Source organism: Gorilla gorilla, chromosome 7 (assembly GCF_029281585.2).
Source record: "Gorilla gorilla gorilla isolate KB3781 chromosome 7, NHGRI_mGorGor1-v2.1_pri, whole genome shotgun sequence".
NCBI lineage: Eukaryota > Metazoa > Chordata > Mammalia > Primates > Hominidae > Gorilla > Gorilla gorilla.
Window position 1 is genome coordinate 77,512,209 of NC_073231.2, and position 72,089 is coordinate 77,584,297.

A 72,089-nucleotide genomic window follows, 5' to 3' on the forward strand; every position below is an offset into this window, starting at 1 on the left:
TCCACTTGCAAATTCCACAAAAAGAGGGTTTCAAATCTGCTCTGTCTAAAGGAAGGTTCATCTCTGTGAATTGAACACACGCAACACAAAGAAGTAACTGAGAATTCCTCTGTCCAGCATTAGATGAAGAAATCCCGTTTCCAACGAAATCCACAAAGAACTCCACGTATCCACTTGCAGACTTTAGAAACAGAGTGTTTCCAAACTGCTCTATGAAAAGAAAGGTTAAACTGTGAGTGGAACGCGCACGTCATGAAGTGGTTTCTGAGAATGCTTCTCTCTAGTCTTTATACGAAGATATTTCCTTTTCTACCGTTGGCCCCAAAGCGCATGAAAAGTGCACTTGCAAATTCCACAAAAAGAGGGTTTCAAATCTGCTCTGTCTAAAGGAATGTTCACCTCTGTGACTTGAACATACTCAACCCAAAGAACTTACTGTGAATTCTTCTGTCTATCATTAGATGAAGAAATCCCGTTTCCAACGAAATCCTCAAAGAGGTCCAAATATCCACTTGCAGACATTAGAAACAGAGTGTTTCCAAACTGTTCTATGAAAAGAAAGGTTAAACTCTTTGAGTGGAACGCACACATCACAAAGTGGTTGCTGAGCATGTTTCGCTCTAGTTTTTATACGAAGATGTTTCCTTTTCTACCGTTGGCCCCAAAGCACTTGAAATGTCCACTTGCAAATTCCACAAAAAGAGGGTTTCAAATCTGCTCTCTCTAAAGCAAAGTTCATCTCCGTGAGTTGAACACACGCAACCCAAAGAATTTTCTGAGAATTCTTCTGTCTAGCATTAGATGAAGAAATCCCGTTTCCAAAGAAATACTCAAAGAGGTCCAAATATCCACCTGCAGACATTAGAAACAGAGTGTTTACAAACTGTTCTATGAAAAGAAAGGTTAAACTCTGTGGGTGGAATGCACACATCACACAGTGCTTTCTGAGAATGATTCTCTCTAGTTTTTATACGAAGATATTGACTTTTCTGCCGTTGGCCCCAATGTCCTTGAAATGCCCACTTGCTAATTCCACAAAAAGAGGGTTTCAAATGACCTCTGTCTAAAGGAAGGTTCATCTCTGTGAGTTGAACACACGCAACCCAAAGAAGTTACTGAGAATTCTCCTGTCTAGCATTAGATGAAGAATACGTGCTTCCAACAAAATCCTCAAAGAGGTCCTAATATCCACTTGCAGACTTTACAAACAGAGTGTTTCCAAACTGCTCTATGAAAAGAAAGGTTAAACTCTGTGAGTGGAACGCAGATATCACAAAGTGGTTTCTCAGAATGATTCTCTCTATTCTTTATACGAAGATATTTCCTTTTCTGCCGTTGTCCACAAAGCGCTTGAAATGTCCACTTGCAAATTCCACAAAAAGAGGGTTTCAAATCTGCTCTGTCTAAAGGAAGGTTTATCTCCGTGAGTTGAACACATGCAACCCAAAGAAGTTACTGAGAATTCCTCTGTCTAGCATTAGATGAAGAAATCCCGTTTCCAACGAAATCCTCAAAGAGGTCCAAATATCCACTTGCAGACTTTACAAACAGAGTGTTTCCAAACGGCTCTACGAAAAGAAAGGTTAAACTCTGTGAGTGGAACGCACACATCACAAAGTGGTTTCTGAGAATAATTCTCTCTTGTCTTTATACGAAGATATTTCCTTTTCTACCATTGGCCCCAAAGCGTTTGAGATGTCCACTTGCAATATCCATAAAATGGGGTTTCAAATCTGGTCTGTCTAAAGGAAGGTTCAACTCTCTGAGTTGAACACACGCAACCCAAGGAAGTTACTGAGAATTCTTCTGTCCAGCATCAGATTAAGAAATCCCGTTTCCAATGAAATCCTCAAAGAGTTCCAAATATCCACTTGCTGACTTTACAAACAGAGTGTTTCCACACTGTTCGATGAAGAGAAAGGTAAAACTCTCTAAGTGGAACGCACACATCACAAAGTGGTTTCTGAGAATGATTCTGTCTAGTTTTTATACGAAGGTATTTCCTTTTCTGCCGTTGGCCCCAATGCGCTTGAAATGTCCCCTTGCAAATTCCACAAAAAGAGGGTTGCAAAACTGCTCTGTCTGAAGGAAAGTTCAACTCTGTGAGTTGAACACACGCAACCCAAAGAATTTGCTGAGAATTCTTCGGTCTCGCATTAGATGAAGGAATCCCGTTTCCAACGAAATCCTGAAAGAGATCCAAATATCCACTTGCAGACTTTACAAACAGAGTGTTTCCAAACTGCTCTATGAAAAGAAAGGTTAAACTCTGTGAGTGGAACGCACACATCGCCAAGTGGTTTCTGAGAATGATTCTCTCTGGTTTTTACACAAAGATATTTCCTTTTCTGTCGTTGGACCCAAAGCGCTTGAAATCTCCACTTGCAAATTCCACAAAAAGAGGGTTTCAAATCTGCTCTGTCTAAAGGAAGGTTCATCTCTGTGAGTTGAACACACGCAACCCAAAGAAATTACTGAGAATTCTTCTGTCTAGCATTAGATGAAGAAATCCCGTTTCCAACGAAATCCTCAAAGAGGTCCAAATATCCACTTGCAGACTTTACAAACAGAGTGTATCCAAAGTGCTCTATGAAAAGAAAGGTTAAACTCTGTGTGTGGAACGCACACATCACAAACTAGTTTCTGAGAATAATTCTCTCTAGTTTTTATACGAAAGTATTTCCTTTTCCGCCAATGGCCCCAAAGCTCTTGAAATGTCCACTTGCAAATTCCACAAAATGGGGTTTCAAATCTGCTCTGTCTAAAGGAACGTTCAACTCTCTGTGTTGAACACATGCAACCCAAAGAAGTTACTGAGAATTCTTCTGTCTAGCATTAGATGAAGAAATCCCGTTTCCAACGAAATTCTCAAAGAGGTCCAAATATCCACTTGCAGACTTTACTAACAGAGTGTTTCCAAACTGCTCTATGAAAAGAAAGGTTAAACTCTGTGAGTGGAACGCACACATCACAAAGTGGTTTCTGAGAATGATTCTCTCTAGTTTTTACACGAAGATATTCCCTTTTCTTCCGCTGGCCCCAAAGCGCTTGAAATGTCCACTTGCAAATTCCACAAAAAGAGGGTTTCAAATCTGCTCTCTCTAAAGGAAGGTTCATCTCCGTGAGATGAACACACGCAACCCAAAGAAGTTTCTGAGAATTCTTCTGTCTAGCATTAGATGAAGAAATCCCGTTTCCAAAGAAATACTCAAAGAGGTCCAAATATCCACTTGCAGACTTTAGAAACAGAGTGTTTACAAACTACTCTATGAAAAGAAAGGTTAAACTCTGTGAGTGGAATGCACACATCACAAAGTGGTTGCTGAGCAGGATTCTCTTTAGTTTTTATACGAAGATATTTCCTTTTCAACCGTTGGCCCCAGAGCGCTTGAAATCTCCACTTGCAAATTCCACAAAAAGAGGGTTTCAAATCTGCTCTGTCTAAAGCAAGGTTCAACTCTGTGAGTTGAACACACGCAACCCAAAGAAGTTACTGAGAATTCTCCTGTCTAGCATTATATGAAGAATACGCGCTTCCAACAAAATCCACAAAGAGGTCCTAATATCCACTTGCAGACTTTACAAACAGAGTGTTTCCAAACTGCTCTATGAAAAGAAAGGTTAAACTCTGTGAGTGGAAAACACACATCACAAAGTGGTTTCTTAGAATGATTCTCTCCGGTTTTTATACGAAGATAGTTCCTTTTCTGCCGTTGGCCCGAAAGCGCTTGAAATGTCCACTTGCAAATTCCACAAAAATAGGGTTTCAAAACTGCTCTGTCTAAAGGAAGGTTCAACTGTGTGAGTTGAACACACGCAAACCAAAAATTTACTGAGAATTCTTCAGTCTAAGATTAGATGAAGAAATGCCGTTTCCAACGAAATCCTCAAGGAGGTCCAAATATCCACTTGCAGGCTTTAGAAACAGAGTGTTTCCAAACTGCTCTATGAAAAGAAAGGTTAAACTCTGTGAGTGGAATGCACACATCAGAAAGTGGTTTCTGAGAATGGTTCTCTCTAATTTTTAAGAAGATATTTCCTTTTCTGCCGTTGTCCCCAAAGCGCTTGAAATGTACACTTGCAAATTCCACAAAAAGAGGGTTTCAAATGTGTCTGTCTAAAGGAAGGTTCATCTCTGTGAGTTGAACACACGTAACCCAAAGAAGTTTCTGAGAATTCTTCTGTCTAGCATTAGATGAAGATATCCCGTTTCCAACGAAATCCTCAAAGAGGTCCAAATATCCACTTGCAGACTTTACAAACAGGGTTTTTCCAAACTGCTCTATGAAAAGAAAGGTTAAACTCTGTGAGTGGAATGCACACATCACAAAGTGGTTTCTGAGAATGGTTCTCTCTAGTTTTTATGCGAAGATATTTCCTTCTCTGCCATTGGCCCCAAAGCGCTTGAAATGTCCACTTGCAAATTCCACAAAAAGCGGGTTTCAAATCTGTCCTGTCTAAAGCAAGGTTCATCTCCGTGAGTTGAACACAAGCAACCCAAAGAATTTACTGAGAATTCTTCTGTCTGGCATAAGATGAAGAAATCCCGTTTCCAACGAAATCCTCAAAGAGGTCCAAATATCCACTTGCAGACTTTACAAACAGAGTGTTTCCAATCTGCTCAATGAAAAGAAAGGTTAAACTCTGTGAGTGGAATGCACACATCACAAAGTGGTTTCTGGGAATGATTCTCTCTAGTTTTTATTCCAAGATATATCCTTTTCTGCCGTTGGCCCTAAAGCGCTTGGAATGTCAACTTGCAAATTCCACAAAAAGAGGGTTTGAAATCCGCTCTCTCTAAAGGAAGGTTCATCTCTGTGAGTTGAACACACGCAACCCAAAGAAGTTACTGAGAATTCTTCTGTCTAGCATTACATGAAGAAATCCCGTTTACAATGAAATTCTCAAAGAGGCCCAAATATCCACTTGCAGACTTTGCAAACAGTGTTTCCAAACTGCTCTGTGAAAAGAAAGGTTAAACTCTGTGACTGGAACGCACACATCACAAAGTGGTTTCTGAGAATGATTCTCATTTGTTTTTATAAGAAGATATTTCCTTTTCTGCCTTTGGCCACAAAGCGCTTGAAATGTCCACTTGCAAATTCCACAAAAAGAGGGTTTCAAATCTGCTCTGTCCAAAGGAAGGTTCATCTCTGTGAGTTGAACACACGCAACCCAGAGAAGTTACTGAGAATTCTTCTGTCTAGCATTAGATGAAGAAATCCCTTTTCCAAAGAAATCCTCAAAGAGTTCCAAATATCCACTTGCAGACTTTACAAACAGAGTGTTTCCAAACTGTTCTAAGAAAAGAAAGGTTAAACTCTGTGAGTGGAATGCACACATCACAATGTGGTTTCCGAGAATGATTCTCTCTAGTTTTATTCGAAGATATTTCCTTTTCTGCCGGTGGCCCTAAAGCGCTTGAAATGTCAACTTGCAAATTCCACAAAAAGAGGGTTTCAAATCCGCTCTCTCTAAAGGAAGGTTCATCTCTGTGAGTTGAACACACGCAACCCAAAGAAGTTACTGAGAATTCTTCTGTCTAGCATTACATGAAGAAATCCCGTTTCCAATGAAATCCTCAAAGACGTCCAAACATCCACTCGCAGACTTGCAAACAGTGTTTCGAAACTGCTCTATGAAAAGAAAGGTTAAATTCTGTGATTGGAACGCACACTTCACAAAGTGGTTTCTGAGAATGATTCTCTCTTATTTTTATACTAAGATATTTCCTTGTCTGCCGTTGGCCACAAAGCGCTGGAAATGTCCCCTTGCAAATTACACAAAAAGAGGGTTTCAAATCTGCTCTGTCTAAAGGAAGGTTCATCTCTGTGAGTTGAACACACGCAACCCACAGAAGTTACTGAGAATTCTTCTTGCTAGCATTAGATGAAGAAATCCCGTTTACAAAGAAATCCTCAAAGAGGTCCAAATATCCCCTTGCAAACATTACAAACAGAGTGTTTCCAAACTGCTGTATGAAAAGAAAGGTTAAACTCTGTGAGTGGAACGCACACATCACAAAGTGGTTTCTGAGAATGATTCTCTGTAGTTTTATTCGAAGATATTTCCTTTTCTACCGTTTTCCCCGAAGCACTTGAAACGTCCACTTGCAAATTCCACAAAAAGAGGGTTTCAAATCTCCTCTGTCTAAAGGAAGGTTCAACTCTGCGAGTTGAACACATGCAACCCAAGGAAGTTACTGAGAATTCTTCTGTCTGGCATAAGATGAAGAAATCCCGTTTCCAACGAAATCCTCAAAGAGGTCCAAATATCCACTTGCAGACTTTACAAACAGAGTGTTTCCAATCTGCTCAATGAAAAGAAAGGTTAAACTCTGTGAGTGGAATGCACACATCACACAGTGGTTTCTGGGAATGATTCTCTCTAGTTTTTATTCCAAGATATATCCTTTTCTCCCGTTGGCCCTAAAGCCCTTGGAATGTCAACTTGCAAATTCCACAAAAAGAGGGTTTGAAATCCGCTCTCTCTAAAGGAAGGTTCATCTCTGTGAGTTGAACACACGCAACCCAAAGAAGTTACTGAGAATTCTTCTGTCTAGCATTACATGAAGAAATCCCGTTTACAATGAAATTCTCAAAGAGGCCCAAATATCCACTTGCAGACTTTGCAAACAGTGTTTCAAAACTGCTCTATGAAAAGAAAGGTTAAACTCTGTGATTGGAACGCACACATCACAAAGTGGTTTCTGAGAATGATTCTCATTTGTTTTTATAAGAAGATATTTCCTTTTCTGCCGTTGGCCACAAAGCGCTTGAAATGTCCACTTGCAAATTCCACAAAAAGAGTGTTTCAAATCTGCTCTGTCCAAAGGAAGGTTCATCTCTGTGAGTTGAACACACGCAACCCTGAGAAGTTACTGAGAATTCTTCTGTCTAGCATTAGATGAAGAAATCCCTTTTCCAAAGAAATCCTCAAAGAGTTCCAAATATCCACTTGCAGACTTTACAAACAGAGTGTTTCCAAACTGTTCTAAGAAAAGAAAGGTTAAACTCTGTGAGTGGAATGCACACATCACAATGTGGTTTCTGAGAATGATTCTCTCTAGTTTTATTCGAAGATATTTCCTTTTCTGCCGGTGGCCCTAAAGCGCTTGAAATGTCAACTTGCAAATTCCAGAAAAAGAGGGTTTCAAATCCGCTCTCTCTAAACGAAGGTTCATCTCTGTGAGTTGAACACACGCAACCCAAAGAAGTTACTGAGAATTCTTCTGTCTAGCATTACATGAAGAAATCCCGTTTCCAATGAAATCCTCAAAGAGGTCCAAACATCCACTCGCAGACTTTGCAAACAGTGTTTCAAAACTGCTCTATGAAAAGAAAGGTTAAATTCTGTGATTGGAACGCACACTTCACAAAGTGGTTTCTGAGAATGATTCTCTCTTATTTTTATACTAAGATATTTCCTTGTCTGCCGTTGGCCACAAAGCGCTTGAAATGTCCACTTGCAAATTACACAAAAAGATGGTTTCAAATCTGCTCTGTCTAAAGGAAGGTTCATCTCTGTGAGTTGAACACACGCAACCCACAGAAGTTACTGAGAATTCTTCTTGCTAGCATTAGACGAAGAAATCCCGTTTACAAAGAAATCCTCAAAGAGGTCCAAATATCCCCTTGCAAACATTACAAACAGAGTTTTTCCAAACTGCTGTATGAAAAGAAAGGTTAAACTCTGTGAGTGGAACGCACACATCACAAAGTGGTTTCTGAGAATGATTCTCTCTAGTTTTATTCGAAGATATTTCCTTTTCTACCGTTTTCCCCAAAGCACTTGAAACGTCCACTTGCAAATTCCACAAAAAGAGGGTTTCAAATCTGCTCTGTCTAAAGGAAGGTTCATCTCTGTGAGTTGAACACACGCAACCCAAAGAAATTACTGAGAATTCTTCTGTCTAGCATTAGATGAAGAAATCCCGTTTCCAACGAAATCCTCAAAGAGGTCCAAATATCCACTTGCAGACTTTACAAACAGAGTGTATCCGAAGTGCTCTATGAAAAGAAAGGTTAAACTCTGTGTGTGGAACGCACACATCACAAAGTAGTTTCTGAGAATAATTCTCTCTAGTTTTTATACGAAGGTATTTCCTTTTCTGCCAATGGCCCCAAAGCACTTGAAATGTCCACTTGCAAATTCCACAAAATGGGGTTTCAAATCTGGTCTGTCTAAAGGAACGTTCAACTCTCTGTGTTGAACACATGCAACCCAAAGAAGTTACTGAGAATTCTTCTGTCTAGCATTAGATGAAGAAATCCCGTTTCCAACTAAATTCTCAAAGAGGTCCAAATATCCACTTGCAGACTTTACAAACAGAGTGTTTCCAAACTGCTCTATGAAAAGAAAGGTTAAACTCTGTGAGTGGAACGCACACATCACAAAGTGGTTTCTGAGAATGATTCTCTCTAGTTTTTACACGAAGATATTCCCTTTTCTTCCGCTGGCCCCAAGGCACTTGAAATGTCCACTTGCAAATTCCACAAAAAGAGGGTTTCAAATCTGCTCTCTCTAAAGGAAGGTTCATCTCCGTGAGATGAACACACGCAACCCAAAGAAGTTTCTGAGAATTCTTCTGTCTAGCATTAGATGAAGAAATCCCGTTTCCAAAGAAATACTCAAAGAGGTCCAAATATCCACTTGCAGACTTTAGAAACAGAGTGTTTACAAACTACTCTATGAAAAGAAAGGTTAAACTCTGTGAGTGGAATGCATACATCACAAAGTGGTTGCTGAGCAGGATTCTCTTTAGTTTTTATACGAAGATATTTCCTTTTCTACCGTTGGCCCCAGAGAGCTTGAAATATCCACTTGCAAATTCCACAAAAAGAGGGTTTCAAATCTGCTCTGTCTAAAGCAAGGTTCAACTCTGTGAGTTGAACACACGCAACCCAAAGAAGTTACTGAGAATTCTCCTGTCTAGCATTATATGAAGAATACGCGCTTCCAACAAAATCCACAAAGAGGTCCTAATATCCACTTGCAGACTTTACAAACAGAGTGTTTCCAAACTGCTCTATGAAAAGAAAGGTTAAACTCTGTGAGTGGAAAACACACATCACAAAGTGGTTTCTTAGAATGATTCTCTCCGGTTTTTATACGAAGATAGTTCCTTTTCTGCCGTTGGCCCGAAAGCGCTTGAAATGTCCACTTGCAAATTCCACAAAAAGAGGGTTTCAAAACTGCTCTGTCTAAAGGAAGGTTCAACTGTGTGAGTTGAACACACGGAAACCAAAAAGTTACTGAGAATTCTTCAGTCTAAGATTAGATGAAGAAATCCCGTTTCCAACGAAATCCTCAAGGAGGTCCAAATATCCACTTGCAGGCTTTAGAAACAGAGTGTTTCCAAACTGCTCTATGAAAAGAAAGGTTAAACTCTGTGAGTGGAATGCACACATCAGAAAGTGGTTTCTGAGAATGGTTCTCTCTAATTTTTAAGAAGATATTTCCTTTTCTGCCGTTGTCCCCAAAGCGCTTGAAATGTACACATGCAAATTCCACAAAAAGAGGGTTTCAAATGTGTCTGTCTAAAGGAAGGTTCATCTCTGTGAGTTGAACACACGTAACCCAAAGAAGTTTCTGAGAATTCTTCTGTCTAGCATAAGATGAAGATAACCCGTTTCCAACGAAATCCTCAAAGAGGTCCAAATATCCACTTGCAGACTTTACAAACAGAGTTTTTCCAAACTGCTCTATGAAAAGAAAGGTTAAACTCTGTGAGTGGAATGCACACATCACAAAGTGGTTTCTGAGAATGGTTCTCTCTAGTTTTTATGCGAAGATATTTCCTTCTCTGCCATTGGCCCCAAAGCGCTTGAAATGTCCACTTGCAAATTCCACAAAAAGCGGGTTTCAAATCTGTCCTGTCTAAAGCAAGGTTCATCTCCGTGAGTTGAACACAAGCAACCCAAAGAATTTACTGAGAATTCTTCTGTCTGGCATAAGATGAAGAAATCCCGTTTCCAACGAAATCCTCAAAGAGGTCCAAATATCCACTTGCAGACTTTACAAACAGAGTGTTTCCAATCTGCTCTATGGAAAGAAAGGTTAAACTGTGAGTGGAACGCGCACGTCATGAGGTGGTTTCTGAGAATGCTTCTCTCTAGTCTTTATACGAAGATATTTCCTTTTCTACCGTTGGCCCCAAAGCGCATGAAAAGTGCACTTGCAAATTCCACAAAAAGAGGGTTTCAAATCTGCTCTGTCAAAAGGAATGTTCACCTCTGTGACTTGAACATACGCAACCCAAAGAACTTACTGTGAATTCTTCTGTCTATCATTAGATGAAGAAATCCCGTTTCCAACGAAATCCTCAAAGAGGTCCAAATATCCACTTGCAGACATTAGAAACAGAGTGTTTCCAAACTGTTCTATGAAAAGAAAGGTTAAACTCTTTGAGTGGAACGCACACATCACAAAGTGGTTGCTGAGCATGTTTCGCTCTAGTTTTTATAAGAAGATGTTTCCTTTTCTACCGTTGGCCCCAAAGCACTTGAAATGTCCACTTGCAAATTCCACAAAAAGAGGGTTTCAAATCTGCTCTCTCTAAAGCAAAGTTCATCTCCTTGAGTTGAACACACGCAACGCAAAGAATTTTCTGAGAATTCTTCTGTCTAGCATTAGATGAAGAAATCCCGTTTCCAAAGAAATACTCAAAGAGGTCCAAATATCCACCTGCAGACATTAGAAACAGAGTGTTTACAAACTGCTCTATGAAAAGAAAGGTTAAACTCTGTGAGTGGAATGCACACATCACAAAGTGGTTGCTGAGCAGGATTCTCTTTAGTTTTTATACGAAGATATTACCTTTTCTACCGTTGGCCACAAAGCGCTTGAAAAGTCCACTTGCAAATTCCACAAAAAGAGGGTTTCAAATCTGCTCTGTCTAAAGGAAGGTTCACCTCTGTGACTTGAAAACACGCAACCCAAGAACTTACTGAGAATTCTTCTGTCTATCATTAGATGAAGAAATCCCGTTTCCAACGAAATCCTCAAAGAGGTCCAAATATCCACTTGCAGACATTAGAAACAGAGTGTTTCCAAACTGCTCTATGAATAGAAAGGCTAAACTCTGTGAGTGGAACGCACACATCACAAAGTGGTTTCTGCGAATGATTCTCTCTAGTTTTTATACGAAGATATTTCCTTTTCTGCCGTTGGCCACAAAGCGCTTGAATTGTCCACTTGCAAATTCCACAAGAAGAAGTTTTCAAATCTGCTCTGTCTAAAGGAAGGTTCATCTCTGTGAGTTGAACACACGCAACCCAAAGAAGTTACTGAGAATTCTCCTGTCTAGCATTACATGAAGAAAATGCGCTTCCAACAAAATCCTCAAAGAGGTCCTAATATCCACTTGCAGACTTTACAAACAGAGTATTTCCAAACTGCTCTATGAAAAGAAAGATTAAACTCTGTGAGTGGAACGCACACATCAAAAAGCGGTTTCTGAGAATGATTCTCTCTAGTTTTTCTACGAAGATATTTCCTTTTCTACCATTGGCCCCAAAGCACTTGAAATGTCCACTTGCAAATTCCACAAAAAAGGGTTTAAAATCTGCTCTGTCTAAAGCAAGGTTCAAATCTGTGAGTTGAACACATGCAAACCAAAGAAGATACTGAGAATTCTTCTGTCTAGCATTAGATGAAGAAATCCCGTTTCCAACGAAATACTCAAAGAGGTCCAAGTATCCATTGTAGACTTTACAATCAGACTGTTTCCAAACTGTTCTATGAAAAGTAAGGTTGAACTCTGTGAGTGGAAAGCACACATCACAAAGTGGTTTCTGCAAATGATTCTCTCCAGTTTTTATACGAAGATATTTCCTTTTCGGCCGTTGGCCCCAAAGCGCTTGAAATGTCCACTGGCAAATTCCACAAAAACAGGGTTTCAAATCTGCTCTGTCAAAAGGAAGGTTCAACTCTGTGAGTTGAACACACGCAACCCAAAGAAATTACTGAGAATTCTTCTGTCTAGCAATAGATGAAGAAATCCCGTTTCCAACGAAATCCTCAAAGAGCTCCAAATATCCACTTGCAGACTTTAGAAACAGAGTGTTTCTAAACTGCTCTATGAAAAGAAAGGTTAAGCTGTGAGAGGAATGCACACATCACAAAGTCTTTTCTGAAAATGATTCTCTCTAGGCTTTATACGAAGATGTTTCCTTTTCTGCCGTTGGCCCCAAAGCACTTGAAATGTCCACTTGCAAACTCCACAAAAAGAGGGTTTCAAATCTGCTCTGTCTAAAACAAGGTTCAACTCTGTGAGTTGAACACACGCAAACCAAAGAAGATACTGAGAATTCTTCTGTCTAGCATTAGATGAAGAAATCCCGTTTCCAACAAAATCCTCAAAAAGCTCCAAATATCCACTTGCAGACTTTACAAACAGGGTGTTTCCAAACTGCTCTATGAAAAGAAAGGTTAACCTGTGAGTGGAACGCACACATCACAAAGTGGTTTCTGAGAATGATTCTCTCTAGTCTTTATTAGAAGTTATTTCCTTTACTACCGATGGCCCCAAAGCGCTTGAATTGTCCACTTGCAAATTCCACAAAAAGAGGGTTTCAAATCTGCTCTGTCTAAAAGAAGGTTCATCTCTGTGAATTGAACACACGCAACACAAAGAAGTTACTGAGAATTCCTCTGTCTAGCATTAGATGAAGAAATCCCGTTTCCAACGAAATCCACAAAGAACTCCACGTATCCACTTGCAGACTTTAGAAACAGAGTGTTTCCAATCTGCTCTATGAAAAGAAAGGTTAAACTGTGAGTGGAACGCGCACGTCATGAAGTGGTTTCTGAGAATGCTTCTCTCTAGTCTTTATACGAAGATATTTCCTTTTCTACCGTTGGCCTCAAAGCGCATGAAAAGTGCACTTGCAAATTCCACAAAAAGAGGGTTTCAAATCTGCTCTGTCTAAAGGAATGTTCACCTCTGTGACTTGAACATACGCAACCCAAAGAACTTACTGTGAATTCTTCTGTCTATCATTAGATGAAGAAATCCCGTTTCCAACGAAATCCTCAAAGAGGTCCAAATATCCACTTGCAGACATTAGAAACAGAGTGTTTCCAAACTGTTCTATGAAAAGAAAGGTTAAACTCTTTGAGTGGAACGCACACATCACAAAGTGGTTGCTGAGCATGTTTCGCTCTAGTTTTTATACGAAGATGTTTCCTTTTCTACCGTTGGCCCCAAAGCACTTGAAATGTCCACTTGCAAATTCCACAAAAAGAGGGTTTCAAATCTGCTCTCTCTAAAGCAAAGTTCATCTCCGTGAGTTGAACACACGCAACCCAAAGAATTTTCTGAGAATTCTTCTGTCTAGCATTAGATGAAGAAATCCCGTTTCCAAAGAAATACTCAAAGAGGTCCAAATATCCACCTGCAGACATTAGAAACAGAGTGTTTACAAACTGCTCTATGAAAAGAAAGGTTAAACTCTGTGAGTGGAATGCACACATCACAAAGTGGTTGCTGAGCAGGATTCTCTTTAGTTTTTATACGAAGATATTACCTTTTCTACCGTTGGCCCCAAAGCACTTGAAATGTCCACTTGCAAATTCCACAAAAAGAGGGTATCAAAACTGCTCTGTCTAAAGCAAGGTTCAACTCTGTGAGTTGAACACACGCAACCCAAAGAAGTTACTGAGAATTCTTCTGTCTAGAATTAGATGAAGAAATCCCGTTTCCAACGAAATCCTCAAAGAGGTCCAAATATCCACTTGCAGACTTTACAAAGAGAGAGTTTCCAAACTGTTCTATGAAAAGAAAGGTTAAACTCTGTGAGTGGAACGCACACATCACAAAGTGGTTTCTGAGAATGATTCTCTCTAGTTTTATTCGAAGATATTTCCTTTTCTACCGTTTTCCCCAAAGCACTTGAAACGTCCACTTGCAAATTCCAGAAAAAGAGGGTTTCAAATCTGCTCTGTCTAAAGGAAGGTTCAACTCTGCGAGTTGAACACATGCAACCCAAAGAAGTTACTGAGAATTCTTCTGTCTAGCATTAGATGAAGAAATCCCGTTTCCAACGTAATCCTCAAAGAAGTCCAAATATCCACTTGCAGACTTTGTAAACAGAGTTTCGAAGCTGCTCTATGAAAAGAAAGGTTAAACTCTGTGAGTGGAACGCACACATCACAAAGTGGTTTCTGAGAATGATTCTCTCTTGTTTTTATACGAAGATATTTCCTTTTCTCCCGTTGGCCACAAAGCGCTTGAAATGTCCACTTGCAAATTCCACAAAGAGAGGGTTTCAAATCTGCTCTGTCTAAAGGAAGGTTCATCACTGCGAGTTGAACACATGCAACTAAGAGAAGTTACTGAGAATTCTTCTGTCTATCATTAGATGAAGAAATCCCGTTTCCAACGAAATACTCAAAGACGTCCAAATATCCACTTGCAGATTTTACAAACAGTGTGTTTCCAAACTGATCTATGAAAAGAAAGATTAAACTCTGTGAGTGGAACGCACACATCAAAAAGTGGTTTCTGCGAAATATTCTCTCTAGTTTGTATACGAAGATATTTCCTTTTCTACCGTTGGCCCTAAAGTGCTTGAAATGTCCACTTGTAAATTCCACAAAAAGAGTTTTTGAAATCTGCTCTTTCTAAAGGAAGGTTCAACTCTTTGAATTGAACACCCGAAACCCAAAGAAGTTACTGAGAATTCTTCTGTCTAGCATTAGATGAAGAAATCCCATTTCTAAAGAAATCCTCAAAGAGGTCCAAATATCCACTTGCAGACTTTACAAACAGAGAGTTTCCAAACTGCTCTATGAAAAGAAAGGTTAAACTCTGTGAGTGGAGCGCACACATCACAAAGTGGTTTCTGAGAATAATTCTCTCTAGTCTTTATACGAAGATATTTCCTTTTCTGCCGTTTTCCCCAAAGTGCTTGAAATGTCCACTTGCAAATTCCACAAAAACTGGGTTTCAAATCTGCTCTGTCCAAAGGAAGGTTCATCTCTGTGAGTTGAACACATTCACCCCAAAGAAGCTAGTGAGAATTCTTCTGTCTAGCATTAGATGAAGAAATCCCGTTTCCAAAGAAATCCTCCAAGGGGTCCAGTTATCCACTTGCAGACTTTACAAACAGAGTGTTTCCAAACTGCTCTATGAAAGGAAAGGTTAAACTGTCAGTGGAAAGCACACATAACAAAGTGGTTTCTGAGAATGGTTCTCTCTTGTCTTTATACGAAGATATTTCCTTTTCTACCATTGGCCTCAAAGCGCTTGAAATGTCCACTTACAAATGCCACAAAAAGTGGGTTTCAAATCTGCTCTGTCTAAAGGAAGGTTCAACTCTGTGAGTTGAACACACGCAACCCAAGGAAGTTACTGAGAATTCTTCTGTCTAACATTAGATGAAGAAATCCCGTTTCCAACGAAATCCTCAAAGAGGTCCAAATATCGACTTGCAGACTTTACAAACAGAGTGTTTTCAAACTGCTCTATGAAAAGAAAGGTTAAACTGTGTGAGTGGAAGGCACACATCACAAAGTGGTTTCTTAGAATGATTCTCTCTAGTTTTTATACGAAGATAGTTCCTTTTCTGCTGTTGGCCCAAAAGCGCTTGAAATGTCCACTTGTAAATTACACAAAAAGAGGGTTTCAAATGTGCTCTGTCTAAAGGAAGGTTCATCTCTGTGAGTTGAACACATGCAACCTAAAGAAGTTACTGAGAATTCTTCCGTCTAGCATTAGATGAAGAAATCCCGTTTCCAACGAAATACTGAAAGAGGTCCAAATATCCACTTGCAGACTTTACAAACAAAGTGTTTCCAAACTGCTCTATGAAAAGAAAGATTAAACTCTGTGAGTGGAACGCACACATCACAAAATGGTTTCTGAGAATGATTCTCTCTAGTTTTTATACGAAGATATTTCCATTTCTACCGTTGGCCCAAATGCGCTTGAAATGTCCACTTGCAAATTCCACAAAAAGAGGGTTTCAAATCTCCTCTTTCTAAAGGAAGGTTCAGCTCTTTGAATTGAAAACACGAAACCCAAAGAAGTTACTGAGAATTCTTCTGTCTAGCATTAGAAGAAGAAATCCCATTTCCAACGAAATCCTCAAAGAGGTCCAAATATCCACTTGCAGACTTTGAGAACAGAGTGTTTTCAAACTGCTCTATGAAAAGAAAGGTTAAACTCTGTGAGTGGAATGCACACATCACAAAGAGGTTTCTGAGAATGATTCACTCTAGTCTTTATACGAAGATATTTCCTTTTCTGCCGTTGTCCCCAAAGCGCTTGAAATGTCCACTTGCAAATTCCACAAAAAGAGGGTTTCAAATCTGCTCTGTCTAAAGAAAGGTTCATCTCCGTGAGTTGAACACATTCACCCCAAAGAAGCTAGTGAGAATTCTTCTGTCTAGCATTAGATGAAGAAATCCCGTTTCCACCAAAATCCTCAAAGAGGTCCAAATATCCACTTGCAGACTTTAGAAACAGAGTGTTTCCAAACTGCTCAATGAAAAGAAAGGTTAAACTCTGTGAGTGGAAAGCACACATCACAAAGTGGTTTCTTAGAATGATTCTCTCCAGTTTTTATACGAAGATAATTCCTTTTCTGCCGTTGGCCCGGAAGCGCTTGAAATGTCCACTTGCAAATTCCACAAAAAGAGGCTTTTAAATATGCTCTGTCTAAGGGAAGGTTCAACTCTTTGAATTGAACACACGAACCCCAAAGAAGTCACTGAGAATTCTTCTGTCTAGGATTTGATAAAGAAATCCCGTTTCCAACGAAATCCTCAAAGAGGTTCAAATATCCACATACAGACTTTACAAACACGGTGTTTCCAAACTGCTCTATGAAAAGAAAGGTTAAAATGTGAGTGGAACGCACACATCACAAAATGGTTTCTGAGAATGATTCTCTCTAGTCATTATACGAAGATATTTCCTTTTCTATCGTTGTCCCCAAAGCGTTTGAAATGTCCACTTGCAAATGCCACAAAAAGAGGGTTTCAAATCTGCTCTGTCTAAAGGAAGGCTCAACTCTGTGGGTTGAACACACACAACCCAAAGAAGTTACTGAGAATTCTTCTGTCTATAATTAGATGAAGAAATCCCGTTTCCAACGAAATCCTCAAAGAGGTCCAAATATCCACTTGCAGATTTTAGTAACAGAGTGCTTCCAAACTGCTCTATGAAAAGAAAAGTTAAACTCCATGAGCGGAACGCACACATCGCGAAGTGGTTGCTGAGCATGATTCTCTCTCGTTTTTATACGAAGATATTTCCTTTTCTACCGTTAGCCCTAAAGCGCTTGAAAAGTCCACTTGCATATTCCACAAAAAGAGGGTTTCAAATCTGCTCTTTCTAAAGGAGGGTTCAACTCTTTGAATTGAACACCTGAAACCCAAAGAAGTTACTGAGAATTCTTCTGTCTAGCATTAGATGAAGAAATCCCATTTCCAAAAGAAATCCTCAAAGAGGTCCAAATATCCATTTGCAGACATTACAAACAGAGTGTTTCCAAACTGCTCTACGAAAAGAAAGGTTAAACTCTGCGAGTGGAACGCACACATCACAAAGTGGTTTCTGAGAATGATTCTCTCTAGTCTTTATACGAAGATATTTCCTTTTATGCTGTTGTCCCCAAAGTGCTTGAAATGTCCACATGCAAATTCCACAAAAAGAGGGTTTCAAATCTGCTCTGTCTAAAGGAAGGTTCAACTCTGTGAGTTGAACACACGCACCCCAAAGAAGTTACTGAGAATTCTTCTGTCTAGCATTAGATGAAGAAATCCCGTTTCCAAAGAAATCCTCAAAGGGGTCCTATTATCCACTTGCAGACTTTACAAACAGAGTGTTTCCAAACTGCTCTATGAAAAGAAAGGTTAAACTGTGAGTGGAACTCACACATCACAATGTGGTTTCTGAGAATGATTCTCTCTATTCTTTATACGAAGATATTTCCTTTTCTACCGTTGGCCTCAAAGCGCTTGAAATGTCCACTTACAAATGCCACAAAAAGAGGGTTTCAAATCTGCTCTGTCTAAAGGTAGGTTCAACTCTGTGAGTTGAACACACGCAACCCAAAGAAGTTACAGAGAATTCTTCTGTCTAACATTAGATGAAGAAATCCCGTTTCCAACGAAAGCCTCAAAGAGGTCCAAATATCCACTTGCAGACTTTAGAAACAGAGTGTTTCCAAACTGCTCTATGAAAAGAAAGGTTAAACTCTGTGAGTGGAAAGCACACATCACAAAGTGGTTTCTTAGAATGATTCTCTCCACTTTTTATACGAAGATAGCTCCTTTTCTGCCGTTGGCCCGAAAGCGCTTGAAATGTCCACTTGCAAATTCCACAAAAAGAGGCTTTCAAATCTGCTCTGTCAAAAGGAAGGTTCAACTCTTTGAATTGAACACACGAACCGCAAAGAAGTTACTGAGAATTCTTCTGTCTAGGATTAGATGAAGAAATCCCGTTTCCAATGAAATCCTCAAAGAGGTCCAAATATCCACTTACAGACATTACAAACAGAGTGTTTCCAAACTGCTCTATGAAAAGAAAGGTTAAAATGTGAGTGGAACGCACACATCAAAAAGTGGTTTCTGAGAATGATTCTCTCTAGTCTTTATACGAAGATATTTCCTTTTCTACCGTTGGCCCCAAAGCGTTTGAAATGTCCACTTGCAAATGCCACAAAAAGAGGGTTTCAAATCTGCTCTGTCTAAAAGAAGGTTCAACTCTGTGAGTTGAACACGTGCATCCCAAAGAAGTTACAGAGAATTCTTCTGTCTAGCATTAGATGAAGAAATCCCATTTCCAAAAGAAATCCTCAAAGAGGTCCAAATATCCACTTGCAGACATTACAAACAGAGTGTTTCCAAACTGCTCTACGAAAAGAAAGGTTAAACTCTGCGAGTGGAACGCACACATCACAAAGTGGTTTCTGAGAATGATTCTCTCTAGTCTTTATACGAAGATATTTCCTTTTATGCTGTTGTCCCCAAAGTGCTTGAAATGTCCACATGCAAATTCCACAAAAAGAGGGTTTCAAATCTGCTCTGTCTAAAGGAAGGTTCAACTCTGTGAGTTGAACACACGCACCCCAAAGAAGTTACTGAGAATTCTTCTGTCTAGCTTTAGATGAAGAAATCCCGTTTCCAAAGAAATCCTCAAAGGGGTCCTATTGTCCACTTGCAGACTTTACAAACAGAGTGTTTCCAAACTGCTCTATGAAAAGAAAGGTTAAACTGTGAGTGGAACTCACACATCACAAAGTGGTTTCTGAGAATGATTCTCTCTATTCTTTATACGAAGATATTTCCTTTTCTACCGTTGGCCTCAAAGCGCTTGAAATGTCCACTTACAAATGCCACAAAAAGAGGGTTTCAAATCTGCTCTGTCTAAAGGTAGGTTCAACTCTGTGAGTTGAACACGTGCATCCCAAAGAAGTTACAGAGAATTCTTCTGTCTAACATTAGATGCAGAAATCCCGTTTCCAACTAAATCCTCAAAGAGGTCCAAGTATCCACTTGCAGACTTTAGTAACAGAGTGTTTCCAAACTGCTCTATGAAAAGAAAAGTTAAATTCCCTGAGCAGAACGCACACATCACAAAGTGGTTGCTGAGCATGATTCTCTCTCGTTTTTATACGAAGATATTTCCTTTTCTACCGTTAGCCCCAAAGCGCTTGAAATGTCCACTTGCAAATTCCACAAAAAGAGGGTTTCAAATATGCTCTTTCTAAAGGAGGGTTCAACTCTTTGAATTGAACACCCGAAACCCAAAGAAGTTACTGAGAATTCTTCTGTCTAGCATTAGATGAAGAAATCCCGTTTCCAACGAAATCCTCAAAGAGGTCCAAATATCCACTTGCTGACTTTACAAACAGAGTGTTTCCAATCTGCTCTATGAAAATCAAGGTTAAACTGTGAGAGGAATGCACACGTCACAAATTGGTTTCTGAGAATGATTCTCTCTAGTCTTTGTACGAAGATATTTCCTTTTCTACCGTTGGCCCCAAAGCACTTGAAACGTCCACTTGCAAATTCCACAAAAAGAGGTTTTCAAATCTGCTCTGTCTAAAGGAAGGTTCAACTCTGTGAGTTGACCACACGCAATCCAAAAAAGTTACTGAGAATTCTTCTGTCTAGAATTAGACGAAGAAATCCCGTTTCCAATGAAATACTCAAAGAGGACCAAATATCCACATATGGACTTTAAAAAAGAGTGTTTCCAAACTCCTCTATGAAAAGAAAGGTTAAACTCTGTGAGTGGAACGCACACATCACAAAGTGGTTTGTGAGAATGGTTCTCTCTAGTTTTTATGCGAAGATATTTCCTTTTCTGCCATTGGCTCCAAAGCGCTTGAAATGTCCACTTGCAAATTCCACAAAAAGCGGGTTTCAAATCTGCTCTGTCTAAAGCAAGGTTCATCTTTGTGAGTTGAACACACGCAACCCAAAGAAGTTACTGAGAATTCTTATGTCGAGTATTAGATGAAGAAATATCGTTTCCAACGAAATCCTCAAAGAGGTCCAAATATCCACTTGCAGACTTTACAAACAGAGTGTTTCCAAACAGTTCATTGAAAAGAAAGGTTAAACTCTGTGAGCAGAATGCACATATCACAAAGTGGTTTCTGAGAATGATTCTCTCTTGTTTTTATACGAAGATATTTCCTTTTCTGCCATTGGTCACAAAGCGCTAGAAATGTCCGCTTGCAAATTCCACAAAAAGAGGGTTTCAAATCTGCTCTGTCTAAAGGAACGTTCATCTCTGTTGGTTGAACACACGCAACCCAAAGAAGTTACTGAGAATTCTTCTGTCTAGCATTAGATGAAGAAATCCCATTTCCAACGAAATCCTCAAAGAGGTCCAAATATCCACTTGCAGACTTTACAAACAGAGTGTTTCCAAACTGCTCTATGAAAAGAAAGGTTAAACTGTGAGAGGAATGCACACATCACAAAGTGATTTCTGGGAATGATTCTTTCTAGTCTTTATGCGAAGATATTTTCTTTTCTAACTTTGGCCCCAAAGCACTTGAAATGTCCATTTACAAATTCCAAAAAAAGAGGGTTTCAAATCTGCTCTGTCTAAAGGAAGGTTCAACTCTGTGAGTTGAACACATGCAAACAAAAGAAGTTAATGAGAATTCTTCTGTCTAGCATTAGATGAAGAAATCTCGTTTCCAACGATCTTCTCAAAGAGGTCCAAATATCCACTTGAAGACTTTACAAACAGAGTGTTTCCAAACTGTTCTATGAAAAGTACGGTTAAACTCTGTGAGTGGAACGCACACATCAAAAAGTGGTTTCTGAGAATGGTTCTCTCTAGTTTTTATACCAAGATATTTCCTTTTCTACCACTGGCCCCAAAGCGCTTGAAATGTCCACTTGCAAATTCCACAAAAAGAGGGTTTCAAATCTGCTCTGTCTAAAGGAAGGTTCAACTCTGTGAGTTGAACACACGCAACCCAAAGAAGCTACTGAGAATTCTTCTGTCTAACATTAGATGAAGAAATCCCGTTTCCAACGAAATCCACAAAGAGGTCCAGATATCCACTTGCATACTTTAGAAACACAGTGTTTCCAAACTGCTCTATGAAAAGAAAGGTTAAGCTCTTTGAGTGGAACGCACACATCACAAAGTGGTTTCTGAGAATGGTTCTCTCTTGTTTTTATATGAAGATATATCCTTTTCTACCGTAGGCCCCAAAGCGCTTGAAATATCACTTACAAATTCCACAAAAAGAGGGTTTCAAATCTCTTCTGTCTAAAGGAGGGTTCAACTCTGTGAGTTGAACACACGCAACACAAAGAAGTTACTGAGAATTCTTCTGTCTAGCATTAGGTGAAGAAATCCCGTTTCCAACGAAATCCTCAAAGAGGTCCAAATATCCACTTGCAGACTTTACAAACAGAGTGTTTCCAATCTGCTCTATGAAAATAAAGGTTAAACTGTGAGAGGAATGCACACATCACAAAGTGGTTTCTGAGAATGATTCTCTCTAGTCTTTATACGAAGATATTTCCTTTTCTACCGTTGGCCCCAAAGCGCTTGAAATGTCCACTTGCAAATTCCACAAAGAGGGTTTCAAATCTGCAGTGTCTAAAGGACGGTTCAACTCTGTGAGTTGAACACAGGCAACCCAAAAAGTTATTGAGAATTCTTCTTTCTAAGATTAGATGAAGAAATCCCGTTTCCAAGGAAATCCTCAAATAGGTCCAAATATCCACTTGCAGACTTTAGTAGCAGAGTGTTTCCAAACTGCTCTATGAAAAGAAAAGTTAAATTCCCTGAGCAGAACACACACATCACAAAGTGGTTCCTGAGAATGATTCTCTCTCGTTTTTATACGAATATATTTCCTTTTCTACCGTTAGCCCCAAAGCGCTTGAAATGTCCACTTGCAAATTCCACAAAAAGAGGGTTTCAAATATGCTCTTTCTAAAGGAAGGTTCAACTCTTTGAATTGAACACCCGAAACCCAAAGAAGTTACTGAGAATTCTTCTGTCTAGCATTAGATGAAGAAATCCCATTTCCAACGAAATCCTCAAAGAGGTCCAAATATCCACTTGCAGACATTACAAACAGAGTGTTTCCAAACTTCTCTATGAAAAGAAAGGTTAACCTCTGTGAGTGGAACGCACACATCACAAATTGGTTGCTGAGCATGATTCTCTCTAGTTTTTATACGAAGATGTTTCGTTTTCTGTCGTTGGCCTCAAAGCGCTTAAAATGTCCACTTGCAAATTCCACAAAAAGAGGGTTCCAAATCTGCTCTGTCTAAAGGAAGGTTCATCTCTGTGAGTTGAACACAGGCAACCCAAAGAAGTTACTGAGAATTCTCCTGTCTAGCATTAGATGAAGAAATCCCGTTTCCAACGAAATCCTCAAAGAGGTCCAAATATCCACTTGCAGACATTACAAACAGAGTGTTTCCAAACTGCTCTATGAAAAGAAAGGTTAAACTGTGTGAGTGGAAAGCACACATCACAAAGTGGTTTCTGATAATGATTTTCTCTAGTTTTTATACGAAGATAGTTCCTTTTCTGCCGTTGGCCCCAAAGCGCTTGAAATGTCCACTTGCATATTCCACAAAAAGAGGGTTTCAAATATGCTCTGTCTAAAAGAAGGTTCATCTCTGTGAGTTGAACACGTGCAACCCAAAGAAGTTACTGAGAATTCTTCTGTCTAGCATTAGATGAAGAAATCCTGTTTCCAAAGAAATACTGAAAGAGGTCCAAATATCCACTTCCAGAATTTACAAACAAAGTGTTTCCAAAGTGCTCTATGAAAAGAAAGATTAAACTCTGTGAGTGGAACGCACACATTGAAAAGTGGTTTCTGAGAATGATTCTCTCTAGTTTTTATACGAAGATATTTCCTTTTCTACCGTTGGCCCCAATGCGCTTGAAATGTCCACTTGTAAATTCCACAAAAAGAGGGTTTCTAATCTGCTCTGTCTAAAGGAAGGTTCAACTCTGTGAGTTGAACTCATGCAAACCAAAGAAGTTACTGAGAATTCTTCTGTCTAGCATTAGACGAAGAAATCCCGTTTCCAACGAAATCCTCAAAGAGGTCCAAATATCCACTTGCAGACTTTACAAACAGAGTGTTTCCAAACTTCTCTATGAAAAGAAAAGTTAAACTCCGTGAGCGGAACGCACACATCACATAGTGGTTGCTGAGCATGATTCTCTCTAGTTTTTATACGAAGACATTTCCTTTTCTCCCATTGGCCCCAAAGCGCTTGAAATGTCCACTTGCAAATTCCACAAAAAGAGGGTTTCAAATCTTCTCTGTCTAAACGAAATTTCACCACCGTGAGTTGAACAGAGGCAACCCAAAGAAGTTACTGAGAATTCATCTGACTAGCATTAGATGAAGAAATCCCGTTTCCAAAGAAATCCTTAAAGAGGTCAAAATATCCACTTGCAGACTTTACAAACAGAGTGTTTCCAAACTGCTCTATGAAAAGAAAGGTTTAACTCTGTGAGTGGAACGCACACATCACAAACTGGTTTCTGAGAATGATTCACTCTAGTCTTTCTAAGAAGATATTTCCTTTTCTGCCGTTGGCCCCAAAGCGCTTGAAATGTCCACTTGCAAATTCCACAAAAAGAGGGTTTCAAAACTGCTCTGTCTAAAGGAAGGTTCATCTCTGAGAGTTGAACACACGCACCCCAAAGAAGTTACTGAGAATTCTTCTTTCTAGCATTAGATGAAGAAATCTCGTTTCCAACGAAATCCTCAAAGAGGTCCAAATATCCACTTGGAGATATTGCAAACAGAGTGTTTCCAAAGTGTTCTATGAAAAGTACGGTTAAACTCTGTGAGTGGAACACACACACAAAAAGTGGTTTCTTAGAATGATTCTCTCTTGTTTTTATACGAAGATAGTTCTTTTCTGCCGTTGGCCCCAAAGCGCCTGAAATGTCCACTTGCAAATTCCACCAAAAGAGGGTTTCAAATCCGCTCTGTCTAAAGGAAGGTTCAACTCTGTGAGTTGAACACACACAACCCAAAGAAGTTACTGAGAATTCTTCTGTCTATCATTAGATGAAGAAATCCCGTTTCCAACGAAATCCACAAAGAGGTCCAGTTATCCACTTGCATACTTTAGAAACAGAGTGTTTCCAAACTCCTCTATGAAAAGAAAGGTTAAGCTCTTTGAGTGCAATGCACACATCACAAAGTGGTTTCTGAGAATGGTTCTCTCTTGTTTTTATATGAAGATATTTCCTTTTCTACCATAGGCCCCAAAGCGCTTGAAATATCCACTTGCAAATTGCACAAAAAGAGGGTTTCAAATCTCCTCTGTCTAAAGGAAGCTTCAACTCTGTGAGTTGAACACACGCAACCCAAAGAAGTTACTGAGAATTCTTCTGTCTAGCATTAGATGAAGAAATCCTGTTTCCAACGAAATCCTCAAAGAAGTCCAAATATCCACTTGCAGACTTTACAAACAGAGTGTTTCCAATCTGCTCTATGAAAATAAAGGTTAAACTGTGAGAGGAATGCACACATCACAAAGTGGTTTCTGAGAATGATTCTCTCTAGTCTTTATACGAAGATATTTCCTTTTCTACCGTTGGCCCCAAAGCGCTTGAAATGTCCACTTGCAAATTCCACAAAAAGAGGTTTTCAAATCTGCTCTGTCTAAAGGAAGGTTCAACTCTGTGAGTTGACCACATGCAATCCAAAAAAGTTACTGAGAATTCTTCTGTCTAGCATTAGACGAAGGAATCCCGTTTCCAATGAAATACTCAAAGAGGACCAAATATCCACATATGGACTTTAAAAAAGAGTGTTTCCAAACTCCTCTATGAAAAGAAAGGTTAAACTCTGTGAGTGGAACGCACACATCACAAAGTGGTTTGTGAGAATGGTTCTCTCTAGTTTTTATGCGAAGATATTTTCTTTTCTAACGTTGGCCCCAAAGCACTTGAAATGTCCATTTACAAATTCCAAAAAAAGAGGGTTTCAAATCTGCTCTGTCTAAAGGAAGGTTCAACTCTGTGAGTTGAACACATGCAAACCAAAGAAGTTAATGAGAATTCTTCTGTCTAGCATTAGATGAAGAAATCTCGTTTCCAACGATCTTCTCAAAGAGGTCCAAATATCCACTTGAAGGCTTTACAAACAGAGTGTTTCCAAACTGTTCTATGAAAAGTACGGTTAAACTCTGTGAGTGGAACGCACACATCAAAAAGTGGTTTCTGAGAATGGTTCTCTCTAGTTTTTATACCAAGATATTTCCTTTTCTACCATTGGCCCCAAAGCGCTTGAAATGTCCACTTGCAAATTCCACAAAAAGAGGGTTTCAAATCTGCTCTGTCTAAAGGAAGGTTCAACTCTGTGAGTTGAACACACGCAACCCAAAGAAGTTACTGAGAATTCTTCTGTCTAACATTAGATGAAGATATCCCGTTTCCAACGAAATCCACAAAGAGGTCCAGATATCCACTTGCATACTTTAGAAACACAGTGTTTCCAAACTGCTCTATGAAAAGAAAGGTTAAGCTCTTTGAGTGGAATGCACACATCACAAAGTGGTTTCTGAGAATGATTCTCTCTTGTTCTTATACGAAGATATTTCCTTTTCTGCCGTTGGCCACAAAGCGCTGGAAATGTCTACTTGCAAATTCCACAAAAAGAGGGTTTCAAATCTGCTCTGTCTAAAGGAAGGTTCAACTCTGTGAGTTTACCACACGCAATCCAAAAAAGTTACTGAGAATTCTTCGGTCTAGCATTAGTCGAAGAAATCCCGTTTCCAACGAAATACACAAAGAGGTCCAAATATCCACTTGTGGACTTTAAAAAGAGAGAGTTTCCAAACTGCCTTATGAAAAGAAAGGTTAAACTCTGTGAGTGGAATGCACACATCACAAAGTGGTTTCTGAGAATGGTTCTCTCTAGTTTTTATGTGGAGATATTTCCTTTTCTGCCATTGGCCCCAAAGTGCTTGAAATGTCGACTTGCAAATACCACAAAAAGCAGCTTTCAAATCTGCTCTGTCTAAAGGACGGCTCATCTCCGTGAGTTGAACACACGCAACCCAAGGAAGTTACTGAGAATTCTTCTGTCGAGTATTAGATGAAGAAATACCGTTTCCAAAGAAATCCTCAAAGAGATCCAGAAGTCCAATTGCAGACTTTACAAACAGAGTGTTTCCAAACTGCTCCATGAAAAGAAAGGTTAAACTCTGAGAGTGAAACGCACACATCACAAAGTGGTTGCTGAGAATGATTCTCTCTAGTTTTTATACGAAGATATTTCCTTTTCTGCCGTTGCCCCAAAGCACTTGAAATGTCCACTTTCAAATTCCACAAAAAGAGGGTATCAAATCTGCTCTGTCTATAGAAAGGTTCATCTCCGTGAGTTGAACACACCCAACCCAAAGAAGTTACTGAGAATTCCTCTGTCTAGCATTAGATGAAGAAATCCCGATTCCAACGAAATCCTCAAAGAGGTCCAAATATCCACTTGCAGACTTTACAAACAGAGTGTTTCCAAACTTCTCTATGAAAAGAAAGGTTAAACTTTGAGAGGAATGCACACATCACAAAGTGGTTTCTGAGAATGATTCTCCCTAGTCTTTATACGAAGATATTTCCTTTTCTACAGTTGGCCCCAAAGCGCTTGAAATGTCCACGTGCAAATTCTAGAAAAAGAGGGTTTCAAATCTGCTCTGTCTAAATTAAGGTTCAAGTCTGTGAGTTGAACTCACGCAACCCAACGAAGTTAGTGAGAATTCTTCTGTCTATCATGAGATGAAGAAAACCCGTTTCCAACGAAATCCTCAAAGAGGTCCAAATATCCACTTGCAGACTTTTCAAACAGTGTTTCGAAACTGCTCTATGAAAAGAAAGGTTAAACTCTGTGAGTGGAACGCACGCATCACAAAGTGGTTTCTGAGAATGATTCTCTCTTGTTCTTATACGAAGATATTTCCTTTTCTGCCGTTGGCCACAAAGCGCTGGAAATGTCCACTTGCAAGTTCCAGAAAAAGAGGGTTTCAAATCTGCTCTTTCTAAAGGAAGTTTCATCTCTTTGAGTTGAACACACGCAACCCAAAGAAGTTACTGAGAATTCTTCTGTCTAGCATTAGATGAAGAAATCCCGTTTCCAAAGTAATCCTCAAAGACGTCCAAATATCCACTTGCAAACTTTCCAAACAGAGTGTTTCAAAACTGCTCTATGAAAAGAAAGGTTAAACTCTCTGAGTGGAACGCACACATCACAAAGTGGTTTCTGAGAATGATTCTCTCTAGTTTTTTTATGAAGATATTTCCTTTTCTGCTGTAGTCCCCAAAGCGCTTGAAATGTCCACTTGCAAATTCCACAAAAAGAGGGTTTCAAATCTGCTCTTTCTAAAGGAAGGTTCATCTCTGTGATTTGAACACACGATACCCAAAGAAGTTACTGAGATTTCTTCTGTATAGCATTAGATGAAGAAATCCCGTTTCCAATGAAATCCTCAAAGAAGTCCATATATCCACTTGCAGACTTTAAAAACAGAGTGTTTCCAAACTGCTCTATGAAAAGAAAGGTTAAACTGTGAGTGGAACGCACACATCACAAAGTGGTTTCTGGGAAGGATTCTCTGTAGTCTTTATACAAAGGTATTTCCTTTTCTGCCATTGGCCCCTAAGCAGTTGAAAAGTCCACTTGCAAATTCCAGAAAAAGGGGTTTCAAATCCGCTCTGTCTAAATTAAGGTTCAACTCTGTGAGTTGAACTCACGCAACCCAAAGAAGTTACTTAGAATTCTTCTGTCTAAGATTAGATGAAGAAATCCCGTTTCCAACGAAATCCTCAAAGAGGTCCAAATATCCACTTGCAGACTTTAGAAACAGAGTTTTTCCAAAGTGCTCTATGAAAAGAAAGGTTAAACTCCGTGAATGGAACGCACACATCACAAAGTGGTTTCTGAGAATGGTTCTCTCTGGTTTTTACGAAGATATTTCCTTTACTGCCCTTGGCCCCAAAGTGCTTGAAATGTCCACTTGCAAATTCCACAAAAAGACGCTTTCAAATCTGCTCTGTCTAAAGGAAGCTTCATCTCTGTGAGTTGAACACACACAAACCAAAGAAGTTACTGAGAATTCTTCTGTCTAGCATTAGGTGAAGAAATCCCGTTTCCAACGAAATCCTCAAAGAGGTCCAAATGTCCACTTGCAGACTTTACAAACAGATTGTTTCCAAACTTCTCTATGAAAATAAAGGTTAAACTGTGAGAGGAATGCACACATTACAAAGTGGTTTCTGAGAATGATTCCCTCTAGTCTTTATACGAAGATATTCCCTTTTCTAACGTTGGCCCCAAAGTGCTTGAAAAGTCCACTTACAAATGCCACGAAAAGAGGGTTTCAAATCTGCTCTGTCTAAAGGAAAGTTCAACTCTGTGATTTGAACACACGCAACCCAAAGAAGTTACTGAGAATTCTTCACTCTAACATTAGATGAAGAAATCCCGTTTCCAACGAAATCCTCAAAGAGGTCCAAATATCCACTTGCAGACTTTAGAAAGAGAGTGTTTCCAAACTGCTCTATGAAAAGAAAGGTTAAACTCTGTGAGTGGAAGCACTCATCACAAATTTGTTTCTGAGAATGGTTCTCTCTAATTTTTACGAAGATATTTCCTTTTCGGCCGTTGTCCCCAAAGCGCTTGAAATGTCCACTTGCAAATCCCAAAAAAAGAGAGTTTCAAATCTGCTCTGTCTAAAGGAAGTTTCAACACTGTGAGTTGAACACACGCAACCTAAAGAAGTTACTGAGAATTCTTCTGTCTAGCATTAGATGAAGAAATCCCGTTTCCAACGAAATCCTCAAAGATGTCCAAATATCCACTTGCAGACTTTACAAGCAGAGTGTTTCCAATCTGTTCTAAGAAAAGAAAGGTTAAACTCTGTGAGTGGAATGCACACATCACAAAGCGGTTTCTGAGAATGATTCACTCTAGTTTTTATTCGAAGATATTTCCTTTTCTGCCGTTGGCCCTAAAGCGCTTGAAATGTCAAATTGCAAATTCCACAAAAAGAGGGCTTCAAATCTGCTCTGTCTAAAGGAAGGTTCATCTCTGTGAGTTGAACACACGCAACCCAAAGAAGTTACTGAGAATTCTTCTGTCTAGCATTAGATGAAGAAATCCCATTTCCAAAGAAATCCTCAAAGAGGTCCAAATATCCACTTGCAGACTTTAGAAATAGAGTGTTTCCAAACTGCTCTATGAAAAGAAAGGTTAAACAGTGAGTGGAACGCACACATCACAAAGTGGTTTCTGAGAATGATTCTCTCTAGTCAGTATACGAATATATTTCCTTTTCTGACGTTGGCCCCAAAGCGCTGGAAATGTCCACTTGCAAATTCCACAAAAAGAGGGTTTCAAATCTGCTCTGTCTAAAGGAAGGTTCATCTCTGTGAGTTGAACACACGCAACACAAAGAAGTTACTGAGAATTCTTCTGTCTAGCATTAGATGAAGAAATCCCATTTCAAAAGAAATCCCCAAACAGGTCCAAATATCCACTTGCAAAGTATACAAACAGAGTGTTTCCAAACTGCTCTATGAAAAGAAAGGTTAAACTCTGTGAGTGGAACGCACACATCACAAAGTGGTTTCTGACAATGATTCTCTCTAGTTTTTTTATGAAGATATTTCCTTTTCTGCTGCTGTCCCCAAAGCGCTTGAAATCTCCACTTGCAAAATCCACAAAAAGAGGGTTTCAAATCTGATCTGTCTAAAGGAAGGTTCACCTCCGTGAGTTGAACACACACAAACCAAAGAAGTTACTGAGAATTCTTCTGTCTAGCATTAGGTGAAGAAATCCCGTTTCCAACGAAATCCTCAAAGAGGTCCAAATGTCCACTTGCAGACTTTACAAACAGATTGTTTCCAAACTTCTCTATGAAAATAAAGGTTAAACTGTGAGAGGAATGCACACATTACAAAGTGGTTTCTGAGAATGATTCCCTCTAGTCTTTATACGAAGATATTCCCTTTTCTAACGTTGGCCCCAAAGTGCTTGAAAAGTCCACTTACAAATGCCACGAAAAGAGGGTTTCAAATCTGCTCTGTCTAAAGGAAAGTTCAACTCTGTGATTTGAACACACGCAACCCAAAGAAGTTACTGAGAATTCTTCACTCTAACATTAGATGAAGAAATCCCGTTTCCAACGAAATCCTCAAAGAGGTCCAAATATCCACTTGCAGACTTTAGAAAGAGAGTGTTTCCAAACTGCTCTATGAAAAGAAAGGTTAAACTCTGTGAGTGGAAGCACTCATCACAAATTTGTTTCTGAGAATGGTTCTCTCTAATTTTTACGAAGATATTTCCTTTTCGGCCGTTGTCCCCAAAGCGCTTGAAATGTCCACTTGCAAATCCCAAAAAAAGAGAGTTTCAAATCTGCTCTGTCTAAAGGAAGTTTCAACACTGTGAGTTGAACACACGCAACCTAAAGAAGTTACTGAGAATTCTTCTGTCTAGCATTAGATGAAGAAATCCCGTTTCCAACGAAATCCTCAAAGATGTCCAAATATCCACTTGCAGACTTTACAAGCAGAGTGTTTCCAATCTGTTCTAAGAAAAGAAAGGTTAAACTCTGTGAGTGGAATGCACACATCACAAAGCGGTTTCTGAGAATGATTCACTCTAGTTTTTATTCGAAGATATTTCCTTTTCTGCCGTTGGCCCTAAAGCGCTTGAAATGTCAAATTGCAAATTCCACAAAAAGAGGGCTTCAAATCTGCTCTGTCTAAAGGAAGGTTCATCTCTGTGAGTTGAACACACGCAACCCAAAGAAGTTACTGAGAATTCTTCTGTCTAGCATTAGATGAAGAAATCCCATTTCCAAAGAAATCCTCAAAGAGGTCCAAATATCCACTTGCAGACTTTAGAAATAGAGTGTTTCCAAACTGCTCTATTAAAAGAAAGGTTAAACAGTGAGTGGAACGCACACATCACAAAGTGGTTTCTGAGAATGATTCTCTCTAGTCAGTATACGAATATATTTCCTTTTCTGACGTTGGCCCCAAAGCGCTGGAAATGTCCACTTGCAAATTCCACAAAAAGAGGGTTTCAAATCTGCTCTGTCTAAAGGAAGGTTCATCTCTGTGAGTTGAACACACGCAACACAAAGAAGTTACTGAGAATTCTTCTGTCTAGCATTAGATGAAGAAATCCCATTTCAAAAGAAATCCCCAAACAGGTCCAAATATCCACTTGCAAAGTATACAAACAGAGTGTTTCCAAACTGCTCTATGAAAAGAAAGGTTAAACTCTGTGAGTGGAACGCACACATCACAAAGTGGTTTCTGACAATGATTCTCTCTAGTTTTTTTATGAAGATATTTCCTTTTCTGCTGCTGTCCCCAAAGCGCTTGAAATCTCCACTTGCAAAATCCACAAAAAGAGGGTTTCAAATCTGATCTGTCTAAAGGAAGGTTCATCTCCGTGAGTTGAACACACGCAACCCAAAGAAGTTACTGAGAATTCTTCTGTCTAGCATTAGATGAACAAATACCGTTTCCAACGAAATCCTCAAAGAGCTCCAAATATGCAATTGCAGGCTTTACAAACAGAGTGTTTCTAAACTGCTCTATGTAAAGAAAGTTTAAACTTTGAGGGGAATGCACACATCACACAGTGGTTTCTGAGAATGATTCTCTCTAGTCTTTATACGAAGATATTTCCTTTTCTACCGTTGGCCCCAAAGCACTTAAAAAGTCCATTTGCAAATTCCACAAAAAGAGGGTTTCAAATCTGCTCTGTCTAAAGGAAGGCTCAACTCTGTGAGTTGAACACACACAAGCCAAAGAAGTTACTGAGAATTCTTCTGTCTATCATTAGATGAAGAAATCCCGTTTCCAACGAAATCCTCAAAGAGGTCCAAATATCCACTTGCAGACTTTAGAAATAGAGTGTTTCCAAACTGCTCTATGAAAAGAAAGGTTAAACTCTATGAGTGGAACGCACACATCACAAAGTGGATTCTGAGAATGATTCTCTCTAGTTTTTATACGAAGATATTTCCTTTTCTGCCGTAGGCTCTAAAGCGCTTGAAATGTCAACTTGCAAATTCCACAAAAAGAGGGTTTCAAATCCGCTCTCTCTAAAGGAAGGTTCATCTCCGTGAGTTGAACACACGCAACCCAACGAAGTTAGTGAGAATTCTTCTGTCTGGCATTAGATGAAGAAATCCCGTTTCCAACGAAATCCTCAAAGAGGTCCAAATATCCACTTGCAGACTTTGCAAACAGTGTTTCGAAACTGCTCTATGAAAAGAAAGGTTTAACTCTGTGAGTGGAACGCACACATCACAAAGTGGTTTCTGTGAATGATTCTCTCTTGTTCTTATACGAAGATATTTCCTTTTCTGCCGTTGGCCACAAAGCGCTGGAAACGTCCACTTGCAAGTTCCAGAAAAAGTGGGTTTCAAATCTGCTCTGTCTAAAGGAAGGTTCATCTCTTTGAGTTGAACACACGCAACCCAATGAAGTTACTGAGAATTTTTCTGTCTAGCATTAGATGAAGAAATCCCGTTTCCAAAGTAATCCTCAAAGACGTCCAAATATCCACTTGCAAACTTTACAAACAGAGTGTTTCAAAACTGCTCTATGAAAAGAAACGTTAAACTCTCTGAGTGGAATGCACACATCACAAAGTGGTTTCTGAGAATGATTCTCTCTAGTTTTTTTATGAAGATATTTCCTTTTCTGCTGTTGTCCCCAAAGCGCTTGAAATCTCCACTTGCAAATTCCACAAAGAGAGGGTTTCAAATCTGCTCTTTCTAAAGGAAGGTTCATCTCTGTGATTTGAACACATGAAACCCAAAGAAGTTACGGAGATTTCTTCTGTCTAGCATTAGATGAAGAAATCCCGTTTCCTATGAAATCCCCAAAGAAGTCCATATATCCACTTGCAGACTTTAAAAACAGAGTGTTTCCAAACTGCTCTATGAAAAGAAAGTTTAAACTGTGAGAGGAACGCACACATCACAAAGTGGTTTCTGGGAAGGATTCTCTCTAGTCTTTACACAAAGGTATTTCCTTTTCTGCCGTTGGCCCCTAAGCAGTTGAAAAGTCCACTTGCAAATTTCAGAAAAAGTGGGTTTCAAATCCGCTCTGTCTAAATTAAGGTTCAACTCTGTGAGTTGAACTAACGCAACCCGAAGAAGTTACTGAGAATTCTTCTGTCTAAGATTAGATGAAGAAATCCCGTTTCCAACGAAATCCTCAAAGAGGTCCAAATATCCACTTGCAGACTTTAGAAACAGAATTTTTCCAAAGTGCTCTATGAAAAGAAAGGTTAAACTCTGTGAGTGGAACGCACACATCACAAAGTGGTTTCTGAGAATGGTTCTCTCTGGTTTTTACGAAGATATTTCCATTACTGCCCTTGGCCCCAAAGTGCTTGAAATGTCCACTTGCAAATTCCACAAAAAGACGCTATCAAATCTGCTCTGTCTAAAGGAAGGTTCATCTCTGTGAGTTGAACACACACAAACCAAAGAAGTTACTGAGAATTCTTCTGTCTAGCATTAGGTGAAGAAATCCCGTTTCCAACGAAATCCTCAAAGAGGTCCAAATGTCCACTTGCAGACTTTACAAACAGATTGTTTCCAAACTGCTCTATGAAAATAAAGGTTAAACTGTGAGAGGAATGCACACATTACAAAGTGGTTTCTGAGAATGATTCCCTCTAGTCTTTATACGAAGATATTCCCTTTTCTAACGTTGGCCCCAAAGAGCTTGAAAAGTCCACTTACAAATGCCACGAAAAGAGGGTTTCAAATCTGCTCTGTCTAAAGGAAAGTTCAACTCTGTGATTTGAACACACGCAACCCAAAGAAGTTACTGAGAATTCTTCACTCTAACATTAGATGAAGAAATCCCGTTTCCAACGAAATCCTCAAAGAGGTCCAAATATCCACTTGCAGACTTTAGAAAGAGAGTGTTTCCAAACTGCTCTATGAAAAGAAAGGTTAAACTCTGTGAGTGGAAGCACTCATCACAAATTTGTTTCTGAGAATGGTTCTCTCTAATTTTTACGAAGATATTTCCTTTTCGGCCGTTGTCCCCAAAGCGCTTGAAATGTCCACTTGCAAATCCCAAAAAAAGAGAGTTTCAAATCTGCTCTGTCTAAAGGAAGTTTCAACACTGTGAGTTGAACACACGCAACCTAAAGAAGTTACTGAGAATTCTTCTGTCTAGCATTAGATGAAGAAATCCCGTTTCCAACGAAATCCTCAAAGAGGTCCAAATATCCACTTGCAGACTTTACAAGCAGAGTGTTTCCAATCTGTTCTAAGAAAAGAAAGGTTAAACTCTGTGAGTGGAATGCACACATCACAAAGCGGTTTCTGAGAATGATTCACTCTAGTTTTTATTCGAAGATATTTCCTTTTCTGCCGTTGGCCCTAAAGCGCTTGAAATGTCAAATTGCAAATTGCACAAAAAGAGGGCTTCAAATCTGCTCTGTCTAAAGGAAGGTTCATCTCTGTGAGTTGAACACACGCAACCCAAAGAAGTTACTGAGAATTCTTCTGTCTAGCATTAGATGAAGAAATCCCATTTCCAAAGAAATCCTCAAAGAGGTCCAAATATCCACTTGCAGACTTTAGAAATAGAGTGTTTCCAAACTGCTCTATGAAAAGAAAGGTTAAACAGTGAGTGGAACGCACACATCACAAAGTGGTTTCTGAGAATGATTCTCTCTAGTCAGTATACGAATATATTTCCTTTTCTGACGTTGGCCCCAAAGCGCTGGAAATGTCCACTTGCAAATTCCACAAAAAGAGGGTTTCAAACCTGCTCGGTATAAAGGAAGGTTCATCTCTGTGAGTTGAAGACACGCAACCCAAAGAAGTTACTGAGAATTCTTCTGTCTAGCATTAGATGAAGAAATACCATTTCCTAAGAAATCCTAAAAGAGCTCCAAATATCCACTTGCAGACTTTGCAAACAGAGCGTTTCCAAACTGCTCTATGAAAAGAAAGGTTAAACTGTGAGTAGAACGCAAATTTCACACAGTGGTTTCTGAGATTGATTCTCTCTAGTCTTTATACGAAGATATTTCCTTTTCTACCATTGGCCCCAAATCGCTTGAAATGTCCACTTGCAAATTCCACAAAAAGAGGGTTTCAAATCTGCTCTGTGCAAAGGAAGGTTCAACTCTCAGAGTTGAAGACACGCAACCCAAAGAAGTTACTGAGAATTCTTCTGTCTATCATTAGATGAAGACATCCCGTTTCCAACGAAATCCTCAAAGAGGTCCCAATATCCACTTGCAGACTTTAGAAATAGAGTGTTTCCAAACTGCTCTATGAAAAGAAAGGTTAAACTCTGTGAGTGGAACGCTCACATCACGAAGTGGTTGCTGAGAATGATTCTCTCTAGTTTTTATATGAAGATATTTCCTTTTCTACCGTTGGCCTCAAAGCACTTGAAGTGTCCACTTGCAAATTCCACAAAAAGAGGGTTTCAAATCTGCTCTTTCTAAAGGAACGTTCAACTCTGTGAGTTGAACACACGCAACCCAAAGAAGGTACTGAGAATTCTTCTGTCTTGCATTAGATGAAGAAATCCCGTTTCCAACGAAATCCTCAAAGGGGTCCAAGTATCCACTTGCAGACTTTACAAACAGAGTGTTTCCAAACTGTTCTAAGAAAAGAAAGGTTAAACTCCGTGAGCAGAACGCACACATCACAAAGTGGTTTCTGAGAATGATTCTCTCTTGGTTTTATACGACGATATTTCCTTTTCTACCGTTGTCCACAAAGCGCTTGAAATGTCCACTTGCCAATTCCACAAAAAGAGGGTTTCAAATCTGCTCAGCCTAAAGGAAGGTACATTTCTGTGAGTTGAACACACGCAACCCAAAGAAGTTACTGAGAATTCTTCTGTCTAGCATTAGATGAAGAAATCCCGTTTCCACCGAAATCCACAAAGAGGTCCAAATATCCACTTACAGACTTTACAAACAGAGTGTTTCCAAACTGTTCATTGAAAAGAAAGGTTAAGCTCTGTGAGCAGAACGCACACATCACAAAGTGGTTTCTGAGAATGATTCTCTCTTGTTTTTATACGAAGATATTTCCTTTTCTGCCGTTGGCCACAAAGCGCTGGAAATGTCCACTTGCAAATTCCACAAAAAGAGGGTTTCAAATCTGCTCTGTCTAAAGGAAGGTTCATCTCTGTGAGTTGAACACACGCAACACAAAGAAGTTACTGAGAATTCTTCTGTCTAGCATTAGATGAAAAAATCCCATTTCAAAAGAAATCCCCAAAGAGGTCCAAATATCCACTTGCAAAGTATACAAACAGAGTGTTTCCAAACTGCTCTATGAAAAGAAAGGTTAAACTCTGTGAGTGGAACGCACACATCACAAAGTGGTTTCTGAGAATGGTTCTCTCTGGTTTTTACGAAGATATTTCCTTTACCGCCATTGGCCCCAAAGTGCTTGAAATGTCCACTTGCAATTTCCAGAAAAAGACGCTTTCAAATCTGCTCTGTCTAAAGGAAGGTTCATCTCTGTGAGTTGAACACACACAAACCAAAGAAGTTACTGAGAATTCTTCTGTCTAGCATTAGGTGAAGAAATCCCGTTTCCAACGAAATCCTCAAAGAGGTCCAAATGTCCACTTGCAGACTTTACAAACAGATTGTTTCCAAACTGCTCTATGAAAATAAAGGTTAAACTGTGAGAGGAATGCACACATAAAGTGGTTTCTGAGAATGATTCCCTCTAGTCTTTATACGAAGATATTCCCTTTTCTAACGTTGGCCCCAAAGCACTTGAAAAGTCCTCTTACAAATGCCACAAAAAGAGGGTTTCAAATCTGCTCTGTCTAAAGGAAAGTTCAACTCTGTGAGTTGAACACACACAACCCAAAGAAGTTACTGAGAATTCTTCAGTCTAAGATTAGATGAAGAAATCCCGTTTCCAACGAAATCCTCCAAGAGGTCCAAATATCCACTTGCAGACTTTAGAAAGAGAGTGTTTCCAAACTGCTCTATGAAAAGAAAGGTTAAACTCTGTGAGTGGAAGCACTCATCACAAATTGGTTTCTGAGAATGGTTCTCTCTAATTTTTACGAAGATATTTCCTTTTCTACCGTTGGCCCAAAATCGCTTGAAATGTCCACTTGCAAATTCCACAAAAAGAGGGTTTCAAATCTGCTCTGTCCAAAGGAAGGTTCAACTCTCAGAGTTGAAGACACGCAACCCAAAGAAGTTACTGAGAATTCTTCTGTCTGTCGTTAGATGAAGACATCCCGTTTCCAATGAAATCCTCAAAGAGGTCCAAATATCCACTTGCAGACTTTAGAAATAGAGTGTTTCCAAACTGCTCTATGAAAAGAAAGGTTAAACTCTGTGAGTGGAACGCTCACATCACAAAGTGGTTGCTGAGCATGATTCTCTCTAGTTTTTATATGAAGATATTTCCTTATCTACCGTTGGCCTCAAAGCACTTGAAATGTCCACTAGCAAATTCCACAAAAAGAGGGTTTCAAATCTGCTCTGTCTAAAGGAAGGTTCATCTCTGTGAGTTGAACACACGCAACCCAAAGAAGTTACTGAGAATTCTTCTGTCTAGCATTAGATGAACAAATACCGTTTCCAATGAAATCCTCAAAGAGCTCCAAATATGCAATTGCAGGCTTTACAAACAGAGTGTTTCTAAACTGCTCTATGTAAAGAAAGTTTAAACTTTGAGGGGAATGCACACATCACACAGTGGTTTCTGAGAATGATTCTCTCTAGTCTTTATACGAAGATATTTCCTTTTCTACCGTTGGCCCCAAAGCGCTTAAAAAGTCCATTTGCAAATTCCACAAAAAGAGGGTTTCAAATCTGCTCTGTCTAAAGGAAGGCTCAACTCTGTGAGTTGAACACACACAAGCCAAAGAAGTTACTGAGAATTCTTCTGTCTATCATTAGATGAAGAAATCCCGTTTCCAACGAAATCCTCAAAGAGGTCCAAATATCCACTTGCAGACTTTAGAAATAGAGTGTTTCCAAACTGCTCTATGAAAAGAAAGGTTAAACTCTATGAGTGGAATGCACACATCACAAAGTGGATTCTGAGAATGATTCTCTCTAGTTTTTATACGAAGATATTTCCTTTTCTGCCGTAGGCTCTAAAGCGCTTGAAATGTCAACTTGCAAATTCCACAAAAAGAGGGTTTCAAATCCGCTCTCTCTAAAGGAAGGTTCATCTCCGTGAGTTGAACACACGCAACCCAACGAAGTTGGTGAGAATTCTTCTGTCTAGCATTAGATGAAGAAATCCCGTTTCCAACGAAATCCTCAAAGAGGTCCAAATATCCACTTGCAGACTTTGCAAACAGTGTTTCGAAACTGCTCTATGAAAAGAAAGGTTTAACTCTGTGAGTGGAACGCACACATCACAAAGTGGTTTCTGAGAATGATTCTCTCTTGTTCTTATACGAAGATATTTCCTTTTCTGCCGTTGGCCACAAAGCGCTGGAAATGTCCACTTGCAAGTTCCAGAAAAAGAGGGTTTCAAATCTGCTCTGTCTAAAGGAAGGTTCATCTCTTTGAGTTGAACACACGCAACCAAATGAAGTTACTGAGAATTTTTCTGTCTAGCATTAGATGAAGAAATCCCGTTTCCAAAGTAATCCTCAAAGACGTCCAAATATCCACTTGCAAACTTTACAAACAGAGTGTTTCAAAACTGCTCTATGAAAAGAAACGTTAAACTCTCTGAGTGGAATGCACACATCACAAAGTGGTTTCTGAGAATGATTCTCTCTAGTTTTTTTATGAAGATATTTCCTTTTCTGCTGTTGTCCCCAAAGCGCTTGAAATCTCCACTTGCAAATTCCACAAAGAGAGGGTTTCAAATCTGCTCTTTCTAAAGGAAGGTTCATCTCTGTGATTTGAACACACGAAACCCAAAGAAGTTACGGAGATTTCTTCTGTCTAGCATTAGATGAAGAAATCCCGTTTCCAATGAAATCCCCAAAGAAGTCCATATATCCACTTGCAGACTTTAAAAACAGAGTGTTTCCAAACTGCTCTATGAAAAGAAAGGTTAAACTGTGAGAGGAACGCACACATCACAAAGTGGTTTCTGGGAAGGATTCTCTCTAGTCTTTACACAAAGGTATTTCCTTTTCTGCCGTTGGCCCCTAAGCAGTTGAAAAGTCCACTTGCAAATTCCAGAAAAAGAGGGTTTCAAATCCGCTCTGCCTAAATTAAGGTTCAACTCTGTGAGTTGAACTCACGCAACCCAAAGAAGTTACTGAGAATTCTTCTGTCTAAGATTAGATGAAGAAATCCCGTTTCCAACGAAATCCTCAAAGAGGTCCAAATATCCACTTGCAGACTTTAGAAACAGAGTTTTTCCAAAGTGCTCTATGAAAAGAAAGGTTAAACTCTGTGAGTGGAACGCACACATCACAAAGTGGTTTCTGAGAATGGTTCTCTCTGGTTTTTACGAAGATATTTCCTTTACTGCCCTTGGCCCCAAAGTGCTTGAAATGTCCACTTGCAAATTCCACAAAAAGACGCTTTCAAATCTGCTCTGTCTAAAGGAAGGTTCATCTCTGTGAGTTGAACACACACAAACCAAAGAAGTTACTGAGAATTCTTCTGTCTAGCATTAGGTGAAGAAATCCCGTTTCCAACGAAATCCTCAAAGAGGTCCAAATGTCCACTTGCAGACTTTACAAACAGATTGTTTCCAAACTGCTCTATGAAAATAAAGGTTAAACTGTGAGAGGAATGCACACATTACAAAGTGGTTTCTGAGAATGATTCCCTCTAGTCTTTATACGAAGATATTCCCTTTTCTAACGTTGGCCCCAAAGAGCTTGAAAAGTCCACTTACAAATGCCACGAAAAGAGGGTTTCAAATCTTCTCTGTCTAAAGGAAAGTTCAACTCTGTGATTTGAACACACGCAACCCAAAGAAGTTACTGAGAATTCTTCACTCTAACATTAGATGAAGAAATCCCGTTTCCAACGAAATCCTCAAAGAGGTCCAAATATCCACTTGCAGACTTTAGAAAGAGAGTGTTTCCAAACTGCTCTATGAAAAGAAAGGTTAAACTCTGTGAGTGGAAGCACTCATCACAAATTTGTTTCTGAGAATGGTTCTCTCTAATTTTTACGAAGATATTTCCTTTTCGGCCGTTGTCCCCAAAGCGCTTGAAATGTCCACTTGCAAATCCCAAAAAAAGAGAGTTTCAAATCTGCTCTGTCTAAAGGAAGTTTCAACACTGTGAGTTGAACACACGCAACCTAAAGAAGTTACTGAGAATTCTTCTGTCTAGCATTAGATGAAGAAATCCCGTTTCCAACGAAATCCTCAAAGATGTCCAAATATCCACTTGCAGACTTTACAAGCAGAGTGTTTCCCATCTGTTCTAAGAAAAGAAAGGTTAAACTCTGTGAGTGGAATGCACACATCACAAAGCGGTTTCTGAGAATGATTCACTCTAGTTTTTATTCGAAGATATTTCCTTTTCTGCCGTTGGCCCTAAAGCGCTTGAAATGTCAAATTGCAAATTGCACAAAAAGAGGGCTTCAAATCTGCTCTGTCTAAAGGAAGGTTCATCTCTGTGAGTTGAACACACGCAACCCAAAGAAGTTACTGAGAATTCTTCTGTCTAGCATTAGATGAAGAAATCCCATTTCCAAAGAAATCCTCAAAGAGGTCCAAATATCCACTTGCAGACTTTAGAAATAGAGTGTTTCCAAACTGCTCTATGAAAAGAAAGGTTAAACAGTGAGTGGAACGCACACATCACAAAGTGGTTTCTGAGAATGATTCTCTCTAGTCAGTATACGAATATATTTCCTTTTCTGACGTTGGCCCCAAAGCGCTGGAAATGTCCACTTGCAAATTCCACAAAAAGAGGGTTTCAAACCTGCTCGGTATAAAGGAAGGTTCATCTCTGTGAGTTGAAGACACGCAACCCAAAGAAGTTACTGAGAAATCTTTTGTCTAGCATTAGATGAAGAAATACCATTTCCTAAGAAATCCTAAAAGAGCTCCAAATATCCACTTGCAGACTTTGCAAACAGAGCGTTTCCAAACTGCTCTATGAAAAGAAAGGTTAAACTGTGAGTAGAACGCAAATTTCACACAGTGGTTTCTGAGACTGATTCTCTCTAGTCTTTATACGAAGATATTTCCTTTTCTACCATTGGCCCCAAATCGCTTGAAATGTCCACTTGCAAATTCCACAAAAAGAGGGTTTCAAATCTGCTCTGTGCAAAGGAAGGTTCAACTCTCAGAGTTGAAGACACGCAACCCAAAGAAGTTACTGAGAATTCTTCTGTCTATCATTAGATGAAGACATCCCGTTTCCAACGAAATCCTCAAAGAGGTCCCAATATCCACTTGCAGACTTTAGAAATAGAGTGTTTCCAAACTGCTCTATGAAAAGAAAGGTTAAACTCTGTGAGTGGAACGCTCACATCACGAAGTGGTTGCTGAGAATGATTCTCTCTAGTTTTTATATGAAGATATTTCCTTTTCTACCGTTGGCCTCAAAGCACTTGAAGTGTCCACTTGCAAATTCCACAAAAAGAGGGTTTCAAATCTGCTCTTTCTAAAGGAACGTTCAACTCTGTGAGTTGAACACACGCAACCCAAAGAAGGTACTGAGAATTCTTCTGTCTTGCATTAGATGAAGAAATCCCGTTTCCAACGAAATCCTCAAAGGGGTCCAAGTATCCACTTGCAGACTTTACAAACAGAGTGTTTCCAAACTGTTCTAAGAAAAGAAAGGTTAAACTCCGTGAGCAGAACGCACACATCACAAAGTGGTTTCTGAGAATGATTCTCTCTTGGTTTTATACGACGATATTTCCTTTTCTACCGTTGTCCACAAAGCGCTTGAAATGTCCACTTGCCAATTCCACAAAAAGAGGGTTTCAAATCTGCTCAGCCTAAAGGAAGGTACATCTCTGTGAGTTGAACACACGCAACCCAAAGAAGTTACTGAGAATTCTTCTGTCTAGCATTAGATGAAGAAATCCCGTTTCCACCGAAATCCACAAAGAGGTCCAAATATCCACTTACAGACTTTACAAACAGAGTGTTTCCAAACTGTTCATTGAAAAGAAAGGTTAAGCTCTGTGAGCAGAACGCACACATCACAAAGTGGTTTCTGAGAATGATTCTCTCTTGTTTTTATACGAAGATATTTCCTTTTCTGCCGTTGGCCACAAAGCGCTGGAAATGTCCACTTGCAAATTCCACAAAAAGAGGGTTTCAAATCTGCTCTGTCTAAAGGAAGGTTCATCTCTGTGAGTTGAACACACGCAACACAAAGAAGTTACTGAGAATTCTTCTGTCTAGCATTAGATGAAAAAATCCCATTTCAAAAGAAATCCCCAAAGAGGTCCAAATATCCACTTGCAAAGTATACAAACAGAGTGTTTCCAAACTGCTCTATGAAAAGAAAGGTTAAACTCTGTGAGTGGAACGCACACATCACAAAGTGGTTTCTGAGAATGGTTCTCTCTGGTTTTTACGAAGATATTTCCTTTACCGCCATTGGCCCCAAAGTGCTTGAAATGTCCACTTGCAATTTCCAGAAAAAGACGCTTTCAAATCTGCTCTGTCTAAAGGAAGGTTCATCTCTGTGAGTTGAACACACACAAACCAAAGAAGTTACTGAGAATTCTTCTGTCTAGCATTAGGTGAAGAAATCCCGTTTCCAACGAAATCCTCAAAGAGGTCCAAATGTCCACTTGCAGACTTTACAAACAGATTGTTTCCAAACTGCTCTATGAAAATAAAGGTTAAACTGTGAGAGGAATGCACACATAAAGTGGTTTCTGAGAATGATTCCCTCTAGTCTTTATACGAAGATATTCCCTTTTCTAACGTTGGCCCCAAAGCACTTGAAAAGTCCTCTTACAAATGCCACAAAAAGAGGGTTTCAAATCTGCTCTGTCTAAAGGAAAGTTCAACTCTGTGAGTTGAACACACACAACCCAAAGAAGTTACTGAGAATTCTTCAGTCTAAGATTAGATGAAGAAATCCCGTTTCCAACGAAATCCTCAAAGAGGTCCAAATATCCACTTGCAGACTTTAGAAAGAGAGTGTTTCCAAACTGCTCTATGAAAAGAAAGGTTAAACTCTGTGAGTGGAAACACTCATCACAAATTGGTTTCTGAGAATGGTTCTCTCTAATTTTTACGAAGATATTTCCTTTTCTACCATTGGCCCAAAATCGCTTGAAATGTCCACTTGCAAATTCCACAAAAAGAGGGTTTCAAATCTGCTGTCCAAAGGAAGGCTCAACTCTCAGAGTTGAAGACACGCAACCCAAAGAAGTTACTGAGAATTCTTCTGTCTGTCGTTAGATGAAGACATCCCGTTTCCAATGAAATCCTCAAAGAGGTCCAAATATCCACTTGCAGACTTTAGAAATAGAGTGTTTCCAAACTGCTCTATGAAAAGAAAGGTTAAACTCTGTGAGTGGAACGCTCACATCACAAAGTGGTTGCTGAGCATGATTCTCTCTAGTTTTTATATGAAGATATTTCCTTATCTACCGTTGGCCTCAAAGCACTTGAAATGTCCACTAGCAAATTCCACAAAAAGAGGGTTTCAAATCTGCTCTGTCTAAAGGAAGGTTCATCTCTGTGAGTTGAACACACGCAACCCAAAGAAGTTACTGAGAATTCTTCTGTCTAGCATTAGATGAACAAATACCGTTTCCAATGAAATCCTCAAAGAGCTCCAAATATGCAATTGCAGGCTTTACAAACAGAGTGTTTCTAAACTGCTCTATGTAAAGAAAGTTTAAACTTTGAGGGGAATGCACACATCACACAGTGGTTTCTGAGAATGATTCTCTCTAGTCTTTATACGAAGATATTTCCTTTTCTACCGTTGGCCCCAAAGCGCTTAAAAAGTCCATTTGCAAATTCCACAAAAAGAGGGTTTCAAATCTGCTCTGTCTAAAGGAAGGCTCAACTCTGTGAGTTGAACACACACAAGCCAAAGAAGTTACTGAGAATTCTTCTGTCTATCATTAGATGAAGAAATCCCGTTTCCAACGAAATCCTCAAAGAGGTCCAAATATCCACTTGCAGACTTTAGAAATAGAGTGTTTCCAAACTGCTCTATGAAAAGAAAGGTTAAACTCTATGAGTGGAATGCACACATCACAAAGTGGATTCTGAGAATGATTCTCTCTAGTTTTTATACGAAGATATTTCCTTTTCTGCCGTAGGCTCTAAAGCGCTTGAAATGTCAACTTGCAAATTCCACAAAAAGAGGGTTTCAAATCCGCTCTCTCTAAAGGAAGGTTCATCTCCGTGAGTTGAACACACGCAACCCAACGAAGTTAGTGAGAATTCTTCTGTCTAGCATTAGATGAAGAAATCCCGTTTCCAACGAAATCCTCAAAGAGGTCCAAATATCCACTTGCAGACTTTGCAAACAGTGTTTCGAAACTGCTCTATGAAAAGAAAGGTTTAACTCTGTGAGTGGAACGCACACATCACAAAGTGGTTTCTGAGAATGATTCTCTCTTGTTCTTATACGAAGATATTTCCTTTTCTGCCGTTGGCCACAAAGCGCTGGAAATGTCCACTTGCAAGTTCCAGAAAAAGAGGGTTTCAAATCTGCTCTGTCTAAAGGAAGGTTCATCTCTTTGAGTTGAACACACGCAACCAAATGAAGTTACTGAGAATTTTTCTGTCTAGCATTAGATGAAGAAATCCCGTTTCCAAAGTAATCCTCAAAGACGTCCAAATATCCACTTGCAAACTTTACAAACAGAGTGTTTCAAAACTGCTCTATGAAAAGAAACGTTAAACTCTCTGAGTGGAATGCACACATCACAAAGTGGTTTCTGAGAATGATTCTCTCTAGTTTTTTTATGAAGATATTTCCTTTTCTGCTGTTGTCCCCAAAGCGCTTGAAATCTCCACTTGCAAATTCCACAAAGAGAGGGTTTCAAATCTGCTCTTTCTAAGGGAAGGTTCATCTCTGTGATTTGAACACACGAAACCCAAAGAAGTTACGGAGATTTCTTCTGTCTAGCATTAGATGAAGAAATCCCGTTTCCAATGAAATCCCCAAAGAAGTCCATATATCCACTTGCAGACTTTAAAAACAGAGTGTTTCCAAACTGCTCTATGAAAAGAAAGGTTAAACTGTGAGAGGAACGCACACATCACAAAGTGGTTTCTGGGAAGGATTCTCTCTAGTCTTTACACAAAGGTATTTCCTTTTCTGCCGTTGGCCCCTAAGCAGTTGAAAAGTCCACTTGCAAATTCGAGAAAAAGAGGGTTTCAAATCCGCTCTGCCTAAATTAAGGTTCAACTCTGTGAGTTGAACTCACGCAACCCAAAGAAGTTACTGAGAATTCTTCTGTCTAAGATTAGATGAAGAAATCCCGTTTCCAACGAAATCCTCAAAGAGGTCCAAATATCCACTTGCAGACTTTAGAAACAGAGTTTTTCCAAAGTGCTCTATGAAAAGAAAGGTTAAACTCTGTGAGTGGAACGCACACATCACAAAGTGGTTTGTGAGAATGGTTCTCTCTAGTTTTTATGCGAAGATATTTCCTTTTCTGCCATTGGCTCCAAAGCGCTTGAAATGTCCACTTGCAAATTCCACAAAAAGCGGGTTTCAAATCTGCTCTGTCTAAAGCAAGGTTCATCTTTGTGAGTTGAACACACGCAACCCAAAGAAGTTACTGAGAATTCTTATGTCGAGTATTAGATGAAGAAATATCGTTTCCAACGAAATCCTCAAAGAGGTCCAAATATCCACTTGCAGACTTTACAAACAGAGTGTTTCCAAACAGTTCATTGAAAAGAAAGGTTAAACTCTGTGAGCAGAATGCACATATCACAAAGTGGTTTCTGAGAATGATTCTCTCTTGTTTTTATACGAAGATATTTCCTTTTCTGCCATTGGTCACAAAGCGCTAGAAATGTCCGCTTGCAAATTCCACAAAAAGAGGGTTTCAAATCTGCTCTGTCTAAAGGAACGTTCATCTCTGTTGGTTGAACACACGCAACCCAAAGAAGTTACTGAGAATTCTTCTGTCTAGCATTAGATGAAGAAATCCCATTTCCAACGAAATCCTCAAAGAGGTCCAAATATCCACTTGCAGACTTTACAAACAGAGTGTTTCCAAACTGCTCTATGAAAAGAAAGGTTAAACTGTGAGAGGAATGCACACATCACAAAGTGATTTCTGGGAATGATTCTTTCTAGTCTTTATGCGAAGATATTTTCTTTTCTAACGTTGGCCCCAAAGCACTTGAAATGTCCATTTACAAATTCCAAAAAAAGAGGGTTTCAAATCTGCTCTGTCTAAAGGAAGGTTCAACTCTGTGAGTTGAACACATGCAAACAAAAGAAGTTAATGAGAATTCTTCTGTCTAGCATTAGATGAAGAAATCTCGTTTCCAACGATCTTCTCAAAGAGGTCCAAATATCCACTTGAAGACTTTACAAACAGAGTGTTTCCAAACTGTTCTATGAAAAGTACGGTTAAACTCTGTGAGTGGAACGCACACATCAAAAAGTGGTTTCTGAGAATGGTTCTCTCTAGTTTTTATACCAAGATATTTCCTTTTCTACCACTGGCCCCAAAGCGCTTGAAATGTCCACTTGCAAATTCCACAAAAAGAGGGTTTCAAATCTGCTCTGTCTAAAGGAAGGTTCAACTCTGTGAGTTGAACACACGCAACCCAAAGAAGCTACTGAGAATTCTTCTGTCTAACATTAGATGAAGAAATCCCGTTTCCAACGAAATCCACAAAGAGGTCCAGATATCCACTTGCATACTTTAGAAACACAGTGTTTCCAAACTGCTCTATGAAAAGAAAGGTTAAGCTCTTTGAGTGGAACGCACACATCACAAAGTGGTTTCTGAGAATGGTTCTCTCTTGTTTTTATATGAAGATATATCCTTTTCTACCGTAGGCCCCAAAGCGCTTGAAATATCACTTACAAATTCCACAAAAAGAGGGTTTCAAATCTCTTCTGTCTAAAGGAGGGTTCAACTCTGTGAGTTGAACACACGCAACACAAAGAAGTTACTGAGAATTCTTCTGTCTAGCATTAGGTGAAGAAATCCCGTTTCCAACGAAATCCTCAAAGAGGTCCAAATATCCACTTGCAGACTTTACAAACAGAGTGTTTCCAATCTGCTCTATGAAAATAAAGGTTAAACTGTGAGAGGAATGCACACATCACAAAGTGGTTTCTGAGAATGATTCTCTCTAGTCTTTATACGAAGATATTTCCTTTTCTACCGTTGGCCCCAAAGCGCTTGAAATGTCCACTTGCAAATTCCACAAAGAGGGTTTCAAATCTGCAGTGTCTAAAGGACGGTTCAACTCTGTGAGTTGAACACAGGCAACCCAAAAAGTTATTGAGAATTCTTCTTTCTAAGATTAGATGAAGAAATCCCGTTTCCAAGGAAATCCTCAAATAGGTCCAAATATCCACTTGCAGACTTTAGTAGCAGAGTGTTTCCAAACTGCTCTATGAAAAGAAAAGTTAAATTCCCTGAGCAGAACACACACATCACAAAGTGGTTCCTGAGAATGATTCTCTCTCGTTTTTATACGAATATATTTCCTTTTCTACCGTTAGCCCCAAAGCGCTTGAAATGTCCACTTGCAAATTCCACAAAAAGAGGGTTTCAAATATGCTCTTTCTAAAGGAAGGTTCAACTCTTTGAATTGAACACCCGAAACCCAAAGAAGTTACTGAGAATTCTTCTGTCTAGCATTAGATGAAGAAATCCCATTTCCAACGAAATCCTCAAAGAGGTCCAAATATCCACTTGCAGACATTACAAACAGAGTGTTTCCAAACTTCTCTATGAAAAGAAAGGTTAACCTCTGTGAGTGGAACGCACACATCACAAATTGGTTGCTGAGCATGATTCTCTGTAGTTTTTATACGAAGATGTTTCGTTTTCTGTCGTTGGCCTCAAAGCGCTTAAAATGTCCACTTGCAAATTCCACAAAAAGAGGGTTCCAAATCTGCTCTGTCTAAAGGAAGGTTCATCTCTGTGAGTTGAACACAGGCAACCCAAAGAAGTTACTGAGAATTCTCCTGTCTAGCATTAGATGAAGAAATCCCGTTTCCAACGAAATCCTCAAAGAGGTCCAAATATCCACTTGCAGACATTACAAACAGAGTGTTTCCAAACTGCTCTATGAAAAGAAAGGTTAAACTGTGTGAGTGGAAAGCACACATCACAAAGTGGTTTCTGATAATGATTTTCTCTAGTTTTTATACGAAGATAGTTCCTTTTCTGCCGTTGGCCCCAAAGCGCTTGAAATGTCCACTTGCATATTCCACAAAAAGAGGGTTTCAAATATGCTCTGTCTAAAAGAAGGTTCATCTCTGTGAGTTGAACACGTGCAACCCAAAGAAGTTACTGAGAATTCTTCTGTCTAGCATTAGATGAAGAAATCCTGTTTCCAAAGAAATACTGAAAGAGGTCCAAATATCCACTTCCAGAATTTACAAACAAAGTGTTTCCAAAGTGCTCTATGAAAAGAAAGATTAAACTCTGTGAGTGGAACGCACACATTGAAAAGTGGTTTCTGAGAATGATTCTCTCTAGTTTTTATACGAAGATATTTCCTTTTCTACCGTTGGCCCCAATGCGCTTGAAATGTCCACTTGTAAATTCCACAAAAAGAGGGTTTCTAATCTGCTCTGTCTAAAGGAAGGTTCAACTCTGTGAGTTGAACTCATGCAAACCAAAGAAGTTACTGAGAATTCTTCTGTCTAGCATTAGACGAAGAAATCCCGTTTCCAACGAAATCCTCAAAGAGGTCCAAATATCCACTTGCAGACTTTACAAACAGAGTGTTTCCAAACTTCTCTATGAAAAGAAAAGTTAAACTCCGTGAGCGGAACGCACACATCACATAGTGGTTGCTGAGCATGATTCTCTCTAGTTTTTATACGAAGACATTTCCTTTTCTCCCATTGGCCCCAAAGCGCTTGAAATGTCCACTTGCAAATTCCACAAAAAGAGGGTTTCAAATCTTCTCTGTCTAAACGAAATTTCACCACCGTGAGTTGAACAGAGGCAACCCAAAGAAGTTACTGAGAATTCATCTGACTAGCATTAGATGAAGAAATCCCGTTTCCAAAGAAATCCTTAAAGAGGTCCAAATATCCACTTGCAGACTTTACAAACAGAGTGTTTCCAAACTGCTCTATGAAAAGAAAGGTTTAACTCTGTGAGTGGAACGCACACATCACAAACTGGTTTCTGAGAATGATTCACTCTAGTCTTTCTAAGAAGATATTTCCTTTTCTGCCGTTGGCCCCAAAGCGCTTGAAATGTCCACTTGCAAATTCCACAAAAAGAGGGTTTCAAAACTGCTCTGTCTAAAGGAAGGTTCATCTCTGAGAGTTGAACACACGCACCCCAAAGAAGTTACTGAGAATTCTTCTTTCTAGCATTAGATGAAGAAATCTCGTTTCCAACGAAATCCTCAAAGAGGTCCAAATATCCACTTGGAGATATTGCAAACAGAGTGTTTCCAAAGTGTTCTATGAAAAGTACGGTTAAACTCTGTGAGTGGAACACACACACAAAAAGTGGTTTCTTAGAATGATTCTCTCTTGTTTTTATACGAAGATAGTTCTTTTCTGCCGTTGGCCCCAAAGCGCCTGAAATGTCCACTTGCAAATTCCACCAAAAGAGGGTTTCAAATCCGCTCTGTCTAAAGGAAGGTTCAACTCTGTGAGTTGAACACACACAACCCAAAGAAGTTACTGAGAATTCTTCTGTCTATCATTAGATGAAGAAATCCCGTTTCCAACGAAATCCACAAAGAGGTCCAGTTATCCACTTGCATACTTTAGAAACAGAGTGTTTCCAAACTCCTCTATGAAAAGAAAGGTTAAGCTCTTTGAGTGCAACGCACACATCACAAAGTGGTTTCTGAGAATGGTTCTCTCTTGTTTTTATATGAAGATATTTCCTTTTCTACCATAGGCCCCAAAGCGCTTGAAATATCCACTTGCAAATTCCACAAAAAGAGGGTTTCAAATCTCCTCTGTCTAAAGGAAGCTTCAACTCTGTGAGTTGAACACACGCAACCCAAAGAAGTTACTGAGAATTCTTCTGTCTAGCATTAGATGAAGAAATCCTGTTTCCAACGAAATCCTCAAAGAAGTCCAAATATCCACTTGCAGACTTTACAAACAGAGTGTTTCCAATCTGCTCTATGAAAATAAAGGTTAAACTGTGAGAGGAATGCACACATCACAAAGTGGTTTCTGAGAATGATTCTCTCTAGTCTTTATACGAAGATATTTCCTTTTCTACCGTTGGCCCCAAAGCGCTTGAAATGTCCACTTGCAAATTCCACAAAAAGAGGTTTTCAAATCTGCTCTGTCTAAAGGAAGGTTCAACTCTGTGAGTTGACCACATGCAATCCAAAAAAGTTACTGAGAATTCTTCTGTCTAGCATTAGACGAAGGAATCCCGTTTCCAATGAAATACTCAAAGAGGACCAAATATCCACATATGGACTTTAAAAAAGAGTGTTTCCAAACTCCTCTATGAAAAGAAAGGTTAAACTCTGTGAGTGGAACGCACACATCACAAAGTGGTTTGTGAGAATGGTTCTCTCTAGTTTTTATGCGAAGATATTTTCTTTTCTAACGTTGGCCCCAAAGCACTTGAAATGTCCATTTACAAATTCCAAAAAAAGAGGGTTTCAAATCTGCTCTGTCTAAAGGAAGGTTCAACTCTGTGAGTTGAACACATGCAAACCAAAGAAGTTAATGAGAATTCTTCTGTCTAGCATTAGATGAAGAAATCTCGTTTCCAACGATCTTCTCAAAGAGGTCCAAATATCCACTTGAAGGCTTTACAAACAGAGTGTTTCCAAACTGTTCTATGAAAAGTACGGTTAAACTCTGTGAGTGGAACGCACACATCAAAAAGTGGTTTCTGAGAATGGTTCTCTCTAGTTTTTATACCAAGATATTTCCTTTTCTACCATTGGCCCCAAAGCGCTTGAAATGTCCACTTGCAAATTCCACAAAAAGAGGGTTTCAAATCTGCTCTGTCTAAAGGAAGGTTCAACTCTGTGAGTTGAACACACGCAACCCAAAGAAGTTACTGAGAATTCTTCTGTCTAACATTAGATGAAGATATCCCGTTTCCAACGAAATCCACAAAGAGGTCCAGATATCCACTTGCATACTTTAGAAACACAGTGTTTCCAAACTGCTCTATGAAAAGAAAGGTTAAGCTCTTTGAGTGGAATGCACACATCACAAAGTGGTTTCTGAGAATGATTCTCTCTTGTTCTTATACGAAGATATTTCCTTTTCTGCCGTTGGCCACAAAGCGCTGGAAATGTCTACTTGCAAATTCCACAAAAAGAGGGTTTCAAATCTGCTCTGTCTAAAGGAAGGTTCAACTCTGTGAGTTTACCACACGCAATCCAAAAAAGTTACTGAGAATTCTTCGGTCTAGCATTAGTCGAAGAAATCCCGTTTCCAACGAAATACACAAAGAGGTCCAAATATCCACTTGTGGACTTTAAAAACAGAGAGTTTCCAAACTGCCTTATGAAAAGAAAGGTTAAACTCTGTGAGTGGAATGCACACATCACAAAGTGGTTTCTGAGAATGGTTCTCTCTAGTTTTTATGTGGAGATATTTCCTTTTCTGCCATTGGCCCCAAAGTGCTTGAAATGTCGACTTGCAAATACCACAAAAAGCAGCTTTCAAATCTGCTCTGTCTAAAGGACGGCTCATCTCCGTGAGTTGAACACACGCAACCCAAGGAAGTTACTGAGAATTCTTCTGTCGAGTATTAGATGAAGAAATACCGTTTCCAAAGAAATCCTCAAAGAGATCCAGAAGTCCAATTGCAGACTTTACAAACAGAGTGTTTCCAAACTGCTCCATGAAAAGAAAGGTTAAACTCTGAGAGTGAAACGCACACATCACAAAGTGGTTGCTGAGAATGATTCTCTCTAGTTTTTATACGAAGATATTTCCTTTTCTGCCGTTGCCCCAAAGCACTTGAAATGTCCACTTTCAAATTCCACAAAAAGAGGGTATCAAATCTGCTCTGTCTATAGAAAGGTTCATCTCCGTGAGTTGAACACACCCAACCCAAAGAAGTTACTGAGAATTCCTCTGTCTAGCATTAGATGAAGAAATCCCGATTCCAACGAAATCCTCAAAGAGGTCCAAATATCCACTTGCAGACTTTACAAACAGAGTGTTTCCAAACTTCTCTATGAAAAGAAAGGTTAAACTTTGAGAGGAATGCACACATCACAAAGTGGTTTCTGAGAATGATTCTCCCTAGTCTTTATACGAAGATATTTCCTTTTCTACAGTTGGCCCCAAAGCGCTTGAAATGTCCACGTGCAAATTCTAGAAAAAGAGGGTTTCAAATCTGCTCTGTCTAAATTAAGGTTCAAGTCTGTGAGTTGAACTCACGCAACCCAACGAAGTTAGTGAGAATTCTTCTGTCTATCATGAGATGAAGAAAACCCGTTTCCAACGAAATCCTCAAAGAGGTCCAAATATCCACTTGCAGACTTTTCAAACAGTGTTTCGAAACTGCTCTATGAAAAGAAAGGTTAAACTCTGTGAGTGGAACGCACGCATCACAAAGTGGTTTCTGAGAATGATTCTCTCTTGTTCTTATACGAAGATATTTCCTTTTCTGCCGTTGGCCACAAAGCGCTGGAAATGTCCACTTGCAAGTTCCAGAAAAAGAGGGTTTCAAATCTGCTCTTTCTAAAGGAAGTTTCATCTCTTTGAGTTGAACACACGCAACCCAAAGAAGTTACTGAGAATTCTTCTGTCTAGCATTAGATGAAGAAATCCCGTTTCCAAAGTAATCCTCAAAGACGTCCAAATATCCACTTGCAAACTTTCCAAACAGAGTGTTTCAAAACTGCTCTATGAAAAGAAAGGTTAAACTCTCTGAGTGGAACGCACACATCACAAAGTGGTTTCTGAGAATGATTCTCTCTAGTTTTTTTATGAAGATATTTCCTTTTCTGCTGTAGTCCCCAAAGCGCTTGAAATGTCCACTTGCAAATTCCACAAAAAGAGGGTTTCAAATCTGCTCTTTCTAAAGGAAGGTTCATCTCTGTGATTTGAACACACGATACCCAAAGAAGTTACTGAGATTTCTTCTGTCTAGCATTAGATGAAGAAATCCCGTTTCCAATGAAATCCTCAAAGAAGTCCATATATCCACTTGCAGACTTTAAAAACAGAGTGTTTCCAAACTGCTCTATGAAAAGAAAGGTTAAACTGTGAGTGGAACGCACACATCACAAAGTGGTTTCTGGGAAGGATTCTCTGTAGTCTTTATACAAAGGTATTTCCTTTTCTGCCATTGGCCCCTAAGCAGTTGAAAAGTCCACTTGCAAATTCCAGAAAAAGGGGTTTCAAATCCGCTCTGTCTAAATTAAGGTTCAACTCTGTGAGTTGAACTCACGCAACCCAAAGAAGTTACTTAGAATTCTTCTGTCTAAGATTAGATGAAGAAATCCCGTTTCGAACGAAATCCTCAAAGAGGTCCAAATATCCACTTGCAGACTTTAGAAACAGAGTTTTTCCAAAGTGCTCTATGAAAAGAAAGGTTAAACTCCGTGAATGGAACGCACACATCACAAAGTGGTTTCTGAGAATGGTTCTCTCTGGTTTTTACGAAGATATTTCCTTTACTGCCCTTGGCCCCAAAGTGCTTGAAATGTCCACTTGCAAATTCCACAAAAAGACGCTTTCAAATCTGCTCTGTCTAAAGGAAGGTTCATCTCTGTGAGTTGAACACACACAAACCAAAGAAGTTACTGAGAATTCTTCTGTCTAGCATTAGGTGAAGAAATCCCGTTTCCAACGAAATCCTCAAAGAGGTCCAAATGTCCACTTGCAGACTTTACAAACAGATTGTTTCCAAACTGCTCTATGAAAATAAAGGTTAAACTGTGAGAGGAATGCACACATTACAAAGTGGTTTCTGAGAATGATTCCCTCTAGTCTTTATACGAAGATATTCCCTTTTCTAACGTTGGCCCCAAAGTGCTTGAAAAGTCCACTTACAAATGCCACGAAAAGAGGGTTTCAAATCTGCTCTGTCTAAAGGAAAGTTCAACTCTGTGATTTGAACACACGCAACCCAAAGAAGTTACTGAGAATTCTTCACTCTAACATTAGATGAAGAAATCCCGTTTCCAACGAAATCCTCAAAGAGGTCCAAATATCCACTTGCAGACTTTAGAAAGAGAGTGTTTCCAAACTGCTCTATGAAAAGAAAGGTTAAACTCTGTGAGTGGAAGCACTCATCACAAATTTGTTTCTGAGAATGGTTCTCTCTAATTTTTACGAAGATATTTCCTTTTCGGCCGTTGTCCCCAAAGCGCTTGAAATGTCCACTTGCAAATCCCAAAAAAAGAGAGTTTCAAATCTGCTCTGTCTAAAGGAAGTTTCAACACTGTGAGTTGAACACACGCAACCTAAAGAAGTTACTGAGAATTCTTCTGTCTAGCATTAGATGAAGAAATCCCGTTTCCAACGAAATCCTCAAAGATGTCCAAATATCCACTTGCAGACTTTACAAGCAGAGTGTTTCCAATCTGTTCTAAGAAAAGAAAGGTTAAACTCTGTGAGTGGAATGCACACATCACAAAGCGGTTTCTGAGAATGATTCACTCTAGTTTTTATTCGAAGATATTTCCTTTTCTGCCGTTGGCCCTAAAGCGCTTGAAATGTCAAATTGCAAATTGCACAAAAAGAGGGCTTCAAATCTGCTCTGTCTAAAGGAAGGTTCATCTCTGTGAGTTGAACACACGCAACCCAAAGAAGTTACTGAGAATTCTTCTGTCTAGCATTAGATGAAGAAATCCCATTTCCAAAGAAATCCTCAAAGAGGTCCAAATATCCACTTGCAGACTTTAGAAATAGAGTGTTTCCAAACTGCTCTATTAAAAGAAAGGTTAAACAGTGAGTGGAACGCACACATCACAAAGTGGTTTCTGAGAATGATTCTCTCTAGTCAGTATACGAATATATTTCCTTTTCTGACGTTGGCCCCAAAGCGCTGGAAATGTCCACTTGCAAATTCCACAAAAAGAGGGTTTCAAATCTGCTCTGTCTAAAGGAAGGTTCATCTCTGTGAGTTGAACACACGCAACACAAAGAAGTTACTGAGAATTCTTCTGTCTAGCATTAGATGAAGAAATCCCATTTCAAAAGAAATCCCCACACAGGTCCAAATATCCACTTGCAAAGTATACAAACAGAGTGTTTCCAAACTGCTCTATGAAAAGAAAGGTTAAACTCTGTGAGTGGAACGCACACATCACAAAGTGGTTTCTGACAATGATTCTCTCTAGTTTTTTTATGAAGATATTTCCTTTTCTGCTGCTGTCCCCAAAGCGCTTGAAATCTCCACTTGCAAAATCCACAAAAAGAGGGTTTCAAATCTGATCTGTCTAAAGGAAGGTTCATCTCCGTGAGTTGAACACACGCAACCCAAAGAAGTTACTGAGAATTCTTCTGTCTAGCATTAGAAGAACAAATACCGTTTCCAACGAAATCCTCAAAGAGCTCCAAATATGCAATTGCAGGCTTTACAAACAGAGTGTTTCTAAACTGCTCTATGTAAAGAAAGTTTAAACTTTGAGGGGAATGCACACATCACACAGTGGTTTCTGAGAATGATTCTCTCTAGTCTTTATACGAAGATATTTCCTTTTCTACCGTTGGCCCCAAAGCACTTAAAAAGTCCATTTGCAAATTCCACAAAAAGAGGGTTTCAAATCTGCTCTGTCTAAAGGAAGGCTCAACTCTGTGAGTTGAACACACACAAGCCAAAGAAGTTACTGAGAATTCTTCTGTCTATCATTAGATGAAGAAATCCCGTTTCCAACGAAATCCTCAAAGAGGTCCAAATATCCACTTGCAGACTTTAGAAATAGAGTGTTTCCAAACTGCTCTATGAAAAGAAAGGTTAAACTCTATGAGTGGAATGCACACATCACAAAGTGGATTCTGAGAATGATTCTCTCTAGTTTTTATACGAAGATATTTCCTTTTCTGCCGTAGGCTCTAAAGCGCTTGAAATGTCAACTTGCAAATTCCACAAAAAGAGGGTTTCAAATCCGCTCTCTCTAAAGGAAGGTTCATCTCCGTGAGTTGAACACACGCAACCCAACGAAGTTAGTGAGAATTCTTCTGTCTGGCATTAGATGAAGAAATCCCGTTTCCAACGAAATCCTCAAAGAGGTCCAAATATCCACTTGCAGACTTTGCAAACAGTGTTTCGAAACTGCTCTATGAAAAGAAAGGTTTAACTCTGTGAGTGGAACGCACACATCACAAAGTGGTTTCTGAGAATGATTCTCTCTTGTTCTTATACGAAGATATTTCCTTTTCTGCCGTTGGCCACAAAGCGCTGGAAATGTCCACTTGCAAGTTCCAGAAAAAGTGGGTTTCAAATCTGCTCTGTCTAAAGGAAGGTTCATCTCTTTGAGTTGAACACACGCAACCAAATGAAGTTACTGAGAATTTTTCTGTCTAGCATTAGATGAAGAAATCCCGTTTCCAAAGTAATCCTCAAAGACGTCCAAATATCCACTTGCAAACTTTACAAACAGAGTGTTTCAAAACTGCTCTATGAAAAGAAACGTTAAACTCTCTGAGTGGAATGCACACATCACAAAGTGGTTTCTGAGAATGATTCTCTCTAGTTTTTTTATGAAGATATTTCCTTTTCTGCTGTTGTCCCCAAAGCGCTTGAAATCTCCACTTGCAAATTCCACAAAGAGAGGGTTTCAAATCTGCTCTTTCTAAAGGAAGGTTCATCTCTGTGATTTGAACACATGAAACCCAAAGAAGTTACGGAGATTTCTTCTGTCTAGCATTAGATGAAGAAATCCCGTTTCCTATGAAATCCCCAAAGAAGTCCATATATCCACTTGCAGACTTTAAAAACAGAGTGTTTCCAAACTGCTCTATGAAAAGAAAGTTTAAACTGTGAGAGGAACGCACACATCACAAAGTGGTTTCTGGGAAGGATTCTCTCTAGCCTTTACACAAAGGTATTTCCTTTTCTGCCGTTGGCCCCTAAGCAGTTGAAAAGTCCACTTGCAAATTTCAGAAAAAGTGGGTTTCAAATCCGCTCTGTCTAAATTAAGGTTCAACTCTGTGAGTTGAACTCACGCAACCCGAAGAAGTTACTGAGAATTCTTCTGTCTAAGATTAGATGAAGAAATCCCGTTTCCAACGAAATCCTCAAAGAGGTCCAAATATCCACTTGCAGACTTTAGAAACAGAATTTTTCCAAAGTGCTCTATGAAAAGAAAGGTTAAACTCTGTGAGTGGAACGCACACATCACAAAGTGGTTTCTGAGAATGGTTCTCTCTGGTTTTTACGAAGATATTTCCATTACTGCCCTTGGCCCCAAAGTGCTTGAAATGTCCACTTGCAAATTCCACAAAAAGACGCTATCAAATCTGCTCTGTCTAAAGGAAGGTTCATCTCTGTGAGTTGAACACACACAAACCAAAGAAGTTACTGAGAATTCTTCTGTCTAGCATTAGGTGAAGAAATCCCGTTTCCAACGAAATCCTCAAAGAGGTCCAAATGTCCACTTGCAGACTTTACAAACAGATTGTTTCCAAACTGCTCTATGAAAATAAAGGTTAAACTGTGAGAGGAATGCACACATTACAAAGTGGTTTCTGAGAATGATTCCCTCTAGTCTTTATACGAAGATATTCCCTTTTCTAACGTTGGCCCCAAAGAGCTTGAAAAGTCCACTTACAAATGCCACGAAAAGAGGGTTTCAAATCTGCTCTGTCTAAAGGAAAGTTCAACTCTGTGATTTGAACACACGCAACCCAAAGAAGTTACTGAGAATTCTTCACTCTAACATTAGATGAAGAAATCCCGTTTCCAACGAAATCCTCAAAGAGGTCCAAATATCCACTTGCAGACTTTAGAAAGAGAGTGTTTCCAAACTGCTCTATGAAAAGAAAGGTTAAACTCTGTGAGTGGAAGCACTCGTCACAAATTTGTTTCTGAGAATGGTTCTCTCTAATTTTTACGAAGATATTTCCTTTTCGGCCGTTGTCCCCAAAGCGCTTGAAATGTCCACTTGCAAATCCCAAAAAAAGAGAGTTTCAAATCTGCTCTGTCTAAAGGAAGTTTCAACACTGTGAGTTGAACACACGCAACCTAAAGAAGTTACTGAGAATTCTTCTGTCTAGCATTAGATGAAGAAATCCCGTTTCCAACGAAATCCTCAAAGAGGTCCAAATATCCACTTGCAGACTTTACAAGCAGAGTGTTTCCAATCTGTTCTAAGAAAAGAAAGGTTAAACTCTGTGAGTGGAATGCACACATCACAAAGCGGTTTCTGAGAATGATTCACTCTAGTTTTTATTCGAAGATATTTCCTTTTCTGCCGTTGGCCCTAAAGCGCTTGAAATGTCAAATTGCAAATTGCACAAAAAGAGGGCTTCAAATCTGCTCTGTCTAAAGGAAGGTTCATCTCTGTGAGTTGAACACACGCAACCCAAAGAAGTTACTGAGAATTCTTCTGTCTAGCATTAGATGAAGAAATCCCATTTCCAAAGAAATCCTCAAAGAGGTCCAAATATCCACTTGCAGACTTTAGAAATAGAGTGTTTCCAAACTGCTCTATGAAAAGAAAGGTTAAACAGTGAGTGGAACGCACACATCACAAAGTGGTTTCTGAGAATGATTCTCTCTAGTCAGTATACGAATATATTTCCTTTTCTGACGTTGGCCCCAAAGCGCTGGAAATGTCCACTTGCAAATTCCACAAAAAGAGGGTTTCAAACCTGCTCGGTATAAAGGAAGGTTCATCTCTGTGAGTTGAAGACACGCAACCCAAAGAAGTTACTGAGAATTCTTCTGTCTAGCATTAGATGAAGAAATACCATTTCCTAAGAAATCCTAAAAGAGCTCCAAATATCCACTTGCAGACTTTGCAAACAGAGCGTTTCCAAACTGCTCTATGAAAAGAAAGGTTAAACTGTGAGTAGAACGCAAATTTCACACAGTGGTTTCTGAGATTGATTCTCTCTAGTCTTTATACGAAGATATTTCCTTTTCTACCATTGGCCCCAAATCGCTTGAAATGTCCACTTGCAAATTCCACAAAAAGAGGGTTTCAAATCTGCTCTGTGCAAAGGAAGGTTCAACTCTCAGAGTTGAAGACACGCAACCCAAAGAAGTTACTGAGAATTCTTCTGTCTATCATTAGATGAAGACATCCCGTTTCCAACGAAATCCTCAAAGAGGTCCCAATATCCACTTGCAGACTTTAGAAATAGAGTGTTTCCAAACTGCTCTATGAAAAGAAAGGTTAAACTCTGTGAGTGGAACGCTCACATCACGAAGTGGTTGCTGAGAATGATTCTCTCTAGTTTTTATATGAAGATATTTCCTTTTCTACCGTTGGCCTCAAAGCACTTGAAGTGTCCACTTGCAAATTCCACAAAAAGAGGGTTTCAAATCTGCTCTTTCTAAAGGAACGTTCAACTCTGTGAGTTGAACACACGCAACCCAAAGAAGGTACTGAGAATTCTTCTGTCTTGCATTAGATGAAGAAATCCCGTTTCCAACGAAATCCTCAAAGGGGTCCAAGTATCCACTTGCAGACTTTACAAACAGAGTGTTTCCAAACTGTTCTAAGAAAAGAAAGGTTAAACTCCGTGAGCAGAACGCACACATCACAAAGTGGTTTCTGAGAATGATTCTCTCTTGGTTTTATACGACGATATTTCCTTTTCTACCGTTGTCCACAAAGCGCTTGAAATGTCCACTTGCCAATTCCACAAAAAGAGGGTTTCAAATCTGCTCAGCCTAAAGGAAGGTACATCTCTGTGAGTTGAACACACGCAACCCAAAGAAGTTACTGAGAATTCTTCTGTCTAGCATTAGATGAAGAAATCCCGTTTCCACCGAAATCCACAAAGAGGTCCAAATATCCACTTACAGACTTTACAAACAGAGTGTTTCCAAACTGTTCATTGAAAAGAAAGGTTAAGCTCTGTGAGCAGAACGCACACATCACAAAGTGGTTTCTGAGAATGATTCTCTCTTGTTTTTATACGAAGATATTTCCTTTTCTGCCGTTGGCCACAAAGCGCTGGAAATGTCCACTTGCAAATTCCACAAAAAGAGGGTTTCAAATCTGCTCTGTCTAAAGGAAGGTTCATCTCTGTGAGTTGAACACACGCAACACAAAGAAGTTACTGAGAATTCTTCTGTCTAGCATTAGATGAAAAAATCCCATTTCAAAAGAAATCCCCAAAGAGGTCCAAATATCCACTTGCAAAGTATACAAACAGAGTGTTTCCAAACTGCTCTATGAAAAGAAAGGTTAAACTCTGTGAGTGGAACGCACACATCACAAAGTGGTTTCTGAGAATGGTTCTCTCTGGTTTTTATGAAGATATTTCCTTTACCGCCATTGGCCCCAAAGTGCTTGAAATGTCCACTTGCAATTTCCAGAAAAAGACGCTTTCAAATCTGCTCTGTCTAAAGGAAGGTTCATCTCTGTGAGTTGAACACACACAAACCAAAGAAGTTACTGAGAATTCTTCTGTCTAGCATTAGGTGAAGAAATCCCGTTTCCAACGAAATCCTCAAAGAGGTCCAAATGTCCACTTGCAGACTTTACAAACAGATTGTTTCCAAACTGCTCTATGAAAATAAAGGTTAAACTGTGAGAGGAATGCACACATAAAGTGGTTTCTGAGAATGATTCCCTCTAGTCTTTATACGAAGATATTCCCTTTTCTAACGTTGGCCCCAAAGCACTTGAAAAGTCCTCTTACAAATGCCACAAAAAGAGGGTTTCAAATCTGCTCTGTCTAAAGGAAAGTTCAACTCTGTGAGTTGAACACACACAACCCAAAGAAGTTACTGAGAATTCTTCAGTCTAAGATTAGATGAAGAAATCCCGTTTCCAACGAAATCCTCCAAGAGGTCCAAATATCCACTTGCAGACTTTAGAAAGAGAGTGTTTCCAAACTGCTCTATGAAAAGAAAGGTTAAACTCTGTGAGTGGAAGCACTCATCACAAATTGGTTTCTGAGAATGGTTCTCTCTAATTTTTACGAAGATATTTCCTTTTCTACCGTTGGCCCAAAATCGCTTGAAATGTCCACTTGCAAATTCCACAAAAAGAGGGTTTCAAATCTGCTCTGTCCAAAGGAAGGTTCAACTCTCAGAGTTGAAGACACGCAACCCAAAGAAGTTACTGAGAATTCTTCTGTCTGTCGTTAGATGAAGACATCCCGTTTCCAATGAAATCCTCAAAGAGGTCCAAATATCCACTTGCAGACTTTAGAAATAGAGTGTTTCCAAACTGCTCTATGAAAAGAAAGGTTAAACTCTGTGAGTGGAACGCTCACATCACAAAGTGGTTGCTGAGCATGATTCTCTCTAGTTTTTATATGAAGATATTTCCTTATCTACCGTTGGCCTCAAAGCACTTGAAATGTCCACTAGCAAATTCCACAAAAAGAGGGTTTCAAATCTGCTCTGTCTAAAGGAAGGTTCATCTCTGTGAGTTGAACACACGCAACCCAAAGAAGTTACTGAGAATTCTTCTGTCTAGCATTAGATGAACAAATACCGTTTCCAATGAAATCCTCAAAGAGCTCCAAATATGCAATTGCAGGCTTTACAAACAGAGTGTTTCTAAACTGCTCTATGTAAAGAAAGTTTAAACTTTGAGGGGAATGCACACATCACACAGTGGTTTCTGAGAATGATTCTCTCTAGTCTTTATACGAAGATATTTCCTTTTCTACCGTTGGCCCCAAAGCGCTTAAAAAGTCCATTTGCAAATTCCACAAAAAGAGGGTTTCAAATCTGCTCTGTCTAAAGGAAGGCTCAACTCTGTGAGTTGAACACACACAAGCCAAAGAAGTTACTGAGAATTCTTCTGTCTATCATTAGATGAAGAAATCCCGTTTCCAACGAAATCCTCAAAGAGGTCCAAATATCCACTTGCAGACTTTAGAAATAGAGTGTTTCCAAACTGCTCTATGAAAAGAAAGGTTAAACTCTATGAGTGGAATGCACACATCACAAAGTGGATTCTGAGAATGATTCTCTCTAGTTTTTATACGAAGATATTTCCTTTTCTGCCGTAGGCTCTAAAGCGCTTGAAATGTCAACTTGCAAATTCCACAAAAAGAGGGTTTCAAATCCGCTCTCTCTAAAGGAAGGTTCATCTCCGTGAGTTGAACACACGCAACCCAACGAAGTTGGTGAGAATTCTTCTGTCTAGCATTAGATGAAGAAATCCCGTTTCCAACGAAATCCTCAAAGAGGTCCAAATATCCACTTGCAGACTTTGCAAACAGTGTTTCGAAACTGCTCTATGAAAAGAAAGGTTTAACTCTGTGAGTGGAACGCACACATCACAAAGTGGTTTCTGAGAATGATTCTCTCTTGTTCTTATACGAAGATATTTCCTTTTCTGCCGTTGGCCACAAAGCGCTGGAAATGTCCACTTGCAAGTTCCAGAAAAAGAGGGTTTCAAATCTGCTCTGTCTAAAGGAAGGTTCATCTCTTTGAGTTGAACACACGCAACCAAATGAAGTTACTGAGAATTTTTCTGTCTAGCATTAGATGAAGAAATCCCGTTTCCAAAGTAATCCTCAAAGACGTCCAAATATCCACTTGCAAACTTTACAAACAGAGTGTTTCAAAACTGCTCTATGAAAAGAAACGTTAAACTCTCTGAGTGGAATGCACACATCACAAAGTGGTTTCTGAGAATGATTCTCTCTAGTTTTTTTATGAAGATATTTCCTTTTCTGCTGTTGTCCCCAAAGCGCTTGAAATCTCCACTTGCAAATTCCACAAAGAGAGGGTTTCAAATCTGCTCTTTCTAAAGGAAGGTTCATCTCTGTGATTTGAACACACGAAACCCAAAGAAGTTACGGAGATTTCTTCTGTCTAGCATTAGATGAAGAAATCCCGTTTCCAATGAAATCCCCAAAGAAGTCCATATATCCACTTGCAGACTTTAAAAACAGAGTGTTTCCAAACTGCTCTATGAAAAGAAAGGTTAAACTGTGAGAGGAACGCACACATCACAAAGTGGTTTCTGGGAAGGATTCTCTCTAGTCTTTACACAAAGGTATTTCCTTTTCTGCCGTTGGCCCCTAAGCAGTTGAAAAGTCCACTTGCAAATTCCAGAAAAAGAGGGTTTCAAATCCGCTCTGCCTAAATTAAGGTTCAACTCTGTGAGTTGAACTCACGCAACCCAAAGAAGTTACTGAGAATTCTTCTGTCTAAGATTAGATGAAGAAATCCCGTTTCCAACGAAATCCTCAAAGAGGTCCAAATATCCACTTGCAGACTTTAGAAACAGAGTTTTTCCAAAGTGCTCTATGAAAAGAAAGGTTAAACTCTGTGAGTGGAACGCACACATCACAAAGTGGTTTCTGAGAATGGTTCTCTCTGGTTTTTACGAAGATATTTCCTTTACTGCCCTTGGCCCCAAAGTGCTTGAAATGTCCACTTGCAAATTCCACAAAAAGACGCTTTCAAATCTGCTCTGTCTAAAGGAAGGTTCATCTCTGTGAGTTGAACACACACAAACCAAAGAAGTTACTGAGAATTCTTCTGTCTAGCATTAGGTGAAGAAATCCCGTTTCCAACGAAATCCTCAAAGAGGTCCAAATGTCCACTTGCAGACTTTACAAACAGATTGTTTCCAAACTGCTCTATGAAAATAAAGGTTAAACTGTGAGAGGAATGCACACATTACAAAGTGGTTTCTGAGAATGATTCCCTCTAGTCTTTATACGAAGATATTCCCTTTTCTAACGTTGGCCCCAAAGAGCTTGAAAAGTCCACTTACAAATGCCACGAAAAGAGGGTTTCAAATCTGCTCTGTCTAAAGGAAAGTTCAACTCTGTGATTTGAACACACGCAACCCAAAGAAGTTACTGAGAATTCTTCACTCTAACATTAGATGAAGAAATCCCGTTTCCAACGAAATCCTCAAAGAGGTCCAAATATCCACTTGCAGACTTTAGAAAGAGAGTGTTTCCAAACTGCTCTATGAAAAGAAAGGTTAAACTCTGTGAGTGGAAGCACTCATCACAAATTTGTTTCTGAGAATGGTTCTCTCTAATTTTTACGAAGATATTTCCTTTTCGGCCGTTGTCCCCAAAGCGCTTGAAATGTCCACTTGCAAATCCCAAAAAAAGAGAGTTTCAAATCTGCTCTGTCTAAAGGAAGTTTCAACACTGTGAGTTGAACACACGCAACCTAAAGAAGTTACTGAGAATTCTTCTGTCTAGCATTAGATGAAGAAATCCCGTTTCCAACGAAATCCTCAAAGAGGTCCAAATATCCACTTGCAGACTTTACAAGCAGAGTGTTTCCCATCTGTTCTAAGAAAAGAAAGGTTAAACTCTGTGAGTGGAATGCACACATCACAAAGCGGTTTCTGAGAATGATTCACTCTAGTTTTTATTCGAAGATATTTCCTTTTCTGCCGTTGGCCCTAAAGCGCTTGAAATGTCAAATTGCAAATTGCACAAAAAGAGGGCTTCAAATCTGCTCTGTCTAAAGGAAGGTTCATCTCTGTGAGTTGAACACACGCAACCCAAAGAAGTTACTGAGAATTCTTCTGTCTAGCATTAGATGAAGAAATCCCATTTCCAAAGAAATCCTCAAAGAGGTCCAAATATCCACTTGCAGACTTTAGAAATAGAGTGTTTCCAAACTGCTCTATGAAAAGAAAGGTTAAACAGTGAGTGGAACGCACACATCACAAAGTGGTTTCTGAGAATGATTCTCTCTAGTCAGTATACGTATATATTTCCTTTTCTGACGTTGGCCCCAAAGCGCTGGAAATGTCCACTTGCAAATTCCACAAAAAGAGGGTTTCAAACCTGCTCGGTATAAAGGAAGGTTCATCTCTGTGAGTTGAAGACACGCAACCCAAAGAAGTTACTGAGAATTCTTTTGTCTAGCATTAGATGAAGAAATACCATTTCCTAAGAAATCCTAAAAGAGCTCCAAATATCCACTTGCAGACTTTGCAAACAGAGCGTTTCCAAACTGCTCTATGAAAAGAAAGGTTAAACTGTGAGTAGAACGCAAATTTCACACAGTGGTTTCTGAGATTGATTCTCTCTAGTCTTTATACGAAGATATTTCCTTTTCTACCATTGGCCCCAAATCGCTTGAAATGTCCACTTGCAAATTCCACAAAAAGAGGGTTTCAAATCTGCTCTGTGCAAAGGAAGGTTCAACTCTCAGAGTTGAAGACACGCAACCCAAAGAAGTTACTGAGAATTCTTCTGTCTATCATTAGATGAAGACATCCCGTTTCCAACGAAATCCTCAAAGAGGTCCCAATATCCACTTGCAGACTTTAGAAATAGAGTGTTTCCAAACTGCTCTATGAAAAGAAAGGTTAAACTCTGTGAGTGGAACGCTCACATCACGAAGTGGTTGCTGAGAATGATTCTCTCTAGTTTTTATATGAAGATATTTCCTTTTCTACCGTTGGCCTCAAAGCACTTGAAGTGTCCACTTGCAAATTCCACAAAAAGAGGGTTTCAAATCTGCTCTTTCTAAAGGAACGTTCAACTCTGTGAGTTGAACACACGCAACCCAAAGAAGGTACTGAGAATTCTTCTGTCTTGCATTAGATGAAGAAATCCCGTTTCCAACGAAATCCTCAAAGGGGTCCAAGTATCCACTTGCAGACTTTACAAACAGAGTGTTTCCAAACTGTTCTAAGAAAAGAAAGGTTAAACTCCGTGAGCAGAACGCACACATCACAAAGTGGTTTCTGAGAATGATTCTCTCTTGGTTTTATACGACGATATTTCCTTTTCTACCGTTGTCCACAAAGCGCTTGAAATGTCCACTTGCCAATTCCACAAAAAGAGGGTTTCAAATCTGCTCAGCCTAAAGGAAGGTACATCTCTGTGAGTTGAACACACGCAACCCAAAGAAGTTACTGAGAATTCTTCTGTCTAGCATTAGATGAAGAAATCCCGTTTCCACCGAAATCCACAAAGAGGTCCAAATATCCACTTACAGACTTTACAAACAGAGTGTTTCCAAACTGTTCATTGAAAAGAAAGGTTAAGCTCTGTGAGCAGAACGCACACATCACAAAGTGGTTTCTGAGAATGATTCTCTCTTGTTTTTATACGAAGATATTTCCTTTTCTGCCGTTGGCCACAAAGCGCTGGAAATGTCCACTTGCAAATTCCACAAAAAGAGGGTTTCAAATCTGCTCTGTCTAAAGGAAGGTTCATCTCTGTGAGTTGAACACACGCAACACAAAGAAGTTACTGAGAATTCTTCTGTCTAGCATTAGATGAAAAAATCCCATTTCAAAAGAAATCCCCAAAGAGGTCCAAATATCCACTTGCAAAGTATACAAACAGAGTGTTTCCAAACTGCTCTATGAAAAGAAAGGTTAAACTCTGTGAGTGGAACGCACACATCACAAAGTGGTTTCTGAGAATGGTTCTCTCTGGTTTTTACGAAGATATTTCCTTTACCGCCATTGGCCCCAAAGTGCTTGAAATGTCCACTTGCAATTTCCAGAAAAAGACGCTTTCAAATCTGCTCTGTCTAAAGGAAGGTTCATCTCTGTGAGTTGAACACACACAAACCAAAGAAGTTACTGAGAATTCTTCTGTCTAGCATTAGGTGAAGAAATCCCGTTTCCAACGAAATCCTCAAAGAGGTCCAAATGTCCACTTGCAGACTTTACAAACAGATTGTTTCCAAACTGCTCTATGAAAATAAAGGTTAAACTGTGAGAGTAATGCACACATAAAGTGGTTTCTGAGAATGATTCCCTCTAGTCTTTATACGAAGATATTCCCTTTTCTAACGTTGGCCCCAAAGCACTTGAAAAGTCCTCTTACAAATGCCACAAAAAGAGGGTTTCAAATCTGCTCTGACTAAAGGAAAGTTCAACTCTGTGAGTCGAACACACACAACCCAAAGAAGTTACTGAGAATTCTTCAGTCTAAGATTAGATGAAGAAATCCCGTTTCCAACGAAATCCTCAAAGAGGTCCAAATATCCACTTGCAGACTTTAGAAAGAGAGTGTTTCCAAACTGCTCTATGAAAAGAAAGGTTAAACTCTGTGAGTGGAAGCACTCATCACAAATTGGTTTCTGAGAATGGTTCTCTCTAATTTTTACGAAGATATTTCCTTTTCTGCCGTTGTCCCCAAAGCGCTTGAAATGTCCACTTGCAAATCCCAAAAAAAGAGTTTCAAATCTGCTCTGTCTAAATTAAGTTTCAACACTGTGAGTGGAACACACGCAACCTAAAGAAGTTACTGAGAATTCTTCTGTCTAGCATTAGATGAAGAAATCCCGTTTCCAACGAAATCCTCAAAGAGGTCCAAATATCCACTTGCAGACTTTACAAGCAGAGTGTTTCCAATCTGTTCTAAGAAAAGAAAGGTTAAACTCTGTGAGTGGAATGCACACATCACAAAGCGGTTTCTGAGAATGATTCACTCTAGTTTTTATTCGAAGATATTTCCTTTTCTGCCGTTGGCCATAAAGCGCTTGAAATGTCAAATTGCAAATTCCACAAAAAGAGGGCTTCAAATCTGCTCTGTCTAAAGGAAGGTTCATCTCTGTGAGTTGAACACACGCAACCCAAAGAAGTTACTGAGAATTCTTCTGTCTAGCATTAGATGAAGAAATCCCATTTCCAAAGAAATCCTCAAAGAGGTCCAAATATCCACTTACAGACTTTACAAACAGAGTGTTTCCAAACTGCTCTATTAAAAGAAAGGTTAAACAGTGAGTGGAACGCACACATCACAAAGTGGTTTCTGAGAATGATTCCCTCTAGTCGGTATACAAAGATAATTCCTTTTCTGCCGTTGGCCCCAAAGCGCTGGAAATGTCCACTTGCAAATTCCACAAAAAGAGGGTTTCAAATCTGCTCGGTCTAAAGGAAGGTTCATCTCTGTGAATTGAAGACACGCAACCCAAAGAAGTTACTGAGAATTCTTCTGTCTAGCATTAGATGAAGAAATACCATTTCCGAAGAAATCCTAAAAGAGTTCCAAATATCCACTTGCAGACTTGGCAAACAGAGTGTTTCCAAACTGCTCTATGAAAAGAAAGGTTAAACTGTGAGTAGAACGCATATATCACACAGTGGTTTCTGAGAATGATTCTCTCTAGTCTTTATACGAAGATATTTCCTTTTCTACCATGGGCCCAAAATCGCTTGAAATGTCCACTTGCAAATTCCACAAAAAGAGGGTTTCAAATCTGCTCTGTCCAAAGGAAGGTTCAACTCTCAGAGTTGAAGACACGCAACCCAAAGAAGTTACTGAGAATTCTTCTGTCTGTCGTTAGATGAAGACATCCCGTTTCCAATGAAATCCTCAAAGAGGTCCAAATATCCACTTGGAGACTTTAGAAATAGAGTGTTTCCAAACTGCTCTATGAAAAGAAAGGTTAAACTCTGTGAGTGGAACGCTCACATCACAAAGTGGTTGCTGAGCATGATTCTCTCTAGTTTTTATATGAAGATATTTCCTTTTCTACCGTTGGCCTCAAAGCACTTGAAATGTCCACTAGCAAATTCCACAAAAAGAGGGTTTCAAATCTGCTCTGTCTAAAGGAAGGTTCATCTCTGTGAGTTGAACACACGCAACCCAAAGAAGTTACGGAGAATTCTTCTGTCTGGCATTAGATGAAGAAATCCCGTTTCCAACGAAATCCTCAAAGAGGTCCAAATATCCACTTGCAGACTTTACAAACAGAGTGTTTCCAAACTGTTCAAAGAAAAGAAAGGTTAAACTCCGTGAGTGGAATGCACACATTGCAAATTGGTTTCTGAGAATGATTCTCTCTAGTTTTTATACGAAGATATTTCCTTTTCTGCCATTGGGTCTAAAGCGCTTGAAAAGTCAACTTGCAAATTCCACAAAAAGAGGGTTTCAAATCCGCTCTCTGTAAGGGAAGGTTCATCTCTGTGAGTTGAACACACGCTACCCAAAGAAGTTACTGAGAATTCTTCTGTCTAGCATTAGATGAAGAAATCCCGTTTCCAACGAAATCCACAAAGAGGTCCAAATATCCACTTGCAGACTTTACAAACAGAGTGTTTCCAAACTGCTCAATGAAAAGAAAGGTTAAACTCTGTGAGTGGAACGCACACATCACAAAGTGGTTTCTCAGAATGATTCTCTCTAGTTTTTATACGAAGATATTTCCTTTTCTACCATTGGCCCCAAAGCGCTTGAAATGTCCACTTGCAAATTCCACAAAAAGAGGGTTTCAAATCTGCTCTGTCTAAAGGAAGGTTCATCTCTGTGAGTTGAACACACGCACCCCAAAGAATTTAGTGAGAATTCTTCTGTCTAGCATTAGATGAAGAAATCCCGTTTCCACAAAATCCTCAAAGAGGTCCAAATATCCACTTGCAGACTTTAGAAATAGAGTGTTTCCAAACTGCTCTATGAAAAGAAATGTTAAACTCTGTGAGTGGAAAGCACACATCACAAAGTGGTTTCTGAGAATGATTCTCTCCAGTTTTTATACGAAGATTGTTCCTTTTCTGCCGTTGGCCCCAAAGCGCTTGAAATGTCCACTTGCAAATTCCACAAAAAGAGGCTTTCAAATATGCTCTGTCTTAAGGAAGGTTCAACTCCTTGAATTGAACACACGAACCCCAGAGAAGTTACTGAGAATTCTTCTGTCTAGCATTAGATGAAGAAATCCCGTTTCCAACGAAACCCTCAAAGAGGTACAAATATCCACTTGCAGAATTTAGAAACAGAGTGTTTCCATACTGCTCTATGAAAAGAAAGGTTAAATTGTGAGTGGAACGCACACATCACAAAGTGGTTTCTGAGAATGGTTCTCTCTAGTATTTATACGAAGATATTTCCTTTACTGCCATTGGCCCCAAAGTGCTTGAAATGTCCACTTGCAAATTCCAGAAAAAGACGCTTTCAAATCTGCTCTGTCTAAAGGAAGGTTCATCTCTGTGAGTTGAACACACACAAACCAAAGAAGTTACTGAGAATTCTTCTGTCTAGCATTAGGTGAAGAAATCCCGTTTCCAACGACATCCTCAAAGAGGTCCAAATGTCCACTTGCAGACTTTACAAACAGATTGTTTCCAAACTGCTCTATGAAAATAAAGGTTAAACTGTGAGAGGAATGCACACATCACAAAGTGGTTTCTGAGAATGATTCCCTCTAGTCTTTATACGAAGATATTCCCTTTTCTAACGTTGGCCCCAAAGCACTTGAAAAATCCACTTACAAATGCCACAAAAAGAGGGTTTCAAATCTGCTCTGTCTAAAGGAAAGTTCAACTCTGTGAGCTGAACACACGCAACACAAAGAAGTTACTGAGAATTCTTCACTCTAACATTAGATGAAGAAATCCCGTTTCCAACGAAGTCCTCAAAGAGGTCCAAATATCCACTTGCAGAGTTTAAATAGAGAGTGTTTCCAAACTGCTCTGTGAAAAGAAAGGTTAAACTCTGTGAGTGGAAGCACTCATCACAAATTGGTTTCTGAGAAGGGTTCTCTCTAATTTTTACGAAGATATTTCCTTTTCTGCCGTTGTCCCCAAACCTCTTGAAATGTCCACTTGCAAATCCCAAAAAAAGAGAGTTTCAAATCTGCTCTGTCTAAATTAAGTTTCAACACTGTGAGTTGAACACACGCAACCTAAAGAAGTTACTGGGAATTCTTCTGTCTAGCATTAGATGAAGAAATCCCGTTTCCAACGAAATCCTCAAAGAGGTCCAAATATCCACTTGCAGACTTTACAAGCAGAGTGTTTCCAATCTGTTCTAAGAAAAGAAAGGTTAAACTCTGTGAGTGGAATGCACACATCACAAAGCGGTTTCTGAGAATGATTCACTCTAGTTTTTATTCGAAGATATTTCCTTTTCTGCCGTTGGCCCTAAAGCGCTTGAAATGTCAAATTGCAAATTCCACAAAAAGAGGGTTTCAAATCTGCTCGGTCTAAAGGAAGGTTCATCTCTGTGACTTGAAGACACGCAACCCAAAGAAGTTTCTGAGAATTCTTCTGTCTAGCATTACATGAAGAAATACCATTTCCTAAGAAATCCTAAAAGAGCTCCAAATATCCACTTGCAGACTTTGCAAACAGAGCGTTTCCAAACTGCTCTATGAAAAGAAAGGTTAAACTGTGAGTAGAACGCACATATCACACAGTGGTTTCTGAGACTGATTCTCTCTTGTCTTTATACGAAGATATTTCGTTTTCTACCATTGGCCCCAAATCTCTTGAAATGTCCACTTCCAAATTCCACAAAAAGAGGGTTTCAAATCTGCTCTGTCCAAAGGAAGGTTCAACTCTCAGAGTTGAATGCAGGCAACCCAAAGAAGTTACTGAGTATTCTTCTGTCTATAGTTAAATGTAGACATCCCGTTTCCAACGAAATCCTCAAAGAGGTCCAAATATCCACTTGCAGACTTTAGAAATAGAGTGTTTCCAAACTGCTGTATGAAAAGAAAGGTTAAACTCTGTGAGTGGAACGCTCACATCACAAA